At 37.4% G+C, this 60,948-nt stretch overlaps 2 protein-coding genes across 3 annotated transcripts; one reads left to right on the top strand and one right to left on the bottom strand.

The window, feature by feature from the left end:
* Positions 1–2,633: 2,633 nt before the first annotated feature.
* Positions 2,634–44,744, bottom strand: LOC109050732 (E3 ubiquitin-protein ligase SMURF1). Its single transcript, XM_019068316.2, is given in 19 exon segments — positions 2,634–4,471; positions 5,329–5,404; positions 5,819–6,020; positions 6,460–6,580; positions 6,943–7,080; positions 10,742–10,920; positions 11,130–11,244; positions 11,507–11,610; positions 12,710–12,911; positions 13,232–13,378; positions 15,513–15,597; positions 16,335–16,573; positions 16,779–16,854; positions 17,227–17,292; positions 17,447–17,580; positions 17,751–17,772; positions 17,775–17,858; positions 23,396–23,434; positions 44,413–44,744. Coding segments are annotated over 19 exon segments (2,184 nt in total). The 5' UTR covers positions 44,468–44,744; the 3' UTR covers positions 2,634–4,371.
* A 9,737-nt stretch (positions 44,745–54,481) lies between these two features.
* On the top strand, positions 54,482–60,724 carry LOC109050656 (actin-related protein 2/3 complex subunit 1A). 2 transcript variants are annotated; one of them, XM_042720134.1, is made up of 10 exons: positions 54,482–54,659; positions 57,961–58,050; positions 58,133–58,237; positions 58,352–58,574; positions 58,664–58,771; positions 58,866–59,078; positions 59,185–59,260; positions 59,369–59,562; positions 60,107–60,197; positions 60,312–60,724. In XM_042720134.1, the coding sequence occupies exons 2-10, from the start codon at positions 57,987–57,989 to the stop codon at positions 60,348–60,350; spliced, it is 1,113 nt and encodes a 370-aa protein (XP_042576068.1). In that variant the 5' UTR covers positions 54,482–54,659; positions 57,961–57,986; the 3' UTR covers positions 60,351–60,724. The 2 variants fall into 2 exon arrangements, with proteins under 2 accessions (XP_042576068.1, XP_042576069.1); XM_042720135.1 differs by lacking the exon at positions 54,482–54,659 and adding an exon at positions 57,042–57,107.
* The last annotated feature ends 224 nt before the right edge of the window (positions 60,725–60,948 follow it).

Raw genomic sequence — 60,948 nt, 5'->3', positions numbered from 1 at the left:
AAAAGTTCCTCCCAAAATCCCTCAAGATGTCTGCTACTAGCATTCAGAAGGCTCTTTTGTAACCCACAAGGAATGATTTATAGGAAAGTATGACGCACAGCACTGTATTTGTCCTTATCTTACCTATCAAAACTCATTTGAGTTCTTAAAAAATGAAAAGGTGAGACTGTATTGACGATTTCTCGTTTTCTAATGTTGTCTGAACCTCTGAGGACAGAATTTACAGTTTCTTCGCCAAACCAAAGATCTGGTCTTCATCATCCTGACAGCTCCAGCACCGATCTTCATTGATCTCATTACAGATAGAGAAGCAAATCATTTTCCTAAAACTGCAGGAAATAATCTGGATGAACACCTACTTCTAGGAGTATCACAGTTTTCTGGCTTGAGTTTTAACTCCCAGGTTAAGGTCACGGGACTTTATAATGTCTCTTCATAAAGTCTTATTACTGTTGCAGGATTGTGGCACCAGTCGGCTTGGCACCGCTCTCCTGTCTGGTAACTTTTCTCCATGGATATCATTTTCAAAATGCTTTCAGGAAACCAGGCAGGGAAGACCTCCAAGGACACTGCAGGTTTTTTCGGTTTTTTTTTTTTTTGCTTGGATTCACAGCTTAAGTCATCAACTCACTTCAATTTTCCAGACATTTTAACGGCGGAAAAAACACCACAAATGTTAGCGGAGACAGTGTTGAATTTCTAATTAACTTTTACTACAGGGTCTTTGGACAATTAAGAAAACATATCTGAAAGTAATTATAAACAGTTATTATTACGATTATTACAAGGCAATTATATTTTCCTTGACGTATTGACAGTTTGCCAATATAATTTTTTTTTCCTTCCTGAAAAAATATTGCTCCATTTTTTTTTATGTAATGTCTACCTAGTATTTTAACACTGCTGGACACAATAAATCTATATAAAAAGCCATAAATGGAAAATGCCCACATGGGGCCAATTGCTTCAATTCTGTTTATAAAGACGACAATCTGAACGCAATTATAAGCCAGTCATGCAGACGGCTTGGACACAAGGCACTGCTTGTACTTGTGCTCACAGCTGCCAAAGCACATCATGTCCTGAGTCACCTGGTCCTTCATTATTTTTGTAGGCAAATAAAACAAAAGCCTGCATAATTATGAAGGGCAGCTGGCTTATTTTACTTAAAGCAGTAGTCCATCCGAAAATAAACATTTGTTGAAAATTCACTCACCCTCAGTCCTTCAAAAATGTAAAACAGATTTGGAGAAATGTAGCATTCCATCGCTTAGTCAGCAGTGAATGGGTGCCGTCAGAATGAGAGTCTAAACAGCTGATAAAAACATCACAATAATCCACAAGACTCCAGTCAATCAATGTCTTGTGAAGAAATATGAGTCTTCTATCCTTAGTATTGCTTTCTCCAGTGAAAAGTTTTGATGTGAGAGGATAGAGTGGTTAAAACGTCTTAATGGATGTATTTCTTAACGCACAACTTTTGAAGTAGTTTTCTATATTATTATATCTCTACATATCATGAGAAAAGATGCATCTGCAAAGCGGTGGAAGTCATATGACAAGGGTTACTTGCAGGACATATACTCTTAACACATGCTGAATGGGCAACCAGACGATGGTCATAAGTTAAAGAGGTATAAAAAGAAGAATCACGAAGAGTCATATGATAAGGGAGTCTTATCAAAATAGAATGAGTGGCTTGTTCACCACAGGTAGATAACAACAGTGTGATGTATGAAAAACAACGTGATATGTAAAATATAATTGTAAAACAGTATATAACCAGAGCGGTAAGACCTGAGAAGTTCAGCTGTGCATCTCAATTCTATTGTGTGTCAAAGTTTGATCTTGATACCTGGAACCCTGGCTTCGAGAGACTTCTTTAACAAGGAAGAAACAGCACAGATGTTAATTGATTTAGTGTGGATTACTGTGATGTTTTTAATCAACTGTTTGGACTCTCGTTCTGACGGCACCCATTCACTGCAGAGGATCCACTGATGAGCAAGGGATGTAATGATGAATTTCTCTAAATCAGTTCCCATGAAGAAACAAACTCAACTGCATCTTGGATGGCCTAATGGGGAATAAATGTTAATATTAATATATGCCTAATGGGTGATCTGTTCCTTTAACATTCATTAATAAATAAAAATGTACAATATATATGCAAACAAAGACAAAAAAAAAAAAAAAGAGAGAGAGCAAGGAGAAATAGATTGCAATTTAGTTTCTTTAATATAATCTTATTTACACTGAATTTTTTTTCAGAAATGTTTAGTACATAGTAAGTTACATTACTCTTGCATCGAATAAACAATGACACTCAGGACCTAATAATTGTACAATGTGATGATACCTGTCACATTACTTGGAAAAAGGTTTTTCTTTAGAGAAATATGAAAACAACTGTAACTTCAGGCAAAGTCCATACTCATCTTCAAGCTCACTAGCCATCCCCACAATTACACAACATTAAACGTCACCTCTTTTGTCTTTCACACAAGTTTAAAAATGGTTCACCACTCTAGGCATTCACGGGCTTTTGGAAAAACAGAAAACATTCTGACATTCTGACCGATCCGATACATATTAAGTGAGGAAAGAGACATTGTAAGACAGAACCAAGAATATAAAGGTGATGGTTTTTATTGCATATATCACAAATATGAACATGACCACCGGGGCCCAGCCTACATCACTTGCTAACTCCATCCAGGTCAAGGGTCGGGGGAACCCGTCCTCTTAACGTCCTGAAGAATCAGCAGCAGGTTTAAATACTTTGATTCATACATAAAATAAGAGATTAGTGTACAGCTTTCACAAGAACTCGGCCTTCTCTGAAAGCTATGGAATAATGGTAATAGCAGCAATACTTAAAAGGACATTACATGATAATAAATAATTGTTAAAAAAAAAGAAAAAGAAAGAGAAAAAGACAAAAGTGGTTGAAGAAACACTGAGGTTGGCTCATCCTTTACATTTACAAAGAATAATCTGGTGCCATGCACATCAAGCACTACATAATGAAATCCTAGACACTCCCCTGCTGCTTCACCACACCAAAACCAGGACCAAACCCCACTCCATCCGAGTCTGCAGATGTACCGCCACACTGCCAAACGTTCGTCTCCATGACGGGTGATTGTACACGTGCCAGCGAAAGTGCTGAATGTTACTTGAAGCAGTGGTTTGAATGAAGGAGACACGTGAATAACAGTCTAGAGCTGAATTTCATGGTACGTTACATTAAAACGGTTAATGCTAAGTTACCATATGATAATGGCTGGATTCATTAAAGAGAATAATGGGGTCCATCAAAATTAAGGACAAAAAGAGCTTCTTCAAAACACTCAACATCCGTTTTCTTTGCAAAACTATGTTTAGGAGTCCAGTTTAGGCGTGTTAGCGGACACAGTGGATCAGAATGTTTTTCAAGAAGGTGATTTGCTTCAAAATCTGCATATTAAAACACCATTCGTTAAACATTACCTTTAAAATAGGTCTGTTGTTGACAACGGAGGAATGCTCACTGGATAAAAATGTCATTAAAAAAAAAAAAAAAAAAAAAGATTTTATGTGATGAAAATACTGGCTCGCTCAGGCTTTGGGTCCTTCTCTAGACTGCACATGATCGTTGTGCTTCAGTTGAGGAACATTAACACACGACGGCTGTGAGATTCACAGTTCCCACAAGAGGACTAAGACTCGCTGTTAAGCAAAAAAACAAAAACAAAAACATTTCAATAATACATTTCAAGCAATCAAGTTAATTTCTACAGTGAGAACGCTGATGAGTACAGGAAATGGATACCATTGAAATGCCATCCTATAGTACTGAACAGGACACAAAGGAAATAAAGTCAAATAAGAGACGATACCGAGCATGACAACGCAGACCACCCTTGTCCTTCAAGATGCATTTGCTGTAGGTAAACTGGTTTAATGGTCACAGGATCTGTGTATGTTAAAATACTCCACCTAGACTAAAACGTCAGCTCTATTCATGTAGACCACAGGCTCAGCGAGGCTCTACTCGCGTTACAGTCAGATGCTATCAGCCCAACGCTTCAGTGACAAAGACAATACGAACTGGATTTTTGAGGAACAACAGAAACGTTGATCAGATTTCTCTGTAACTTATTGTGGTAATGTGAAACAATTCCCGAATCACGTTGTGAGGAATCATTAGTCTTTGAGAGTTTTGCCCTTGGGTGGTCGCTCCCCTCCGTTGCAGTTTCCAGCTGATGCTAAAGTCTGTCAGGAGACACCAGTCCGTCTGTCCTGGAGAAGGGGAGGGGGATGAAAAGGATGGCTGGGGCTGTTTGGTGGGTTTGCTGCCATTGCTGGTTGGCTGGACAGGGCACTCGCTCACTCCACTGCAAAGCCACATGTCTCTTCCACAGCCGTCAGGAGCTTCTCATAGAGCTTCTCGTATGACTCGTAAGGCGGGATGTCGATCCGGTTGAAGCTGAAGGAATATGAGAGAAGTCAGATCAGCATTTCAGACTTCATTCCATCTTAAATGAGTCCTGTCACACATTCATATAGTTTAATATTTATCATATGACTTTAATTTCAGTAAAGCACCAAATAGTGTCACATGACATTTTTTCCACCTCTCCAATTCTGTCTGAACAGTACGTTCGTGTTTTTTTTTTTTTTTATTACAACTGTGCCTTTAAGAAACACTTGTTTCCATGTGAAAATATAATAATGGTTGTGAGTTTTCTGTATAGTGAGTGCAATACAATTTTCACTTTCTTGATCCTTCAATAACAGTGTCCTTGCATATATTCATCTGTGTGAAGTTCAGAATTTTTTTGCAGCTTAGTTTCAATGAATGATTGTTCGAGACTATAAAGGGAAAGTTTTGAGTGCTGAAGGCTACATTTTGGAAGTACATACATTAGAAGGTCACAGTTAGGGCTCTGTTTTTTTTATTTTTTTTTAAAAACAAAAAAAAAAATCTCTTAAACTCACCAAGGCTGCATATATTTGATCAAATATGATACTGTAAAATAGTAATATTGTGAAATATTATTACAACTTATATTAACTTAATTTTCATTTTTAGTATATTTAAAAATTATTTATTCCTGTGATGCAAAGCTGAATTTTCAGCATCATTACTCCAGTCTTCAGTGTCACACGATCCTTCTGAAATCATTCTGATATACTGATTTGCTGCTCAAGAAACAGCTGAAAACAGTCTTTTGTTTCAAAAGATCAGGGAAAGTTTGATTCCTCATAAGACAACAGTAGAGTGTATTAAATTACTTTAAAAAACGTAGACTTTCAGTATCTTCGATTAAGACTAAATCTTACCATGTATGGGCTTTGGGCAGGTTGTCCGTGTTGGCATCAATTAAATGAATAGTGAAGAGTCTTGGTCCTGCAGAACCTGTAGAACCTCAAAGATACATTCTAGTTATCACTGTTCTCCAAATCATCACACTCAACAGAAGTGAGCATGAAACAACATGAAATCACATTCACAAATCATTTTGCTTTCATACTGTTAACAGTAAATCAGAATATTCAGCAAGATGTAATGCAGGGTTGAACTTGATATTTTTGTTAAATTAAAATGGATAAAGAAAAATCATTCAGATAACTATTTTTTTGCTTCAGAATAACATGCACTTATGACTTGTGCATAACTTTAGGGACAACTGAAACATTCTGGGTTCATGCTGCATTTAGGGAATTTCTCACTAGGAATAAAAAGTGTCAGACTAGGAAGCTGAACATTAAAAGACACAATCTGTCATCTATCAGGTGTATTGAAAGTGCACATGGCTTATCCATTAGCCACCTTGCAGTGCTTTGAAGCCTTGTAGAGGGACGCGTGTGGAGCCTGTGACGAACTGTAGCAATCTGCCTCTCCTCTCCTCGTCAAACGATTCAACCGCCTGCCAGAACCACTTCACTATGTTACTGTCAGCCACACAGTGCTTCAGCCGTGTGTTGGCCTTCCAGTCGTTCAGATCGATCTTGCCCAAACCTCCGATGATCAGCTACAATGCAGAGAGAAACAAAAATTATTTTTGACATCTTCACCTCATTTACTGATAGTAAGGTGAACAGAAAATGATGAAGAGGGGGCAGGGAACGGCCTTTGATTGAGTAAGTTTGACACTCCTCCTCCAGGTTGGGGGTCAGTAAAAAAAATACTGCTTTAATTTAATGCATTCTTGCTAAAATATATAAAAAAGTACAGTAAAAAGACATTTATAATGTTCATTAAATGATTTCACCATTCCTAATAGCTTCTATAAGAGCAATAAGAGTATGTTTTAATAATGTCTCTGATTTCAGCTGAAAAATTATTAAATATTTGGTTGAAATGTCAAATTTAGTGTTATGACTCTCCTATTCATTATATAACACAAATGTTCCATCTCCCCCCTTTGACACTAGTCTATCCATTCAGCGTGTCTGAAATATCTGAATTACCTCAAGTTCCTTGTTGTCAAAAGGCTTGAGCAGATGCTGTGGTATGAGTTCGTTGAAGCCCTTCTGCAGGGCGAGGAATTGGGCCTCAATGCCACGCATGAATCTCCAGTTGACATACAGCCTAACGGAGACACAATCAATCATTAGAGAGCTGCAGTGAAACATGGAGAAAACTAAGAGGCATCTGCACCCCACAGTCCTCCTTTAACAACCTCTGATTCATTTCTATTTGGCAATGACTTCGACACAATAAAAACTCCCATAAAAATTGTCATTCCACTTATATTCTTGAACGGTAGCTTATTTGTCCACTATCCAGGGTTCACTCAATCAAACTGACAGAGGAAAAAGCAGTGAGGCTCCTAAAACCTCTGCCAAGCCCAACTAGCCATGTGACTGCTGCCCTCTGCTGGATGACTTTCCCTGAGAGCGTGATCATGGATTTGCTGTGTCTGGTCAGCCCACATGTGCACCTCTTCATACCTCACATATTCTTTCTTGTTCTCCTCTGTGACCGGGATGTTCTTGCCGTTTGGTTTCAGCTCGTGTTGGAGGAATTTGCCAAAAGCATTATGTTCTACGCAGAAGGTGTGGTCCAAGACAGATGTGATGTCATTCTCTCTAAAAAGACAAAAGACAAATATAGCAAAGTTATTTATATCGTTGCTTACATTCAACAGTCTACCCATTAACAACAAATACATATGAAGCTGTTTGTTTGCCACCACTGAACTCAAAATACATCTGGACTTTTCACTTTGTTTTTTTGTCAGTTTTTGGTTTTTACTTACAATGGTGATTTTCATTATATTCTTATAAAAAAATATATTTTTTACATTTAAATTAGCATACATTAAAGCATTAAATAAAATTAAAGAAACAAAAAAATAATAATTCCTATTAGTGTTGGGCAACATTTTTTTTCTAAAAAAAAAAAAAAAAAAAATTAGTTTGAGCTGCATTCAGTGCTCGAGCTGGAGGCCGTGGAGAAGCAGATTCCAGCAGGCAGGTCCAGCTGAGAGAGCGGAGAGCTGCACTGGAGACCTACCGGGCAGATGCTCACAAGTCCGGGGTAAGTATATAGTGCCCTGCTAACAGTCCCACCACCTCTACTCCGTGTGTTTCTCTCCACAGGCCCAGTGCACCCAGGACGCGATCTTCCCAGATGTCCTTCACTCTTACGACACCACGGACCCTGGGTGCATCCGCAGCGGAGGACGCAAGTCAGGCCCGGGTGACGACCTCTTTCCCTCTGGTCTTCGAGATCTCCACATGGAACCGCTTCGCTCCCCTCCGCGAGACGGAACGCGACGCTGTGATCGTCGGAGACTCCATCGTCCGGCACGTACTTGCTACGTTAGCCGAAGGTAAAGTGCACACTCACTGTTTCCCTGGTGCTCGTGTTCTCGATGTTTCTGCGCAGATACCTGCGATCCTGAAGGCCGACGAGAGCCCTGGAGCGGTCATGCTTCACGCCAGGGTTAACAACACCACACAGCGGCAGACGGAGACACTGGAGAGGGTCTTCAGGAGCCTGATAGAGATTGTGCGCAGCACAACGCCCGCGGCGACGATCATCGTGACGGGACCACTCCCCACGTATTGACGAGGACACGAAAGGTTCAGTAGACTTTTTGCTTTAAATGAATGGTTATTGTCATGGTGTAAAGAACAGTAACTGCTATTTGTTAATAACTGGAATCTTTTCTGGGAGCGTCCTAGGCTTTTTCGTGCTGATGGCCTGCACCCCAGCAGAGTCGGAGCAGGACTGCTGTCGGACAACCAGGACTCTACGCTCCATATGACTAGTAAGCCAATTCTCAAATAACTGCTATGATGGCTTTTGTTCTACCCACTTAAACAATAAAAGATCTTGTGTTGTCCAATCTATAAAGACTGTGTCTGTTCCCCGAATAGTGAGGTCAAAATATAAATTTAATGCAGGATCTAGAAAAAAATGATTGTGATTAAACTGGAAAAATACAAAATAAATGAACAAAAACCATTTTTAAAGCTTGGCCTGCTAAACATTAGATCACTCACACCCAAAGCAGCTATTGTAAATGAAATGATCACAGATAATAGGTTTTCATGTACTCTGCTTGACTGAAACCTTGCTCAAACCAAATGATTATATTGGTCTAAATGAGTCTACTCCACCAAACTACCGTTTATAAGCTTGAGCCCCATCAGACTGGTCGTGAGGGAGGTGTTGCAACAATATATAGTGATATTCTCAATGTTACACAGAAAACAGTATGTAGGTTTAAATCATTTGAAATACTTCTACTTAATGTTACACTGTCAAATATGCAAAAGCAATCTATTGTATCTCTTGCTCTGGCTACTGTGTATAGACTGCCAGGGCCATATAAAGATTTCCTAAAAGAATTCGCAGATTTCCTCTCAGACCTACTGGTTACCGTTGATAAAGAACTAACTGTCGGAGACTTTAACAGTCATGTTAATAATATAAATAATGCGTTAGGACTTTTGGAGTCAAGCAAAACAAAACCAGACCCACTCATCGTTTTAATCATACACTAGATTTAATTACATCGCATGGAATTGATCTTACTGATATATATATATAGTACCTCAAAGTGATGATGTTACGGACAGTTACCTTGTATTGTGCATGCTTACTATTACTGATATTAACTATATGGCTCCGCGTTATCGTCTGGGCAGAACTATTGTTCCAGCCACCAAAGACAGATTCACAAATATTTATCGCAACTGCTCTGTGTACCCATAATAACAATAAATATTCCCTCACAGTTTAGTAGTGATGGCTTTATAAATTTCTACACTGATAAAATAGATAGCATCAGAAATAACAAAACTAATGTAGAATCAACAGCGTTTTGTTATTCAGCTTCATTCATTGCACCCCCCCCCAAAAAAAAAAAAAAAAAAAAAAACTGCAGTGCTTTACAACTATAGGACAGGAAGAGCTAAATAAACTATATTACTGAAAGAATTGTTACCTGTAGCAGTAAAAAACACTTCTCAATACTATTAACTCATCGTTATCTTTAGGTCATGTCCCAAAACCATTCAAGCTGCTGTTTATTAAGCCTCTTATTAAGAAGAGGTTGGTGTCTTCACGTGCTATCGGAAACTTCCAATTTCCCACTTATGAAGTTGTGATTACAAGCATGTTGCATTCTTTGCTGTTAAAAATAACAGTGAACAGTGGTTTGTAAATGTTGATGCTTAGCCTAAATAATTTTATCAGGAGCGTTCATGTGGGCGCTGCTGCTGTCTTAGGCCCACCCCAAATGCTCTCATTGGCTGAGACGTGTGATGACACCCATCCCAAGCCAGTACTGATCAACATCCCACCCCTCCTGTGACACATGGTTCATCTGTATGTGTATTCAGAGCCAGTCAGCAACGGGCTTTCAAATAATAATAATAATAATAATAATAATAATAATAATTAAAGAAAACACTACACAAAAGGACAAAAAAAGTGAAAGTGACATGACATACAGCCAAGTATGGTGACCCTTACTCAGAATTCATGCTCTGCATTTAACACATCCAAAGTGCACACACACAGCAGTGAACACACACACTGTGAACACACACCCGGAGCAGCGGTCAGCCATTTATGCTGTGGCACCCGGGGAGCAGTTGGGGGTTCGGTGCCTTGCTCAAGGGCACCTCAGTCGTGGTATTGAGGGTGGAGAGAGCGCTGTACATTCACTCCCCTCACCTACGATTCCTGCTGGCACGAGACTTGAACTCACAACCCTTGGATTGCAAGTCCGACTCTCTAACCATTAGGCCACAACTTCCCCACAACTTCCCCATTCCCTTAATGCGCAATAAAATAATTGTTGGTGTTAATTAATACATAAACTTGCCCAGCCCTAATTCCTATATATTGTATACTTGTGTCATTACATAATTCGGATGGTTTTATTATTCTATTTTATTATTATTATTATTATAAAATTTGAAAAATCCTAACAACAACAAACTGGTATAACCTTTAACTGATGCTGTAGATACTTTAATTGTTATTTTATTATTAAAAAATTGGCAAGGGGTTGCTTATTTTTGAAATCCAATTTTAGCCATATGATAGATGCGTTACATTCAGGTTTCTGTAATTCCAAAGTCTTTACTTTAAATGTGGGACAAACACAACAGTGGTATAGAAATGTCTGTGAGAAATATAAGCGCTCTCTCTTGATCCTGATTTTCTTTAAGCAAAATAAATTTAATTCAATAGAAACTGATCAGTACATTTCTTATAAAATTCACTCACAGTATCCAGACGAGGCTCTTGTGCAGCTCTGGGTCCACAGTCTCAAGGTCACAAAGCTGGATGGGCTTCGCCAGGAGCTGCTTGTAGAAGGGTAAGGTGAAGCCTCCGTTGATGTAGTGCCCGTGGAAAACAGCCAGACCCATAATCCGCCCAACAAAGTGGAAGTAAGACAAGTGGTCCTGAAAAAAACAGCAGAGGGCGTGAGAGGAAGTTTAATGAGACACTGCAGCAGCAGAGAACCGCTTGGTGAACCTTTTAAAGCACAAATGACGACCATATGTTGTGAGGTCCAAGAAGCACAGCCTATGCTAAACTTCTTCATAACATACTGATTGACTGGGTCTTGTTTAGAAGAGAAATCCAAAGCACAGGTCGCCACATGACTTACAGGGTTGATGGATGAGTCTGGGTTGATCTGTAGTGTGTAGATGTTATCAGTGGAGTACTGAAACAGGCCGTAGTATGGATTCAGCATCTCATGGCAGAGGAGATACAACCATTCCCTGGAACAGGACAGGAATTCAGATAGAGCTCATATCTGAGTCTTGCTGGCTGCAGTTCAGTCTAAACTCTGTGCTCAACAGGGGAACACCTGCAATATCATGAACACGATACCCTGCATGCTGATAAGCCTGGCTGAGATTCAGCCTAAACTGTTGAAATTATAAAGTCAAGTCTGGCGTATGAAAAGAGATGGGGGAATAATGAGGCACGGGGGAAATTAATTAATGAGAACCTTTCGCATGGAACAGATTCATATGCTACCTAGCAACTCCACCGTAATCAAGCCCCTCCTCTCCTCTGAACTTCACCATCAGCCGCTTCTTCAGGTCTTTAGGTCTCATCTTCATGATCTGTCTATAAGACTCCTATTGCACAGAAAGAACAGAAATTAGTCATATTTCTGATTGAAACAATACATTTACATAAATTATACATGAAACAAGTTATAAATAAAACTAATTTTATTTATTTTTTAACATGGAGCAATATGAGCAATAATGGCTATACTCATGACATTAACTGTATCATTTTAATACATCCTTCACAATAATTTAACATTTTCTTAAGCACAACAGTACTGGTAAAATACACAGAATCTTCTAATTGAATCTATGGTAAAAATTCTACAATTATTTTTAAAAATGCCTTTTAATGTATTTTCTGAGTAAAAATATTGTCTTAAACTAGCTTAAAATGTGTAAAAAAATTTGCCATCACAGGAAAAAAACATTTTGCATTTTGAAAAACACTCAAATAAAAAAAAAAGGGTAACACTAGTATTTAGAGACCAATTCTCACTATTAACTAGCTGCATATTAGCATGCCTATTATTAACATATTGGCAGTTTAATAGTAATTATAAAGCACATATTCTGCATTAACATATTTTACATCCCTAATCTTACCCAATACCTAAACTTAACTACCTTACTAACTATTAATAAGCAGCACATTAGGAGTTTATTGATGCAAACATCATAGTTAATGGTTTGTAAAAATTGTGAGAATTGGACCTTGAAGTGGGACCGAAAAGAGTTTTAATGCTAATAATATTTACATTTTATATACATGTTTCACTGTATTTTTGATCAAATATATGTAGCCTTGGTGAAAATAAGAGACTAGAATCTGGGATTCTCTTCTTTAGAATCATGTGCACTGATGAGTCATGCACAGGAAAACCAGTGACGTGTACTAAAAGTACAAAATAAAAAAAAATAATAGACCTGCTCTCCTAAAATGATCTCAGTCTCATATTGCTGTGACCAAAAACTGCAGCATTACTTAAGATACTGATAATGGCATCCTAGTGTTGGAAACCAAAAAGCAAGCATCAGTGTGCAAACCTAATCGTGATGCATCCCTAGTCACTTCCAATGACAAAAACAGTTTCACAGAGCTGTTTGAACTAAATTATGCATGCACTACATGACTGGCATTATTCAGCTGTGTGACTGCGAGTACCTCAAAGATCTCCTCACGGGACACTTCTATGCGGCAGTGGCCGGCTTGAGGCTGCTGCAGGGAGAGCTCATGGCGGAGAACTTTGAGTTTCTGGACCAGATCTCTCTCATAGCGCACCGGTAATTCGCCATCACCTTCCTCCATGCCAACTTCCATCTGTACGGGCAGAGCCTGGCTCGACTCCTTCACCTGAGAGTGTTGGCTGCTCATCACATGCAAAACACACACAAATGTCACATGTGTACAATACATCCAAAACACTGATAGCAGTTTATCAAGCCACTGGACCATGAAATTTTCATGCATCATTTGGGTTACACTCCCACTAGGGACGAGTAGGAATTAAATAAATGTTAAGAATTAATTTAATAAACCCTTATACGAGCAAGCAATTATCATTACTAGCGACTTTAATTACACAAGGATGATTTATTCATTGTGGTGAATAATTTACAGGATAATTTAAGAGCTGGGATGAGCAATCAGATGTTATGAGCAGAGCTGATGTGAAAGATGTTTTACCTCATGATGTGGTGTAACCTGGGGTCGGTGAATTGCGTGGTTCTATTATTGTGGTCGACAAAATAAATTCGTCCTGACACAGTGCTCCTGATCTCCCAGCCGGGCGGCAGAGGGCCCAGCTCCTCACAACTCACGCTGTTCAAATCCCTGAAGGAGCAAGCGCACCCATCACACCTGGTGCTCAACGCATATAATGGTGCCCCAAAACTCTCTCTTTTTATCCTCTTGCAGGGTGGGAAATTAACTTTTTTTCTCCGTCCACCAGCCACAATGCCACCAGCCACTTATTTTAATAGACATTCAGATTTTACTAACTATTTATATTTTTGTTAATTTCAAAAGAGTGGGTAAGATTTTTTTAACGTTTGAAATTAAATCTCTTATGCTTAATATTATGACATATTACAACATTTTAAAATGAATGCTTTTATATTATTATATTTTCAAATGTTATTTATTCATGTGGTGGCAAAGCTGAATTTTCAGCAGCCATTACTTCAGTCTGCAGACTGCAGAGTCACATGATCCTTCAGAAATCATTAAGAAACATCTCGTACTATTATCAATGTTTAAGAGTTGAGCAGATTTTTTCAATAGAAATCTTTTGTAGCATTAATGACTTCACTGTCACTTTTGATCCATTTAATGCTGAATAAAAGTATTATTTAAAAAAAAAAAAGCCACCAAGTGGACCGACTTGCCTTAAAGAGATGTTGGCGAAACTGAAGATGAAAACAAATAGTGAACTTCAAAACATGCTCACATGTGTGTGTTGAATATACAAGCATGTTATTTGACCAATTTAAAGGGATAGTTCACCCAAAAATGAAAATTATGTCATTAATGACTCATTAATTTACTCAAACAGTACACTGACTGAACTGCTGTGAAGAGAGAACTGAAGATGAACACCGAGCCAAGCCAGATAACGAACGAAACATTGACTCGTTCTCAAGTCAAGAACCGTTTCTGTCGGACGCGTCCGGTTCGAGAACGAGGAGCTGATGATACTGCGCATGCGTGATTCAGCGTGAAGCAGACTGACACACAGCGCGTCTGAACTGAACTGGTTCTTTTGGTGATTTATTCTGAACTGATTCTGTGCTAATGTTATGAGCACGGGTAAACCGAAGGCTTGAATCAAGGGCAATCATCGCCAATGAAGTCATTACATCGAGCGCAAAAGAACTGGTGAACCGTTTTCGGCAACCGGTTTATTGAATCAAACTGTCCGAAAGAACCGGTTCGCGGAAAAGAACAGAACTTCCCATCACTACTGGTGATCCGAAAACCGATGCAAGCGGTTCTTGATTCGAGAACGAGTCAATGTTTCGTTCGTTATCTGGCTCGGTCAGCAGTTCAGTCAGTGTACTGTTTGAGTAAATGAATTACTCCGGGATATTGGTTTATTTGAACTCAGAGGAAGTGTCAGCCATGTTTAAAAAGTTAACAGCTTAAGTCATTTCTGGATTAATGCTTATTGTTGACGCGAACCGTTTCAAACGATTCAGTTCGATTTGGTGAACTGGTTCAAGAAGATCCGGTTACATCGAGTGATTCGTTCGCGAACCGGATATCACTAAACTGCAGTGTTCTGAACGCGCTCATAAACAGACCCGGGAGAGAAGTCAATGCTGAATAAAGTCGTAGTTTTTGATATTTTTGGACCAAAATGTATTTTCGATGCTTCAAAAAATTCTAACGGACCCTCTGATGTCACATGGACTACTTTGAAGATGTTTTTATTACCTTTCTGGACGTGGACAGTATACCGTACATACATTCTCAATGGAGGGACTGAAAGCTCTAGGACTAAATCTAAAATATCTTAAACTGTGTTCCGAAGATGAACGGAGGTCTCACGGGTTTGGAACGACATGAGGGTGAGTCATTAATGACATAATTTTCATTTTTGGGTGAACTATCCCTTTAAGAGGTCACATGCAATAGTGACTGTTAAGGCAAAACAACCTGCCACTGCACAAAAAGGTTCTACATTTAGCTGGTGGCATGTGTTGATTTCCCACCCTGCTCTTCTCACAAACAGGCTACTTTTCGTGTCCCTTTCCTCATGCTTCTGAGGTCATTATTATGATGATGAGCAAATTATTAAGCTTCACAATGTCAACAGTAGCAGCTATTAAGTATGATTGCTGGATATCAAGTTAGCTGATTGTGGACATTAAAGAGCTACGATTAGAGTGATATCACAAAAGCAGCGAGGAGCAATCAAACTAGGGCAATCGTTATTTCAGCAAAGGCGGGTGGTGATTAAACCTACCGGGGTATTCTGGGATCATGCCAGGTGCTCACGCCAGTCTGTGTGTGCAGAAAATAGACTTGGCCCTGCACGGTGGTCCTTTGCTCTGCATTAGAAAAGAGAACAGACACGTCAAGAGTGACTGAGCCACAGCTTACCCAGACGCCAGTTTACAAGTAACCTGAACGAGCACCAGGGCTACTGCAACAGGATGCTGAACTTCCTGTTCTCAGACAGCACACAGCTAGTGTGGCATGTCTAGTCTGAGATTTAATTACACTGGCGCCGTCCACTGGTCATGGCAGAGGACTCGACCACAACACCAACAGGGTCAGGCACGGTTACACTCCAATGAGGGGTTTTACCACAGCCAATCCACCTGTCTAATGCGGGCCGCAGTGCCAGAGTGAATAGACTCCTTTCAGAGCTCAGTCTCTCCAGTTAAATGCACTTCAGTAGCCTCTACCCTGATCGCTAAGCTGTATAAGTCTCAATGGACTCCAGCTTTACTGTGGGTAAGAGATCAGGTATACGCACTGGGGATGTGCAAAAACGACATAGATTTATTGTTAAATATTTATATAAACCTGTTATTGCAAAAACTGACAAGCCCTCAGAAAATAACAGTGACCTGCAGATTATACATAATGACAGGAAAATTGTTCACACCAGGCAATTTGAAGTGTGCAGAAAAAAAGTGAATTTTTTATAAAAGCAGTGCTCTGACGGCAGTACCAGTTTAGTGTTTTAAATCACAGACACAAAATAATAAGCTAAAGCAATTAGATCGGGTACATTTTTACTAATCGACCATCCTGACCTATTTCTAACATTCTATCTTACCATAGCCCTCAGGGAGGTCAGGGGATTGGTGTCCGTGTGGTCTGTTTTGGGGGGTGTGTGCATGCCCTCGGGAATCTTGGTTTCTGATGCGTTGTGCATGGAGCCGTTGCTCCTGATTGGGCGACTCAAGTGCACGGCAGTTGCCCCCGCCAGCGGCTCCTGTAGGATCTGTGTATGGCATGGGCTCCTCCATGAAGCAGCTGAGAGGCCGCCCGGGCCCCGAGTCTTCAAAGACAGGCCTGAAACATACACATACAGAGCAGGTGTTAAAACACATACAGTCACACAAATATTTCAATGGGTCTTGGTATTGATGATCAAAACCGTGATGAACTGTGAAACTAACAGGTCTTAAGGAGGCGCAAATAAAGTGCTTTATCTGGGCAGGTAGCCAGTCCGTGCTTAAAAAAAAAGTGCATCCTCTAAGAGAAAAAGTTGACTCACCCTTCATTCTCTACCAGTCCTCTACAGTCGACCACAGGCCCTCCACTGCCAATTCTGTCTCTGGTCTGCAAACTCACTACAAAAATAAAGAAAACGGTTACAGAAAAGTCATTTAGTTAGAAGACTCTTCATTTAGTCAAATACTGATTCAGCAATTTTAATTTTCATTAGTTTGATAGTAGACATTTTAATTTAGACACATCAATGACGCAAACACAAGAAAATTACAAAATAAAACAAGCATATAATGTAAAATAATCTTAAATGTTTTGAATGGGAAAAAAAACTCCACTTTTTCTCCACTTTCTTTAAAATAAACACTACATTTTTTCATCTAGTGCAAATACATACTTATTTTAAAAGTGTCACCAAAGTGGCTAAATACATATTGGGCCCACTGTATCTGAAAAATTCTGTACAAGTTCTACCTGCAGTGTATAATACGTACCAACGATTTGTCCACGGACAGCATCACTGTCAGATGGGTTCAGCTTGCATAAGTCTAAACGCTGGTCTGATAGATAAATGACAAGATGTAATTAAACTAGACCATCAAACTTTTATAGACTAAAGATACAGAGCTTAACACAAATTTATTGAGAACATGTAACGATTGTGATATGGCACAATGAAGAGATTACGGCAGGCTATAAAAGTATCACACTCACAGCCTGTGTCTTTTAGTCTGCTGATGGCATTGGACAGGAGACGCACACAGCCTAAGAAACCCGCACCCTGCTTCTTATGGATCTTCTTGTGGTTCCATACGCTAATGGTGATGGAATCTGTCTTCCCAATATACCTGCGGAAAGACTCTCTTTAGCAATTTCCTCCTTTTAAAATCACTACCTAATAATGTTTCCATTTTTTTAAAAGATTAACTAAATGAAAAAAACTACACAACATCATGAATACTACTGAAAACAGAACATAAATTTAGCCGTCAGTAACTTTATAGAGGAATTTGCTCACAGGTCGTAATGCTGATTCCACTTGGGTCCAATGTGCTTTTGACCGTGTCTGTAGAGTGGCATTGACCCGAGCCATCCACCACCACTTTGGCGAAAGGATCAGGCAACCCTGCAGCACAACGACAGTGCGTCAGGAAGACAAATAAACAACAGAGGACAGTTACAATCTGGAGAGCTAAGCAGCTTGCACAATGACAGCTGCAAAAATTTAGATAGACTGCAAATATTTGGATGGCTTTACAGATCCCCAGACCAAAAAGAATGACCATGGAGCAACTGACTTTCAGTTGCCAAATTACAGAATCGCTTACACAAAGTCTCTGAAAGACATTTTACATGCACTTTCTTTTTTAGTTATATACACTAGGATGTGTTACTAGTAATCTATTGATCCTGACTGTATTTGTGCCACATAAATATCACTGTTCTGTAAAGGCTGGAATACACTACATGACTTCTGAACAGATTTTAAAACACTAGACATTAGGAGTGTGCGATAAGATTGTGGATGATAAAAATGTCTCCACAGTCTGCTTTTGAAGAAATATCGTAGTATCGCGCTGCTTCTGTCTCAATATAACGTTACTGTACAACGCCACATACATTCACTTCAGTGTTAACTCAGCGGTACAGTTACTCTTTATGGGACTCTGCACTTATTCGTAATCACGAAAGTACATTATTTGCATGTGCTTTAAAGCCTTGCCAGTTAAATATTTTATTCACGCGTTGTTCTGATGTACGCTTTTTCTGAGCGCATACACCCGAAGTTCTTTTGTTATCTAATACTGTCAAAACACACAAGGTTTACACATAGACTCATTTAGTTATGTCTAAAATAAAAGTAAACAGTTGAGAGAAAAACGGATGTGTGTCTGTATATTAGATGCGTGCAGCTCTTAAAGGGACAATATTAAACATGCAGCCGACTGTTATTAAAAGGTCATGAAACCCCAGATTACTTTTTCTGACATTTTGCAGAGGTGTTTGTGTTGCACATCTTAGAACACAATGTTAGCATCCGATAATTTTAACTGCTGGAGAAAACTGGTTAATTTTAAGCTTTTTGTGCCATTTTCACCTTCTGGGTTTAAAATCTACATCGTGTTGACGTCACAATCCTATCCTATGAGGAGAGCCTTCGCTTGATTATTCACAACAGCATGTGTTGATTTGCTATGACAGACGCTTCAGACTGTGAGCAGTGTTGCCAGATTGGGCGGATTCCCACACAATTGGGCTTCTTTTGGTAACATCAGACTGGAAAAAAATGCATTGGGCGGGCTGATAAAATTTGGGCTGCTTTTTGATACAACTGACAGGTGTTTCAGTTTCCGCACTTGTAACACGGGAAATTCCTGTAACTATTTCAGCATAAAAAGACGCTCGGGATAGATGACGAAATGTATCATTTGCACATGCTTTTGAGTCTAACAATTTTAAACTGTGAAATCACTTTCTGTGAGCTCACACCCAAAGCGCACGCACATAGAGCCATATCTGAGAGAGCGCAACTACAGAATTAAGTTGTGTATAATTAATGCATTATTGTGTTTTAACAGCCAAATACATACAAAATTGTCAAAATGCTCATCTTGATGAGTATTCACATAAACAGTCGATTTATACTAAACATTGTCGGTATATAGGCTATTAAGTGAATGTAAACAGTTGATAAACAAAACCTATGTGTAACAGTTAGATCCGTGCATGATGTCTTAAAGAGACTGCAACCTAATTAATCCTGCTGCTGTCTGTCACTAATGTGACTAACTTTAGACTGTTTCTAAAGAACTGAAAAATGAGTGTTTACTATTGTCATTTTGCATTATTGACGCATTATTTTGCGAATTAATCCTGTACAGACTCCAAGAAACAATGTGTCATAATAAAAAAGCAATATAATTAAAATTCAATATACTGTTTCTGAGTGCTTCAGGTTGCTTCAGTAAGCTTGAGTTTTTTTGATGAGCTGAGACATAACAGGAAATCTATTTGTGTATGTGTGCAAGACAAGTGTGTGATACAGAAATGTTGTTTTAGTTTCTTAGGCGTCCTGGCTACTTAGAAAATGATTTGCATTAAATTCTTAGAAACTCATCAAACGCGATGACATAGTTAGACACCTTAAATGGACACATATTTTGAAAATGCATTATGATTGGATGAGATCAAAGCATCCGCATCTGATGAAGGTATAAATGTTGAGTTTGGGTGTTTCCTCTGTGTCACACTTTGTAGTCAACTTGGATGACTATGACTGGTGAACTTTTCTTGCAGAAAAATATATATTCAAAATCAAAATTGCCACGACAGTGACAAAACATTTAGGTTGGATGATTGTAGTTTTAAAATATGTTTAAAAAATACCCTAACTCCCCCTCAAATTAAAAAAATCCCCCCATAAGAGCCACCTAAAGGGGGAATTAAAAAATAAAATTCTACACATTTTGGGCTGTTTTTTTTTTTTTTTTAAATGGGTGGGTTTTACACTGTAGTTGGGCTGGAGATCTTCAATCCAATCTGACAACACTGACTGAGACCCCATACATTAACCGAGAGAAATGGTCATGGATGGAAGGAGAGTGTTTGTTTTTGCTTTGTAACAAGAGTTCGGCACAAAAGTGATTCATTCACTTAGTAAGTATAACCGTTTTTACAGCTCCATGACACAGCCCATCAAAAGGCTTATATATAAACGCTGCATAATAAGCCTTAAAAGTTATCAGAGGTGTAACAGTGAATTCATATACATGTTTACAATGCAGAGTGCAAATGGCTGTGCATTTGTTTGTGTTTTTAACTTGAAGGGAGCTAAATGAAACTGTCTGAACCGGAAGTTGTCTGTGTTGTCTTTCTCCCCTCATCCCCCTCTGCTCCTCAGCACACCACACCCACTTTTTTAAAACTGTGGTGAGAACTAACCAGTGCTGAAACAGGGAGTTTCATGACCATTTAAAGGGATAGTTCACCCTAAAATTTCCTTTCTGTCAATTATTCACTCACTCACATGTTGTCCCAAACCTGTATTTATTTATTTTTTGTGCTGAACACAAAAGAAGATATTTTGAAGAATGTGGGAAACCAAACAGTTGCTGGTCCACATTGAATTTGATAGTAGGAAAAATACTTATGGGACCAGCAACTGTTTGGTTTTCCACGTTCTTCAAAATAGCATTTATGTTCATCAGAAGAAAAAAACTTCAGGTTTAAAACAACTTTTGAGTGTGTAAATGATGGTATAAAATAAAACACTATGACAGAATTGACAGACGGATGACATAATTTTTATTATTGAGCGAACTATTCCTTTAACGTTAATGATACAACAAAACACAGAAAAATCACTCACTACTCTTGACTGAAAAACTTTAATACAGTTACTTTAATAGGAGTCAGTCTATATTATATTGTTTTATTTTTATATTTGTTCATTCAATTTCTTGAATGCTCCTGCTAAGTACACCTACTGTACCTGAAAATAAAGCACTGTTTTATTTGTATATTATGTGTAGCTGTAATGTGTATCTTTGTTCTTATTTTTTAATAACAAAGATTTTAATATCTGCCTTTTTTGTTACCTTGAAAGGCTTTGTCTTTGTAATAGGGAAATTAGTTTGGCTGTACTGCTCAGACAACTTAGTAACAAAATAGTAAAACCAACATGACAAAGAATCATGATATTTAAAAAAAAAAATTGTGATATATTTTTTCCATATTGCCCACCCCTACTAGACATAATACAAAACATACTTGCATAGAAAAGTGCCTCATGACAAACAAAAATAATGCGTTCTAAAATTGACAAGTTTGACAACATCTGACTGGATGAAAATAAAAGTGGCCTTTATAAATAACGTGATTTATCTGTAAAATCTGTAACCTCCGAATGGCCAATATCTGTAGACTGGCTCTGACTTTCTGCAACTAGCATCGAATCCTCCAGACTGCAAATCAGGGCAAAAGGTGTGTAGCATAGTCCAATCTTTACAGTCAAATTTTGCTTTATGGTTCCAACATGTCACTGACCTTACACTTTCACACCCAAGCAAAGTTCACTCATAAAAAGGATTCCACCTTACAATTGATTGGCATAGTGTACTGTTAATGTATGTGCTTAACAATAGCCAACAGTATTTCTGTAACAAATTACAAAAAACAGTCATTTGCTTGAGAATCAGACATCATGGGTTAGAAGAAATCAGATAAAAGCACATATCAAAGTTCTCCAGTCTGTCACCAACAGTAATCAGATTTTAAATTACTGTCATAAATGTTTATTTTTGTGATATTTGCAATCATTTTATGTGCAGTCTGTAGTCCTGTATAATGTTGTTTAGTCATAGACTTGGCAATGCTTTTTGCTCAGTGTTATTGAAAGGACAGTCTTATGCTCTGTGGACCGCTCATTCAGCGGAACGAAACTATGAAGAACAAATTCCACTGAAAGCATTTCAGTGAGTGGGAAAAAATGACGACTGAAAAATACATGCTGCATCTGTTGTAAGGCATTAATGCTAATAATTTAATGTATAATTATCAGGGACAACTGGTCTTGTTTTGCCTGTCCTTGTCATACATTCTCATGTGGCCTTTTGTTATACGAGAAGCATAATGGACATGGCACAGAAACAAGATCTATGAATGACGCACAACAGGCATTTGAATAATATGTGGGACACACACTGACGAGGCCAGTGGGGCAAACAAGCCTGTCAGTCAGAGCAGCTGGGATGGAGAGCCTAGACTGCAGAACAGTGAAGTGTGTTCAATGCTGTAGTGGGTGGAATCTGATGAGGAGCCACTGAATGAGGATGTGAATTCCCCCAGTGATAAAAGTAGCCAGTGGGCGGCTCTGAACAACTCAGAGGAGAGAGGCACTACTGCTCCAGAATCACAAATGGTTCATACAGCCATTTCTGAGGGGGATTTAAAGTCGATTAATAGTTTACCCAAAAGTGATATTTCAAACTCTTAACTTTTTATGAAACACAAAAGGTGAAATTGAAGAATATCCTTGCAACTCTTTTCAACATAAATGGAAATTTACATTTAAACTGAAAGTGAATGAGGAATGTTGTCAAATTCCAAAATAAAAAAAACCCCTGAAAGTATCACTGAAATGTTTCATACAACGCTTAATTTCATGGCTTCCAAAATCATTTGATAGCTTTGTGTCATCCTTCCACCCAAACTCACCTTGGCGCATTTATGAAAGTTCAAGAGAGGAGTAGTGATGAACAATTCAGTTCACAAATTGGACTTTTCAATATAATGGTTGATCCAATTCGCAAAACTAGTCTAAATGATTTTAAAGCAGTTAGTGAACTGCTGTACCAGAAAATAACGACTTCAACTTTAGTCTTTTACTTTGACAAAGTTATCAGACTGACTTCAGAAGACTTTGAAAATAGTGCACAATTAACATGGACTACTGCTATCATACGTTTATGGTGTTTTTAAAGCTGGAATATCCAATTTATTGTAATTACACGGAGAAGAGCAACAAGCACATTATTCAAAAATTTTACTTTTTTTTTGTTTGGAGTGACATGAAGACCAGTAAATAGAAAAATTTACATGTTTGGGTGAAGTTTAAGGTACACAAAGGATTGTGGAAAAGGAGGTGAAATGAGGTATACTTACGAAAGAAGTCTTTCTTTGCCAGATTCTTGGCACATAATACTGAAAGAGAAAGAAAAAAAAACATTCAATAAATCAACAGATGCGCCACTTACGAACATGGAAAATAACAAAATTGAAAGTCTGATGCATTTAAAAGCTTTGCTGCTGATGTGAGCGTGACTGAAAACAGCATTATCTGCAGAGACAGCTTTAAATACAGAGCTGGGCCTCATTCCACTAACTAACTGACATGATCAGGATCCCTTTCCTCTAGGCCCCTAAAAGGGGCCACTGGGGCCGTCCAAGCACAGCCTGCACAGAATAAATCAGACGGACTTCCTCTCAACACTGTTAGTCAGCACCCCAAATCCACAGCTTTTCCCTGGATATGTAAAGCTTAAGCCATCTGCCTGAGAGGGTTTTTTTCTTGGCTAGCCTTCACCTAATGTGAAAATATCAAAGGTCATTCTGTGTTAGGCTGCAATGTGATTTCACGCTTTTCAATGGGATTTGGCGCACTTAAGAGAAGCAGCATTTGTGAATAAGTTTGGTGTCAGCTCATGTTTGGCATGCTGTGGTGTGAAACCGAGCAGGTGTGGTCAGCAATATTCATCTTCTCAAAAATGCACTGTGTACACGGAGGACAAGGCAATAGCAAACGAATGACCTGCATCATTTTGGATGAGAAAAATGTACACAACAGTGCAAAGTGCAAAAGCCTATACTGCACTGCAGTCACAGCACTACAGGAAACAGTGGGGCATCATATGCAGTGCAGCTTGACAATGGTTGATTCTGAATTGTCTGGTTTGAGTGTGCATTGCTGGACAAACAGAAGGCGGCTGTGTTCTACCTCTAAAGAGTTTTTCATTTCTCTCATGAGGACACAGGACTAATTCATGCGTGCTTCTGTCAGAACAGGCACAGTGCAATTGAATGCTGCACAACACATGACACGGTAAACACAACTTTGCCTGGCAACCATCCAATTTATGAACATACTAATAAACTTTAAAATGGTTGCAATCTGTCCCTTTCACCACTTTACATGGTTACCCAAAAACATTCATCTGATAGCAAAGTAATGGTGCAGAAAAACCTTCTACGTCCAATCGCTCATATGACCTTGTTCAGTAGGGTTGTGGTAATTATTACACTGGGGAACTGTTAAAGGGTCAGTTTGGCCAAAAATTCAAATTCTGTTATTCTTTCATGATTCCAAATATGCAGAACATTTTTATGCGCAATACAAAAAACATATTTTGAAAAATTCCCATGGCAACACAATGAAAGTCAGTGGAGTTCAATATTGTTTTGGACCCCAATGACTTTTATTATATGGACGATGCAACTGAAATATTCTTAATAACATCTCCTTTTGAGTTCTGGAGGAGGAACGTTATACTAGGGCTGGAAAATCAAAATCTTGATTAATTGAACATTTTACTTCAATAACAATTAATGAACAATTATAACATCAATTCATTGTGATAAAAATAATTATAAATAACAAATAATGAAAAGTAAATATGCTCAACTATTAAAGGTGGGTATTGTTTTCTAATGATGGAGTGCATTTCTTATTTTTGTGATTTTAAAATAATTGAAGGATTTCTAAATAACTATTTATGGTTATTTATTGAATATTTTAAACAACTGAAATCAGAGCACATGTCTTGAAATGAAAACGTCTTATGATAAAAGTGACAACTCAGTTTTAAAGTAAAATGGAAATTTTCACATTAAAAATCTAAAAAGCACATCCAGCTGCTCAGATGACTGAGTTAGAGTTCTATGTTGCCTCCATGCCACTGACTGGACAGAGTCACGTGGCTACACATGTGGTAGTATGTTTTTTTTTTTTTTTACAGATATTTTTATGGGCTTTTATGCATTTTAATAGCTAGGACAATAGAGATAGATGACAGGAAAGCTGGGAAGAGAGAGGGAGTGGGATCGGCAAAAAGGACCTCGAGATGGGAATCGAACTCGGGTCGCCGTGAGAGCAGTTGCGCTGTATGTCGACACACTAACCACTAGTTGCCAATTTGGGCTGCTGCCGTGGGTTGTTTTTAGTCCATTAAAGCAATCACCCATACCTCGATTTTGATGAAGGGGAAAACTCCGGGAACAAAACGCTATTGGGCTAGTTTTGTTCTAGTTTTGAACAGCAATCGGGCTTTTGTTTCGTTTTGTGGACCTGGCAACCCTGGGGAATGTATTAACATGATTTTAAAAAACGAAATAACTAAAGTGGGAAAATTATATCAGTTAAAGGTTCTGATTTTCGGTTTTGATTACTTTTTCAATTAATCGCCCGGTCCTATGTTATACAGTTTTGAAACAACAGAGGGTGAGCAAATAATGACCGAATTTTCAGTTTTGGTTGAACGATCCCATTAAGTACTACTGAAAAGAACATTAAAAGATCTTTTTGACTTGTTTTTGTTGACGACAACAGAAGCATCTTCCCTCGATCCTAGCGTGCACATCAAAGAAAAACATGCTAGTGTTTCTTTAAAAATCAGGATCCTAGACAAAAGTGGCAAAGACAGCAAAAAGCACTTGTACACTTTTTTTCTTTTATGTATTCTCAGTGTCCCTGCAGAAGGCAATTTATTTATTAAAATCCACCTGACAATACAATGAAGAATAAACCGGATGAAGTTGAGAAAAGGCAGCCAGTTTCTATAAAACAGGAATTATGCAAGCTCAGCCACTAATTGGTCTATGCTGAGGTTTTATACTGCCCTAATGTACGGTATAGTTTATGCCTTAATAATGAGCCAAGAGGACAGGATCTTCAAAAGGTCAGAGAGCTGGAAATTCATGGCTGTGGACAGAAGAGCCAAATGGCATACCTCTGTTAGCACCCACACACAGCTCCATGACTTGGGGAGGGCACTGCCTCATTAGCTGTGAAATTCATCTCAGCATCCACACGGAGAGAGACGAGAGCGGGGGTGGGTGGATCCGTAGTCTATCATGTCTTTTAGCCTCCAGGCTGTCCATCATCTCCCAATAACTGGTTACTGTGGCAACCAATAACCCAAGTGGAGGTGCCGCGATGCATAAGAGGCTCAGATCAAAGTCCGCAGGTATGACGGAACAGAGGTAGATCCCTCAGGAGCAACAGAGGCATAGCTGCAGCAGTCACAGAGTAATCAAATATACATACGGCAGATATTTCAAAGCTTTACCACCCTAGCTTCCCTTTAGGAGCCTTCCACATCTGTATCCATGGAAACAAAGGAGGATTGGAAGCAGAAACTTTGCTGTCAGACACAACTTTCATCACAGGCAGTCAGGGCTGTAACATCCCCTCCATTTAAACCAATTAGTTCACATGAGAGGATTTTATTGGCTCAGAACAGCAGATGGATATTTTGTTCTGTTAATTACTGAGTGCAAAAATGTCAAAATGTAACCAATGGAGTTTTGCCAGCTTTTCTAGCAAAAAAATTAGACAGTCAAAATCAACGAGTTTCCTATTTACACGACTGTTCAAAATTTGGGCTCGGTGAGATTTTTTATAAAACATCATCAATATCTCCAGAAGTGCTCTGAGAGTCACTTCACATCTGACTGTTTGATTTGAGTAAAACTAGTGTCATATCACATATACAGAACTGTAAAGGTATTCACGGCAACCCGTCAAAATAAAAGTCCGGTTTGATTTGAAGACATTGTGCCTATTACTATTTTTCAATAGAATGTGCAAAGCCTACTTTCTTTTTAATAAAGTGTTGTATGAATGTGTGTCCTGTCATTATTAAACTCTCCTTTCAGTCAGTAACTGAAGTGGAGCAGGACAAAGTCCCACCAGTCCTTGTTTGGATTCTCATCCACAGGCAACCTGTTTTGGGTGTGGGGAGAAGCATTTTTACTGTGTGATAAACATAAGCAGCACGACATAGCAGTTTATATGTATATTTAAACTGAAATGGATAAATATTAATTCTGTTGTTAAAAACAAATAAAGAAACAGTGTAGGAGAGTGGTTATTAGGTGCAAACAGTGAGAAACTCTATATTTGTGCAGTGCGCGCATGTAAAAAAAAAAATCTATTCCGATTTGAAGCTTGTGACATATAAACGTACACATCAACCCGATCACTTTATTTAGCATTCATGTAAAAACTACATTCAGATTCATCAATTGGAATGAATTTAGTACGTCTAAACCAAAATTTGGGCATGCATGTAAACATAGCAAATGTAATGCATCCATGCTGAACAAAAATGTTCATTTTTCATATACTTTTTAACCGGTGAAACCAGCTGGTTCAGTAGTGCTCACTGCAGAACACAAGATCCAGGGGGCATGGTTGGATCCACATCTAGGGGGTGGAGCTTGGTAGATTTAGGGGTGGAGATGGGTAGGTATCCAACCACGCCCCCTGGATCTTGTGTTCTGCAGTTAGGACCATCTCTGCTGCTTGCTTTAAAAATACATCGTTTTCAAAATTTCTCGCTGATTCAGTTTGATAGATATTCCTGTACATGATGGATCTATAAGTTTAGTCAACACATCATTGATTTTAAATCAGAAGAAAGCCAGATAAAATTTGGAGCCAAAAACCTTGAAATGGAGCTGTATAACAGATCACACAACAATTACTAAAAGGAAAACACATGAGTGTCATTCTCAAATGCTGGCTGAGCTCCTCTAAATGAAGTTCAAGAGCAGTACACACTGGTGTAGGGCTTTTAAAGAGGGTTTTTCCAGGTGCTTTAACTGTTGTCTAATCATAGTGGGTGATGTGCAGAACAAACACGCACAACACTTCAGAGTTCCTGCCGCCCAGCTGCACAAACTGACAAACAACCCCGCCGCACACGTAAAAAAGCAGCGAGTTCGGCGGGTGTTATTTGCCCAGTGCTGTCTGTGGAGATCTGCCCGGGGCTGTACAAACAGCATTGCCCGTGCACTTTCATTAAGCCCTTTGATAGGAGGCCAAACAGTCTGGTACGGTGTTATCAGATGTGGGAGATCATCCATCATCTTAACCATTTCATTACAGAGGATTAGCAGCTCGAAAACATTAACTCTACAAGCTGGGAATCAGAACTATTTGTTGGTGGCTGTAAACTCCTATAAGCCAATACGATATTCATAAGTGCAACTGATTTTCCTCTAGTTTTATTTGGTTTTGCATCTGCAGAAGGTATTATCTGATACATTGTGATAAATCACAACTCATCATAATATCGTAATTGGATAGTGACTGACACTGTGCCATAGAACCAGCATGCCTGTAAAAAAGAGAGTGAATCAGCAGGTTGATTAGTCTCACTCGTGCATGTGGTTTGCTTGATTTTCACACAATTCAACGCCTCACAGAAGCCAATCTGACTGCAAGCTTATTTAAATGACCTATCTCATCAGATATTGGAAAAATTTATGAAATCCTATAAATGCACAGAAAAAAAAGTATTAATAGGCCCTGAATTTCAGTGCAGGATTGTGCATAATTTTATTGATTTCTGCAAGTTGTGCAATTATAAAGTGGGAGATTCCTTACTTACTCACTATAGCATCCTAACCTTTTTTTTACTGAGACTGTGCCCAATCAAACTCCAAAATTTTGACAAAAAATATGTAAGATGGTAGAAATAAACTAGGCATACAAATTAGGCTGTGTGTCATGCGTCTTCGAAAACCATAAACAAAACCACACAAGGAAAAAGAAAATCTGAGCCAGACTACAATAAAAACAGTTACTTGCAACAAGAATGTGGTTTTAGCCGACCGGCAAGTTTATGAAATGAATTATTGCCTAGCAAGAGCATGAAACCATCGAAATTCAATTGTGCATGATAAACAAATCTGGTACTCAGTTGCCAATTTAAAACCCTCAAGCAAAACCAGTTGAGAATCACGACTCAAAACCAGACAGTATCATCTCTGCTAGTCAGCGGAGAGTGTCTTCAATATCTTGCATTAGGACAGCTGGTGTAGTGACTGATGAGGGTTTGGTGCAAGAGAGACAGAAGAGGCTCTATTCTTAGTATCCCACCCACTTATTCCCTGACTTTTATAAAAAGCACGGCTTTACCTGACGTAACGGCGGAGAGCTGGTTCTCAAGCCACAAAACCGTTCACATAGTTAATTAGCAAAAGAACACGTGTGTAACCAAAGGAACATTACTCAGTAGATGGGAATGAGTCTCTGGCGGGTTTTGCAGCTGTTTGCAAGGCAAGTAGTTTGCTGATATATGAGGTTAAAGCATGGGGTGGGGGGGGGTACTGTAAAGCTGACATGCAATGGTGTAACTCACCAGTATATGAGCAAATGGTTATTTAGCTCTACACTTCTTCAATATGAGCAGAGCATCCAATGGGCAGGGGTGGAGGATGCAAAGTAGGGGCACAGTGAGAAGAGCGGGAGTGTTATCTCTGTCTATTTAACATGGGTTTCTGTGCAGAAGCTCACTCCCTACTGACGCATTCGAGTCTGATGACGAATTTTCAGCATTCTCTGAAAAAGGTTTGGATAAATGAAGGTTCAGGTCAGTCTCCAAACAAAAAAAATCATTTATTTTTTATTTAGCCTGTAAATAAAACAAATGACAGATTACTGAAGCACAATACTATGGACTTCGAAGTAATGAGACAAAAATACGCTATTGTTTCATTTCTTATTGTGGATGTTGTTTGTGCGTTTAAGAGCTGAACATTGAAAAAAAACGTGATTGCAATGTAAAATGTGTTTTTAAAGGCTTCAGGTTTGCTGTGCTAGTTTGTAGGCCTGCACAAATTAGTAGATTTATAATCAATAGGGTTCGAAATCATTAGAAATTTTCCTGTTCTGGTTCTGCCTAACGGTTCCGATTCCGGTTACATTAAAATCATTAAACAACTATAAAAAAAAATAGTGGTAAGGAAAAATGCACAATACTCAACTACTCAATGCTCAATACTGTTTATTACTTACTGTCAACTTAATTTAAAGGTTGGCAATGTCAAAATTCAATATATATTACAGTATGCAGATCTTCATATGTAGGGTTGGGTATAGTTAGAAATTTTCCTGTTCTGATTCCGGTTCCATTTAAATTAATTATGTTTTTTACCTTCATTGAATGTAGTGTTGCTGAAAGGTAGTAAGTAATGTTGAGGAATGCTAATCCATCAATCAGCATATGCTTCAAAGCTGATTTTTTTACACTATCAATAACATTTTGCTTTTCAAGCAGGAATAAGATGGTTGGCCAAATAGTCCCTTGAGGGCAAAGACACCTGCTCATTTCCCTAAATGAATGAAATATAAACTGTTATACTTATAACCATGTATACACACACTCCATAAAACCCCTATTTTACAAATAATAATGCAGTCAGGAGATGGTATGACGCAATGAGTGGTTTCCACATTTTTCCACCTGTACTGTACACTAAATCTAACCCTCATACTTACATAACAATAGCAGTCTATTTATTTAGTGATCCAAGTTGAAGTCTGTATGTATATTAATAACAATATGGGACAAATATAATGTAATTTAGTTGCGGCAGGTTCTGCGCGCTGCCGGTACATGTACAGTCAGACAAAACAACGTGCACAGTTTTCAAAGGCGCGAGTTCATGTACAGTCGTGGAAAACGATGTGTTCAGCAGTTAAAGACGCAACGCATCTGTGAAGTGCGCGTCATTAGAAACAATGTGCGCCATAAAGAGGCAGGGCGGCTTTTCTGTTATTTGGTTTGTGACGTCCTTTACGGGAAATGCCAGCGCAAGGCTGCTCACATCGCTTGGTCACGCTTTTTGATCCGAAACTTAGGTTCTGAATAAGAACCGGTTTTTGGTTCGCAACCCTAATAACCAATATTACTAAATTAATAATAATCATCATTAATTTTATAAATAAAATGATGGAATTACTACCAATATACTAATATTACTATTACTAATTTCACAGAAAAAAAAATAAAAATAGAATGCTTATTGAAACACCAATCATAACTGTATTTTACAGTAGTAACTGTAGTAGGGCTGGGCGATATGGGCCAAAAAAAAAAAATCACAATTCTTTCATATCAGTCAATATTGATAATTATCACAAATTTCTTTCAAGTTTAAAGAAGATTTTTGCTCCGAAGTAAAAGTTGTTGAAACCAGACCAGTAATTTTTCTCAACAAAATAAATATCTTAATTTCTGCATGTTCTAACGAGTGATATTGTTTCAAATCAAGAAACGAAACAGATTTGTGTTGCCTGATAATATTAATAATAATATTTTTTTTTTTGTCTCTTAGAAATGCACATTTGATAGTAGTAGCAGCTTGAGTTTGGGTGCAGATACATATGTTAATAATCAAAATCAGAGCGGATAAATGGTCCCTGTGTTGTGGTTCAAATGAGTAGTGCTCTTTCATTCCACTGCTGGCACATAAACATTATATCTAACATTTATCAAACTCTTGTTATCGTTTTATCAAGGAAAATTATACCATGATAATTATCATTACCGATTTATCGCCCAGCCCTAAACTGTTGTAATAACACTAATATTCATGCCTTAATTTCTTATTATCAGCTGATACGAGCCTGTGAATATGCTGCCGATATGATTTTTATTTTTTTCCAGAACATATAATGCAAATAAAATGCTTGAATTGTGTAATTATTTATATCTTTCGGAAGATCCCTTCAGTTTGAGGATCCCTCTCGAACGTCTTTCGGAAGATCCCTTCAGTTTGAGGATCCCTCTCGAACGCAATCAAGTGTACGTCTAGAGGCTCCTTTTTTGAATGAGACCACCCCCGCATCGGTCCGTCGACCAACTGATCTAGCGAGCCCAGGGGGCTACCAATGCGCGGAGGGTGCCGTTCGAGAGGGCTCCTCGAGCTGAAGGGATTAATATTGTATTAATCCACGAATGAATGTTCCGAAGTGAAATAAACTTCAACGCAATAAAGTTTAATGGAATTGTATTGTATATATATAGTACCAGTCAAACGTTAGGACACACAAATGGGAAAGTGTCCAAACTTTTGACTAGTACTGTACTATAATATACATAAAAAATACTGCCCGATATATCGATATCGTAGGGCCCTATGAAATCTGTTTTATTTTTTCCTAAATTCCATTTTATTTCTTTCCAAATTCCGTTTTTTCTGTTTTAATTTTTCTGGATTCGTTTTTTTTACGTTTTAATTTTTCTCGACTCCTTTTTAATAATTAAATTAAAGTTTATTAATCAAAACGCATGTCTAATTAATTAAAATCATGAAACTAACATTTACATTTTCACATCAATTTAATAAAAGTTTAACAAAAATGACATGTTTAGGGCCCTATGAAATGTTTTATTCTTTTCTCACCATATTTTTTATTGTAACCAAATTCTGTGTTTTAGCATGTCTAATTATTTGAATGTATAAAACAACTTAATTTATAAAATTTAAAGTAGCCTTATGATTTTTTTTTCCCTCAGAAATTCTATGTTGTGTATTTACATTTTTCTGGTTATCAAATGAAGGCATAAAACATTCATTTCATTTATATTTTAATTATTGAAAATTAACCAAACTTAATTTTTTGTCAAACAAAGGGGATTTACTACTAAAATTAAAACATGGAAGAAATGTTGTGTGATTATTCCTTAAAAATAATGTTTGTTTTATTTTAGTAGTAGTAGTAGGCTATGGACATTCTACTTAAAAATATGAATAGGCACGTCTTCAAATCAAACAGACTTTTATTTTGACGGGTTACTGTGAATACCTTTACAGTTCTGTGTATGAGATATGATGCTATCGGACAAATGCTCATGAAGTAACTCTCACAGCAGTTCTGGATTTGTTCTTCATGTGTTTATGTCCTCATTTAGTGAGACGGCAGCCGCTGAAAACTCTGCGAGCGTCACGCATGCTTCAGTGTGTGTGTGTAGTAAAATATGAAACCGCGTTTCTGCACCATACATTAACAGAAACATGCAGAACATGCATTATTCATATTTAAATCGACTTTTGCGTCTTAATATTTACATATACTAGTCCATATCATGATTTGATTTAAGTGTAATGACCTACTTTTGATTAATTCATTCACAATTTGACAAATTCTGTGACATTCCGCGTTAAACTGCGAATTCCGTTTTTATGACTGGATTGCACGATTCTGTCCGAATTTTTTGCATCACGGAAATCATAGGGCCCTAATATCTGCCTTTTTTTATTCCCTTATATCGGTATCTACCCCAAAAAACCCATATCGTTCGGGCTCTAATTAAAACATCTAACTTTCATTTTGGTGGAAAACCAAATTTCACCTTAATTTGGGGTGGCAAATTGGGGATTTGGTTGGAAACAGGTTACAACTTTGTTGGGTTTCTAAACTTTTTTGGTAGTATAAATGCTTCTCATTAAAAATTACATTTAATCCCCAAATGCATATTTAATAATAAAAAAAATAAAATAAAAAAAAACAGCATTCAAAGTGAACTGAGCCACTTCATGGCTATTGTTATGATGAGCTGCATGTCTGTAAACAAAGACAGTGCCAGGCTTCACTTTGCAATGCACAGTGGATGTATTTAAATAAATAATATGCACACCTTGCGATTTGTTTATCGATCTAAGCCATGTTGCAATTATGATTTTATTATGTTTAATTTCTCAGCCCTCGTACAGTCAATTCAGACTTTGCATACACAAGCCATCACTCTAATTGAGTGATGAACTAGACTGATTAGGGGTTGAAGAATGTGGTCTACTAGACTCATTTCCTGCCAGATTCAGAGATGACACACAGCACTCCTCCCATTCACAGCCTAGGTTTGAGTTACAGCGGCGTGAGTGCTGGAGGGATAGGAGTAAGGCCATATTGCACACACTCATGTAAAGCACCACAATACGCAAAGCTGAAACACAAGACGTCGGGCCCCCAGTGTGAATGAAATATCCATGAGCTTTTCAAGAGTTATCCTCCACCCTCCTTCCTGGCTCTTTGTTTCTTTTTCTCCCACTTTCCACGGCAAAATCCTCGCTCTGCGCTGAAGATTAAACTGTGGGAAGCCATTCTGTAAGCTCGATCGGAACGCCAGGGGCCTTTAAAAATATATCCCCATCCAAGCTCGAACAAACGAGTTGTCAGCCAAAAGGGTAAACTGGAATGCTAAACCTCGTCATGTGCATGAACAGACAAGACATTTCCTCAGGCAAATATACAGTAGGTCAGCCACTCCGACTTCCACGGTAGATCCGCCAAGCTCCCCTAGGAGGAAGCACGATGATGGGGACAGGTGGGCAGACATCCCCGTCACTGAGTCACCAGGCATGAAAAGAAAGGGAAACCTGAGCCATACCTTGGGGGAATGAGTGGTTAAAAGCACAATACATAGGAATGAGAGGAATGCATTCAGTCGGCAGTGACTGGAGGAGGAGGACATCCTGAATCTGATGTGTGGCGCATTAATCACAGCTCTGAGCCGACACCAGAGAGACTGCAACCTTATGGCGGCAATGCCGACAGATGTCTGCCTGTCTGCGCTCTTGACAGCTTGTCTGACACCATCAGAAGTACTCAGATACAACATGCAATGACGATTATTGTGCTATCAAACAAACTTAAAAATGGGTCTGGTCTGCACTTTGAGAAAGCTAAATGGTTCCAGGGGGCACTCAATTCACACAGAGAGGACAGGCAGGAAAACAAGCTTGCAAGAAACAGGCTATTTATGTCGGTCAGTTTAGAGAATGGCCTACAGTCAATTGTCATCCCTGTAGAGATATGAGCGATGCTTATAGCGACACCGATGAGCATCTGCCCTGCACAGAGACAAGAGCTGAGAGGATTGCAGAGAAACGTGAAACATTATCCTGAAAAGTACCGTCTTAAAGTCTGACGGGATGAAAAAAAATCCCTGCGTTTAGCGGTTCTTATTTACAACAGCTGAAAGAATGCGTCCTGGAGCAGTATGTGTGTCCGGTAGTGACCTGGGGGAGGTGGCTGTGTGACCCCTGGGTGCTGTGCAGTAACCTAAATCCAGACGAGGCACGTGGGAGGCGGCCAGGCTGCTGAGGGAGGCTAAAATCACCATATGAGCTCTTCATCCTGTCTGGAGGCCCCACAGACTTACGGCAATGTCTGCAGCTGACCACAATGCAGTCTCACACACATGAACACAAAGGACATATTCATATTGATGAATAAACAAATTCAAGAGAACAGCTTTATTAGAATTAGAGTTCTTTTGTACTTCTTTACTGTAAACATATAAACTTAATGTCCTACGTTCTGAAATACTGTCACTGCTTCAGTTAACAATAAACCCAGCAATAACAAATTAAATAAAAATAAAAAAACTATTTGGTTGCCATTGACACTGAGTGACCACAGTACAAAGTCTTGTGTTCTCACCTATGACTCTCCAGATCAAGGCGTAGTGTCTTATATAAGGGATGAGTCTATCATAACACACAAGGTTAAATGGTGTGACTTCAAGTGCATGAACATCATAATTACATCAGATGAAATTAATTAAATTACAAAGAAAAACCTTGAGTTCAAAAGTGATTCAAAATAAGGCTAAAGTTTAACACAAAACAAAACAAATGCTATAGTAGGGCCCAATGTTTTCTGCAATGCGGAAAACATGGACGGAATCATGGAATCCAGTCATAAAAATGAAATTTACTGAATAACATGGAATGTCAAGGAATGACAAATTTTGAATTAATTAATCAAAAGTAGGTCATTACACTTAATTCAAAATTATAAATAAAAAATAATCTGCAAAAATAAAACCTAAAAAACCATCATGTTCTGCGCTACCCAACACTATCTTTTGTGTGTGTGTGTGTTTTTTTTTTTGTGTGTGTGTGAGTGTGAACAAATGGCACAGAGACGGTTTCGCTTACTACACCAGGATTGCCAGGTTTTCACAACAAAACCTGCCCAATTGCTACCCAACACTAGCCCAGTTGCATTTCGAGGGGGCTCCCCGTTAAAAATCGCATTCCGGGTGGGGTTCCCCTGGTAAAATTCACACTCCAGGGGCTAAATATCACGTTATCAGGGTCGCTTTAACCCGTGGACATAGAAAACAACCCGTGCCAACAGTGACAATGTAGCCCAATTCCATGGGAAAACCGCGGACTTGGCAACACTGTACTACACACATTCTGAAACACGTGTGACGCTCGTGGTGATTTCAGCGTCTGTCGTCTCACTAAATGAGGACATATATACAGGAACAACATCTCCAAAACTGTTCTGAGTCACTTCATGAGCATTTTACAGTTTAACCCTCTGGAGTCTAAGGGTATTTTTGGGGGCCTGGAGAAGTTTTGTCATGCCCTGACATTTGTGCTTTTTTCAGTTTCTTATAAATATCTAAATGGCTAAAGTCTAATCTCACTGTAATCAGCACAAACTAGGCTATAATAATATGTGAGCAGCATGTATGTACATGATTGTGTTTTTGTGAAAAAAAAAATGTTATGCGTGGTTAGTGAAAAAACTAAAAATGTTAAATCACTTGAAAAAGGCAATAAAACACATACAGAAAATTGGTTCCCAGGAATTTTGAGTACTGGAGCTTGTAGCCTAGAATTTTTTTTTTCTAAATGATGTGAAAATCATCTTGTTTACTCACTTACAGAAAACAATATATTGATTTAAATTTTCTAAGACACTTTTTGTTGGTAAAAGTCATATGCGAGTAGGCGTCAACTATCATGAATTCACACCTGAGAAGACAAAGGCCTGCATAATGAGCTGCATAATGAGCCATTCAGTCAGCTGTGTCACTGAGAGGGATGAGTTACAAGAAAGAATGTGAGGACAAAATAAATCTATATAATTTTATGTTTGTAGTTTATTTAGAATATATTTAATTATCCCACAACATAATTTAATATTCATTTGTGAGTGCAGTTAAACAGTCAACAGTCAACAATCAAAGCTGACTTTCAAACTGAATTTTTTGATCATTAGTCACATTCAGAAAGCCTTTTAACAATCTTATTTTCTACAAAAAAAAAAAAAAAATATTGTTATTAATAACAATAATAATAATAATAATTAATAATAATAATATTAATGTTGAAAAGAGCTGAGAATATTTATGGATAAATTGAAAGAACAGCAATGATTGTTACATTTGTTTACAGTTACCAGTATTGTTACATTTATAATTTACATCAAGGTTGAATGGTATAGTAGTGTATATTGTTAAAACTTCATAATATTTCACTGATTATACATTTAGTCAGGGAATTATAGTTTGGAAAAAGTCTTGGAAAAAGTCTAACATATTGTTTACACGTTATGTGAAAACTAGTACAAGTATTATAAAAAATAAAAAGAGACTACTCATGTTTATGAACTCTGCTGAATAAAGTGCTTCATTCTTTTTTCTGAGGAAATCCAAATCTCAAATCCTCAGCCACATCACATCTTTTGGGGTTGAAAAGCATCCCTGCTCATCGCGAAAGCAAACAGTAAAATAATAAAAACTTGAAGAACAGTCTCGCTGCGTTTCTGAAACCGCGCGCTTCAGTGAAACATTGTGAATCTCAAAAGCGCGCTCGGCGCGCCGGGCGTGCGTTAGAAGATAATCTGTCGCGTAAAGAATATTTGTTTTCAGCAGCACTTGTGTTCATGTCAGGCTGATGGCTCTCATTTCTCTTCGAGTATTCAGAGTGCAGTTTTAATGACGCATTGTGTATGGAAGATCAGCGAGACAAAGGCTGCAGACAGCACTCCTTGTTTGTTAATTTTATAAGTTTTTGATACAAAAAAAAGTAGACCCTTTACAGATTCGATGATGTAACATTATCTGTAATCAAAACTGAAAGTGTAATTTAAGTAGTCTTTTCGGGGTTCAGGAGAAAATTGTGATAAAGCTATTCAATTTTGAAAAAACACATTATAGCATCATATCATATACACACAGAACTATAAAGGTATTCAATTTAGTGTATTTGGTGTAATGAAATGTGTTTATGCGGTTTAAGGTTGAAAAAAACACATTATTTTCCACATATTGTACATTATTGTTTCTCCTCTATGCCCTGCCTTTCTGAAACGCATCATTTTTTTTTTTACAAAGCTCATCGTTCTGTAAAGCGAGGTGTGCTCTGATTGGCCAGATATCCAGTGCGTTGTGATTGGCCGAATGCCTCAAGCGTGTGACGGAAATGTTAAATGTAAAAAAAGGACTAAATATTACAGTGGTAAAATACATATAAAATCCACTAAATAGACATATATTGTAGAAGTTACACTACCAGTGAAAATTAGGGGGTCAGTAAGATTATTCTAAAGGAAATTAGAAAGGAAAATAATAATTTTATTCAGCACAAATACATTAAATTGATTAAAATTCACAGTAAAGACATTTAAAATGTCAAAACATTTCTATGTAATGCTGTTAATCTATTCTACTTAATATGGCTGCTACATGGTTTTTTAAAAACTGTAATAATGCTAAAAAATAAAAAAATATAAAATATGCAATTATACAAGAACTAGAAATATTGTCAAAAAAACATAAAAATCAATCACATAAACACAATAAATCACACAAAAAACATCTTTAGCACCAGGTATCTCTCACAGGTGAGGAATATTAGCATCAAAGCTTTAAAAGCAAGCAAAAACACAAACTCAATCACATTTCCTCTGTATAACAACTATCTGTTGCTTTCATTCCCAGAGCTTTCCATCGAGGCATTTATTTACACAGGATGGGTGACGGCCTGGCTCTGATCAATAGTGTCAGTTTACAGTGCTGCAGACGGTCCGAACAAACAGTATCCCCTACAAACCCACAGCTGGACTTCACATCAATATCAGGCACAGGAATGTCTGAGGCCACATGCTTCACATACCTACACAACCATGAACATGAAATGATCACATGCAAGAGGACAAGAAGGAAAAAAAGATAAGGAACAGGGGAGAGGAAAGAGAGGAAACAGACAAGCTGGCAGCACGTGACACAGAAATGATAACAGCAGAGCGCTGCTTGTGCTCCTTAATGAATAAGCAGGATTCCCTAGTGTCCAGCCCTCTGCTTCTAGCACAGGCTCACATAACGCAGGCAGGCAGTAAGCCTCTTTTCATGCAGCTTCTTGCACCTGATGCCTGCCACAATAGCTGGCCATGCCATGCAACAGCCTAGTACACAGAGCATAATCCAGGCTTCAACTAGGCTGCTGCACATTACAAAAAAATACGCTACTGGGCAAACGATTATGGAGAGGTTGAGTTTGCAATGGGACATGTTATGTTCAATAAATCATTTATAGCGTCTACTCTGAAGTCTGCACATCATGCCAATATAACAGGCAAACATGGTTGCATTTGCTAATCTCATGAATTTATATGTTCAGATAGCTATCAGATTTAGAACCACATAAAAGCAGCCCAATACACACACACAAAAAAAAATCAGATCTGCCGCAAACATTGGGTTTCAGTAATGCGCACTCTTTGGCACCCACTGTTAAATGTACATTTGTACTGCAGTGCATAACAGCATTTCTGAAAATACGCATTCTTCTCACAAATGTTTAATTATTAACAGATTAGCATTATGTATGCAGCCTAAACAAAATGGTGAAGAGTGTAAACAAGTATTTGAGGACGCCTTCAATTTCCTTATTGCCGCAATGCTACTTGTGAAGTGCCAAGTCAGAATACAAAAACAATGAGCATCAAACTAGTATGCAAAACAAGTCACTGGAATTCTGAACTGTTAGACCACTAATATTTTGAGAACAAAGCAAATATGCTACCAAAACATAACAATGCAAACAGACATCCTGGGATAGTGCTATACAACTAATAATATCAGAAAATGCAACATCATGCAAACATCAAGCACAACGACAATTCCTGAGCAAGATATAAACCTTCGTCCTGATCAAATTAAATGCACTGTATAATCTGTTTAAAACAGGACTTACAAAGACCTAGCATTTGATAATGAGTAATTATTCGACACTATGTATTTTGATTGGACTGAATAGGACACCTGGAATCTAGTTAAAGAAACGCTAATTGTGAAAGCATCAACACATCATTTAGTCTATAGAGGCTTTAAGAAACAGCTTTGCCAAATCACCTAGTAGCTTTACAGTTTTTGGAGGTATACAACAGAGTCTCAATAACACCACAAGTTAAACACAGCTGTTTCACAGTAACAAGCAAACGTTTTGAAGCCTGAATGCTCATGGCCTTAAAGTTTATTATCCCCATGTGTGTGAGCATGTTTAAACGTAACGGCAACAGTGAGAAAAAGAACTTATAATAGAAGTAGAATACAAATGAAGGACTTGGTAATGTTTTGCATTCTTATACAGTTGCATCCAGACTGCCTTATTCATTAACACAACAATAAAAACCAAACAGCCCAACTAATCCACTAAAAAATACCTTCAGGGTGAAACACAGTGTAAAACATGCGAGTCAAGTGCTTTCTCAGGGCATTATCAGCACAGACCTTTCCAAGTAATGAGGAAACAACAATGAGAAAATAAAAAAAACTTGCATTTCTCCCTGATTACTCTGTAACCATGATGAGGGCAATAACTTCTGAGCAAGCTTTAAAAAAAACCCCAGGAGGTGCATGCTCCAATGATGACAAATATTTACAGAATTCTTCCCCTCTAATGAAATTACCGAAGGGTATAATCAGGTCACAAGTGTCATTCTTCTCAATAATCTAACTGCAGGTTCTAAAATTAAGTTGGAGGTGAGCGATTTAGAAATATTCAGAAAGTTCAAAATCTTGTAGGTGAAAACACATTTTAATAGGCATGTTTTTATTGTTGCAGTCTAATAATTTTCATGTCAAAAGCAGAAATAGTTAATTAAATTTGGTTCTACATATCAACAACTGAACACGAAACACCACAACATAAACTGTATAACTCTGTGCACAAAACCCCCACAATATCGCTCAATCATGAAAAGAAATGATCGCTGAAGCCACATCCTACTTCCTGTTGTGTGAAACACAAACCCAAAGTAAAACGGACATACTAAAGGACTGAAAGAGGCAGCAACAAAGCAGGGAAAAGCACTGCAAGGGACACTATTAACAGATACAGATACAAACACACAATTAAAAAACACAATTAAACATCAAAACTTCAACATCATGTCAAATGAATTTGGGAAAATATTCCAGGCCATCAAACATAACACTGTTCTCCAAAATTACTGAAGTAATGTACTTAATGTACTTGTTTCAGTGAGGAGGAATTCAGAAAAAACATATCAACAAACATTCAATCTTGCCTTGGTCTGCTCTATCTATTGTCATCCTCAAGCAAAATAACTTATTGTCTACGGCCCCTTGCTGATAAGGTCACAAAAAGCATACTGCCATCAAAGCCTCCTAGACACTATAGTGTGAAGGTGTTGATTATCAACACTTGTCTGATGGCATAAAGCCATAACACAGCAAAATCTACCAGGAATCTGTGTGCAAAAAAAGTTGATGCAAGTTGACTACAAACAATTTGATCATTATTGTCAAAAGATCACGTTTTTAGGCTACACGTGGGGTTGGGTACAAGAACCGGTTCTTTTGCCGATACTGAAATGACTGACTCGTGCACCGTGTTGAACAGAATGTACTGAACCTCATGAACCAATAACAGTCACTGTTATTATGTTACACTAAACGCTTGTGAGACTTGACTTGACTAGTTATTGACTGGTGGTGCATATGCTGTTATGAAGTTAAACATACATGAATATTTGTTAATATGTTACCACATTATTGTTTTTTTTAGCATTCCAAAATAGTATAAAGCCTATTTTGAATGACTGTTCCTATGCCAGTAAAGAGGCTGTGAAAAGTCATTAAAAATGTGTGCAAATATCCTTTTAAATACAGCATTAAATGTATTCATCAATGTATATCTGTTCTGGTGAAATCTGAAATTAATGTTGTTTCACACCTGTATGACTACAGTAATGCACAAATGATGATATTTTAAAAACTTTGGGAACCAAAACAACATTGGAGGCCATTGAGTTTCCTCAAAATATCTTCTTTTTTGTTCCACAAAAGAAATAAAGGGTTTAAACAACATGAGGGAGAGTAAATGAAATATCCAAAGGAATTGTTGAAGTGCCTGAATCATATACAAACTTACAATACAACACAAACTTTATTTCTATAGCACATTTAAAATAACTACCAGTGACCAAAGGGCTTTACAGGAAACAAATAAAACAACAAGAGATAAAAAGAGGAATACAGAGGAATCAGAAGCAAAATGCTTAAACTCCTTACGATTCCCAAACCCGCTAATATGTTTAGGTAGCTGTCCATAAGACTCGATGCAGTGGTTGCCAAACACTGCCGTTCTCTCGAATTTACACCAAGTAAATAATATCAATTGGAAAGCCATTATGTGAAACAACTCAAAACATACCGGCAAACAAGAGCTTGAGAATAACACTGAAAAATAATATCCTCTCTCCAAACCCCTAAAAGCAGCACTGCTCCATCTACTGATGACTATCACACAGATAAAAATCTTGCAAGCTTTGGTAACCCAAATCCTCTGGACTTAAATGCCCCGCAAGACTAAACAGTGAAGCAGCCATTGAAGATATTCAACACTCATTGTTTCATGAGACAGACATTCCTTGTCCAATTAGAATTCCTTTCATGGGCCCAGGGGGGGAAAGCAGCACAGCTGGAGGCGCTGGGTTTGTCTGCGGCCAGACAGCTCTCCACCTCTGCCATGGACATCTCTTCCACAAACAAACTCAAGTGGCCACAGAGGAGATGTTGTGAGAGACAAACACATCTGTGTAAAATAAAGACCGGCTCATTCAGAGCTTCCTTGTTTGTGTGGGAACAAAATGTCTTTATATGGTGCCTTCACTGCATTCATCAAAGCAATGCATAGTACAGTGTTGAATTTGACATCAAAATAATTCTGCCAGACGAAAATGGAGCCACGGGAGACCCATTACATCCAACTAAACGTCAAACTTTCTCACATTAAAATGACAAAATGCCCACGTAGTCCACTTGTTCTAGTAGCATACATCAGCTGTTAACGAAAAGGGAGGAAAAGCAGTAACACTACAATACGTTACCATTAACCAACCAAGTAAAATACTTTAAATGCATTTATTATTCTCAGTTAAAAACTATTTCAGCATTTACTGATTCGTTATTAAAATCACAACTTCTATCTGTTAATATTATTTAATGGAATGGGACCTTGTTTTAAAGTGTTACCAAAAAAAAGGCTATGAAACAGAAAAATGCTTTGTACCTTGTAATTTTGCATTTATTAATCTGTCCACAAACACTGATATGTCAACAGCAGATTTGGTTTAAAGAGAGCAATCCTGCAGGGCACTGTCACTATCTTTGTGATGATATCAATGAGATCAGAACGCATCAATCATATCCTGTTCATTTCCAAGAAGCGATTTCAAAAGAGAAGGGAAACATTTCCTCCTCATGAAAACCCCAACAGTGGATTGTGAAAGAGTAGCCTATATTAGCATATAAAGACCAAGCACTGTAACCCTTTCTTAAGTGAGCAAATATAACAAGTAGACACAACACAAAACATTAATGAAAAGCCTGCCACACATGGCAGTCTTAATATCTTAATATATAACGGAGACACGGCCATCCAGATGAGGAGAACCGAGAAAACAGCTGCCTCTTCTTCATCCGGTTAATACTCAGCTGATTTATGACTACCTAACAACCTAACAACCTAACAAACCGTGCAGGGGGAGCTGCTTTCGGCTGATAACGTTCACATAAGTGAAAATATAGCAAGTCCGCGGACTATTGTGCTGTTTATAGAGATGGTGATGAAATGAAAGACCGCTTGTCGCGTTAGCATTCGTTTAGCATTAGAAGCCAGGCTGCTGCAGCTCACCCCAGCAGAAGCTAGCAGGAGTCGCTTAGCCTTCCACACACACATACGCGACAAAACACAGCGACGACAGCGGAACTTGAAGTATAAAATGATAATTAACCCCGCAACGATACAATTAAAACGACAGAGAAGCTCATATGTTTTACCTGTCAGTCGGATTTTGATGCTTGACCCGTTCCTTCGAGTCCCAGGATTCGACATCACTCCCACAAAATAACCAACCAACTTTCTCTCAGCATAAACCCAAGACGCTCGCTGCAAGCGGATAGAAAACCGTATAAAGACGCGCTACGCAAATATGTGGGCTGTACATGTGTTTCTAGGCGGTAAAACGGTATTATTTCCGTCGGGCAAATCCCCTGTATCTTTCAGACTTAACACAGGCTAACATTTTTTGAGCTCAACGGCGTTCTGACATCACGTTAGTACAGCTGTACGTGCACGTCCTCGCGGCTGGGCGTGTGCGCGCTCGCTCTTCCGCCTGCTGCTGCCAGCCTTTGTGACCCTGGAGCACGAAACCAGTCATAAGGGTCAGTTTTTGGACGTTGAGATTTATACATCTTCTAAAAGCTCAACAAATAAGCTTTCTATTGATGTATGGTTTGTTAGGATATGACAATATTGGGCCGGGATACAACTATTTGTAATCAAGAATCTGAGGGTGCAAAAAAAAAAAAATGTTTTTTCCTTTTGTTGTCCAAATGATGTCCAAATGATTTTCTTAGCAGTGCATATTACTAATCAAAAATTAAGTTTTGTAATATTTATATATAGGAATTTACTAAATATCTTCATGGAACATGATCTTTACTTAATATCCTAATGATTTTTGGCATAGAAGATATATTGATAATTTTGACCCATACAATGTATAGTTGTGCTACAAATATAGCCTACCTGTTTTGTGCTCCAGGGTCACATTTGTGGTATGTTATGTAGACGGAGTTGAGATGTTGTCCAAAGCTAAATTAATTTATGAAATATTGTACTATGTTGGCTGATCTGGCATCTAGAGTAATTAACAGTTTAATTGTAAATCATTTTAATTAATATTTTCTAAAAGACAGACAGATTGAAATTGAATAGAAATTTCAAAGTGAATAGAATATAAAATTAAGGACATTATGCATAAATTTAAACTGATGTAATGTGAATTATAGTGATGTCTAAAAATATAAGTCATGTTGTGTTGTCATTTTGCAGCTTCTTGTAACATTTTACGTTTGGTCGAGGTTGTTGTTTTGGGTTGTAATAAATTACCAGATGATTAATGTAGATGATTTACATTAAATTTGCATTATTCCGATTGCATTAATTGTGGCTCGATAATTGTTGTGTGGTAGAAAGCAAACAAGGTTAGTCTGAGCAATAGGGGAAGGGATTGGATTTGAGGAGTTTAGCAACTGGAAACAATAGAGCCATTTAATAGTGTTGTGCAGAAGAAAAGCCAATCCACATAAACAGCAGGCTAATGAGGGAGGCAGGCCACACACTGGCCTTTTTCAGTCCCTCGCCACTTTAATGAGCAGAGAGGCATTGTGCTTTTGGCATTATAATGAAATGTATTTGATCTGAAGACTCATTAAAAATGAAACAAATACATATTAATGCATTTAATTAAATCAGTTCATTGTGTGGGGTGCAATGTGGTTTAATGATGTACAACCCAAAAATGAAAATGTTGAATAAATGGTGATGATTGTTATCGAGGACATCATGTAATTATGGCTATGGTCTTAAGACCACAGATGACATGCACATATATTAATCATGACATATTGCTAATTTTAATGCTGGCAAATTAAAACTAATATATTGAAAAAAAGGGTTAATAATATATTGCATCAATTGGGTTTTCGATAATAATGCTATGAAGTAAAAAAAAAAATATATATTTTAGTTAAATTACGAGCTTTAGTATTTTTGTGGTCTGGATTTTAGAAAGTGATTTTTTAACACAGAGCTTAACTAAATGCCAGACATGAGCTGAGTTCAGAAAGTCATTGAGGATGTCTAACTACATTCACAACAAATGATATATGTGAGAATGTTTTAGAATGTGATTCATATGATGTAAACTACTCCAAATATGAAAGAATGCAAACAGATTATGTATGGACACCTTATTCACATAATTTACTCAATCAATTGAGATGATGTAGCTCCCTTCTGCCACCTCTTGGTCATAATATGTTGATGATAAGTGCAGGATTTGATTGTTTGCCAACTGAAACGAGTCTCTGAAAAATCTGTTAACTGAATTGATAAAGTAGGAAAGTAATTGAAAGAAACTGTGTGTGTGTGTGTGTGTGTGTGTGTGTGTGTGTGTGTGTGTGTGTGTGTGTGTGTGTGAATGTATGAATTTAATTTATGAATTGAATTAGATTTCAATAATTTAAAAAAAATACATTAGTAGTGAGTCATTTTCTGAAATTAAAACAAAATATCAAGTATTAAAGTTCAATTTTAAACATTCTATAAAAGAGACAAAGAATGCCTTTAGGTGCTATTAAAATATGCGGATAAAAATCCATGTCTTGAGGTATGAATATGCATAAACATGAGTCAAGGGAAAATGTGATGGGGTGGAACATTATAAAAGCAAACTGGCTGGTTTTTTTCCTGTTCTCTTGCTTGCGATCTATAAATTGATAGTAAATAGCAGAAAACATTAAATAAACAGTATTTTCTGTCTGTTGAGTGATATACTTTTATACTTCTATAATCAAATAGTTTTGGTGTTAATATTTTTATTTATTTTTAAATAATGTAAATGGAATATGTATGACTGGCTAAAAGCTATATAGCCTTGTTAAAATGCACCATTGTTAGATGAAGATTTGTAGATTGTTACTCCTTTTTGCCTTTACAGCTACATTTTATCATTATTGGTGATTTTTTTATTTATCTCAATATTAAGAAGGTAAATTTAGCCATCTGAGAATATACCGCCTATAGTTTTGATAGCTAATTAATGTATGCAGTTGTCAGGAATATCCTCTGAGTATCCAGGGAGCAGCATATGTGTGTTCACAGCTTTGAGTTAGCAGTCTTAATGATCCCCTAATGTGTCCACACATGCTTGAAGTGGAATACTGCACCACCGCTCACACTGTGTGTGAGATAATAACACAACATAGCCACATTACAATCAGTAGACAAATGTTTTTCACTTGTTTATTAGCTGCTGTTTCTGTGAATTGTGGGGACTTTCCATAGACTTCTATTACTTTTATACTGACCAAACAATATTTTCTATCCCCTAACCCTAAACCACAGAAAACCTGTCTGCATTGTTACACTTTCAGATAAACATCATTTACTATTTTTTATATTTTTTTTCCATCGTGGGGTCCCCACAATGTCAAAAATGTCAGGTTTTAATATCCTCATGGGGACATATATATTAATTAACTAATTTTTGGGCAACTCATCTGTTTTTTGTTTTTAATCAAGGGAAAATTAGATTTCTGGATATAGCAGGATTTAATTACTGATAACAATGTCACGAATGCAGATCTAACAAATGTTTCTAATTTATTTAAAAACCACACAATATTTTAGCAGTATTTAATCATTGACCTAATATAAGTTTTTGTTGTTGTTGTTGTTGTTGTTTTGTTTTTTAATTAACATCACTTAATTTTGTTCTATTTATACTGAAAACAAGCAATCACAGTTTGCAAATGAGGTAAGAAAAATAAATAAAATATTATGCATAAAGTATAAGTAAGTCAATTTAGCACATTTTAAGGATGATATAATATTTTTGTAATCACCCACATAAGATTTCTAGATGTAGGTCATGCTCTATTTCTTTCATCCAACTGTGATTGCAGAAAGTGATTTTCACAAATTAATTCAAGTTAGATTCATGTTAATTAATAATATACACCAATTATGAAACCAGTTCTAAAACATTTATCCGTTGTGTGTTATAAATAATACCTCTGCTCTGTGTTGAGAACAGCGATGAGCTTTAAAATATCACATATTCCTATGGAGGAACTGGTGCCAGCAAGACTGAGCAACACCAAAAGGGTCATCCAGTATTTTGTCAATGTGGGAGCCACTGGAAAAAAAGCCAGCTTCAGATTTCAAGGCAAGCAAATGGAACATCTCTGTGGAACATCATGCCCTGTTCTATACGCCAAGGGTTTACACTGAATCATTTACTCTATTTTCCCCTGTCCTAAAGGCCATGGCAATGCTAAAACCACCAGGAACAACAACCTTTTTCATCTTCTCCTACCACAAAGGAAACAATGTACAAAACTTGCATTAGAGCAGCATACTCAACTCTTCTGAATCACCTTGTCCTTTTATTCACTACTAAGCTGGTTGATGAAGACATCTGAAAGTCGACTGACTATTAATGCACTATTTTATCACCTTCAAAGCAGCTCTGTATGACACTCATCTTAACTTTGATGATGTACTCTGATGATGTAGCAACTTCCTAAACCCAAAAGCATGGTAGAAAGATCCAGAGGCCCATTTTGAGCTGATGCATTATGCTGGAACTATAAGTCTGCATTTGAGAAAGAAAGATTTCCATGTTGTTGCTATAGATTCTCAGCCAAAGAATGTCCCATTTTGATTATATCAGCACATCCCAGGTGGTATACAACAAGCAGGATGGCTATGCAAAAACAAAGATCCACTGAACGAAACAGTGGTGGGCCTGTTGCAGCCCTCCATGGCTTTCTTGGCTCAGCTCTTCAAAGCAGAGGAAGCTCCACTAGGCGCAAAAAAAAGAATGAAAGAAAGAAAGGAACTCTTCCAGACCATCTCAGCTTTCTATAGGGTACTAGACACCTATAAATATAACAAAATGCCTGAACTTCCTCACAAAACATACTCTTTTGTTGATAAGTTGATATTTCCTTTGGACCCAACAGGAACAGCTATATATGACCACTCTGTGCACTGCACTGTGCCAAATGAGTTTAAACAATCAGGTCATTTATATCTGTTTTCTATTTCATTCCTTTTATTAAAAGAGAAGTTCACCCAAAAATTAAAATGTGCTTAAAAGTTACTCAACTTCAGGTCAAGATGTAGATTATTGGAACAGATCTGGATAAATTTAGCATTACATCACTTGCTCACCAATGAATCCTCTGCAGTGAATGGGTGCCGTCATAATAAGAGTCCAATTAGGATAGGATAGAGGACTTAATGGCTCCTAATGATGAATGTCTTAATGATGGATTAATAAATGGACTGGAGTGGTGTGGAATCATGGATTACTTTTGAATTATTGAGATGTTTTTATCAACTGATTGGACTCTCTTTACGACGGCACCCATTCACTGCAGATGATCCTTTGGTGAGCAAATTATGTCATGCTAAATTTCTCCAAATCTGTTCCCGTGAATAAACTAATGTGCATCTTGGATGGCCTGAAGGTGAGTACATTTTTTACACTGTCCTATGTAATCCTTTTTGTAAACAAAAATTTTAAAGTGCTATATAAATCAGGTTTTAATTATTTACATATAAGTTATAGTCCTTAAATTCTCTGAATATAACACATATATACTGATAAGTTTACCAATGCACTTCCATCAAGCAGCATAGTTTGTTGTTATTTCAATATACAAAGAGTTCCAATGCAAAAGCCACTAAAGGCCATCTTGGTCAAAAATTAGATAATTATACTGAGTGAATGCTCTCCACACATAGTATATGTTCATCAAGTCCTTTTACTTCAAAGGTACAAAATCCCAGCCTCAACCCATTCAGATGTACTAGTACTTACATAGAAACCTATACATAGTAGCCAGAAACATCAGATGTACTTAGAGACTTCTGCATCTGAAATCTTCATATGCTCGTATGTTTACCAGGTGTTTGTGACGCATTCCTAATCCTGCACCTGGCAACTGGTATGTATGGGCATCCTAGAGGGAATCTGCATTTGCCAAAAGGCTTTTCTAGTTTAAGTATAAGCTGTTCCTGTAAAACAGTAGCTCTTTTTCATAAGACATACAAAAACGATGACGACAGCATCAGCACATAAAATCCATACAGTATACGTACACTAAGTTTTAAACTAAACCCTTGTCTCTCACTATTTCAGAAATGGCTTCACTGCCATTCAGCAAAATGTGAGATGATTCCTGAAGCTCAAATAATGTGGAAAAACATACTTCTGAAGTCATTCATTTTGTATCCTTTTTTTATTAATTTATATCTTTTCTAGTCCTTTCTATCCTGCAGTGTTTTATTTTAAGGGTAAAATTTTGCTCCACATGGCTCACCAACAGAGCAAGATGAAGGCCAAAAAAGAGGTAAGCTGTTCTGAAGAAATCAAGAAAAATGGTAGAGAAGATCAAAGAACTTGAAAAATTTATTTCTGTTTCAGAAGAAAAGGGTGATTCAGCCCTGGCCACAGCAACTGTGTCTGAATGTGGTTTTCATTTTTAATGAAAATGAACTGCATTTTTACATTCTCAGGAGCTAAATATGGTTGCAGATTCTGAGAAGAAGTACTGTAACCAGCTGATCAAGCAGAAAACAGCATGAAAGAACGGATATCCATGATATGAAAGAGATGTTAAAGAAGGAAAAGAATGTTGCCAATGCTTGAAGTGCTCGAAACTAATGGACCTGAGAAGAAACTTGGAAGGATGGGAGTCGATTCTGGCAAAGTCAGAAAAGGAAAAACAGGTGAAAGCAATCAAATATTTTACTAAAATATGGTTGTAAATTCCCCACACATCTGCTATCATGTGTGAAATCATGCAAGCATGTGTTATTAATTGACAAATTAAAATAAAGTAACATAATGATCTGAAATGATTCAGTTTATTGGCTCTAAAATACCTGCGGTGGCTTTTTAGGGCCTGGATGACAAAGTACAGAGCACACCTTTGCCAACGGGATGAAAGTATTGCTAAAACCCAGAAGGAAAAGAAAGATCTAGAGAAGCTTCAGCAGGTTGAGAAGTCATCACTGGTTTAGAATTAAATCTGTAAAAGAAAAGACAATACAAAGGTACACGCAGCCACTCAGGAGAAGGTCATGCAGCACAGACATGGAAGATCTCACCATTAAATTGAAGAAGATAATAGCTGCTTATTTTGGGGGGTACCAGTAGAATATATTCTTTATGAATGTGATCAAAATACTTAGATTTCAGTTCCATGCAGAGCGTCTATTAAAAAATGGAGTCTGAAATGTGAGGAGCTGCAGACAGACCTTGAAAGCTGTCAGAAGGAATGCCATTTCTAGATATACAAGCTCAGGATTGCTTATGAGGAGATCCTTGATCATCAGGAATCTGTTAGAAAAGATAAAAAATCATTTCTGGTATTGCAGGCTCTCAGAGAATCTTTAAAACTCCTTATACAAACATCAATTAGTATCAGCGACAGCTGAACTAAATGTTTAAACAAGTGCTGTCAAACGATTAATCGCATCCAAAATAAAAGTTTTTGTTTATATAACATATGTGCGTGTACTGTGTATATTTATTATGCATATATATAAATACACACACATACAGTATATATTTTGAAAATACTTACATGTATTTACATGTATATATTTATATTCATATAATAAAGCAATAAGCCCATTACACATCATAAAGTGTAATGATATTAATAAAAACATTATTCTTCCGCCAAACAATGTAGTTCCTCAGGAATGGCTGTGGTTCCATCAAAGTGGTTGCCGAGCAACACACAGACGTAAACAAAGGTGTATGTTTGTAGAGCAATTTACAACATCTTAGAATGCGGCTCAACCAATCAGAATCAAGGACTGGAACTATCTGTTTTATAATTTATATTATAAATATATTTAATATATAAACATAGCATATTTTATTGAAATATATACATGCATGTGTGTGTATTTATATATACATAATAAATATACACTGTACACACATATATTATGTAAACAAAAACTTTTTTGGATGCGATTAATCGTTCGACAGCACTAGTTCAAACACATGGATATGAGTTTCTGTATGAGTTTCTTATCACATTTTTATCTTTAAAAAATATATTTTTTAACATCAGTGTAACCCTTTTTTCCCCAAAACTGCAGAAGGAAGAAACATCAGAGTACAATAGATTTCCTCTAAGCTAGCTTGGAGGAAGAGGTCAGAGGTCATGCTGAAGCTCTGAGGACTGAGAAGAAAATGGAGTCAGATTTGAATAAAATGGAGATGCAGCAGGACAATGGCACCGAAAACAATGGTGACCTTGACTGTAAGCGCAGATCTAAGCTCATCAGAAGTACTATTTTTTTAATCAACTTTGGCCCCACTTGAGTATGAAATTGAGTTTTGTATGAACAGGGAGCTATTTAACCTCGAACCAGACGGTGACTGAAATCAAGGATGTGTGCAGTGGGTTGGAAGCCTCTAAACCTGCCAGGAAACTTGTTGAGCAAGAGCTGGTGGACAACACTGAGTGTCATAATAAGATCAATGTGTAGGTATATGCCAGCCTCAGTTGTGGATAAATGTTTAATAAAGTGGAAAGTACATCCTCTTTTTTTCATGTTTTTGACCTGTGGGGAAGAGGAAATGGACAGCTCATTGAGGTAGCAAACAGGATGCAGAATCTTAATTTGAAATTTGAATTTAAAGGGTTAGTTCATCCAAAAATGAAAATTAGCTAACAAATTACTAACCCTCAAGTAATCCTAGGTGTATATGACTTTCTTCTTTTCAGTTATATTAAAAATAGTCTTTGATCTTTCAAGCTGTTTCATGGCACTCAGCGGGTGTTGCATGCATCAGTCCAAAAGAAGTGAAATAAAAAGTGCCCATCCATAAAAAAACAAACAAAAAGTGTGTCACACGGCTCGGGGGGATGAACAAAGTAGCAAATCAATGCGTTTTTGTAAGAAAAATATCCATATTCAAAACATAATAATCACTTTAATGTACAAACCCGATTCCAAAAAAGTTGGGACACTGTACAAATTGTGAGTAAAAAAGGAATGGAATAATTTACAAATCTCATAAACTTATATTTTATTCAAAATAGAATATAGATAACATATCAAATGTTGAAAGTGAGACATTTTGAAATGGCATGCCAAATATTGGCTCATTTTGGATTTCATGAGAGCTACACATTCCAAAAAAGTTGGGACAGGTAGCAATAAGAGGCCAGAAAAGTTAAATGTACATATAATGCACAGCTGGAGGACCAATTTGCAACTTATTAGGTCAACTGGCAACATGATTGGGTATAAAAAGAGCCTCTCAGAGTGGCAGTGTCTCTCAGAAGTCAAGATGGGCAGAGGATCACCAATTCCCCCAATGCTGCGGCGAAAAATAGTGGAGCAATATCAGAAAGGAGTTTCTCAGAGAAAAACTGAAAAACTAAAAAAAAGCATGGTAGAAAGATTTTGAAGATATCATCATCTACAGTGCATCTAGGATGACTTGAGGGTCAGTAATTCATGAGCTAATTTTCATTTTTGTGTGAACTAATCCTTTAAGAAAGTAGCATTTAAATGGAAATAGAATGCAATTCAAATTTATGTTTGAAATGCCAGCTGTAGAAATCTTTATTTAATTAACAGACGTTTTGAAGTTTGGGGTCGGTAAGGTTTTTTCAAAATGCATTTGAAGTCTCTTATGCTCATCAAAGCTGCATTTATTTGATCAAAAATGTGATGTCAAAGCTGAATTTTCAACATCATTACTCTAGTCTTCATTGTCACATGATCCTTCAGAAACCATTCTAACACTGTGATGTGCTGCTCAATAAATGTTTCTTCTTATTAGTTGTGCAGCTTACTATTTTTTGCAGAAATGTCAAGTTCAAAAGAACAGCATTTATTTGAAATATAAATCGTTTGTAACAATGTAAATGTCTTAACTTGACCTTTTTATCAATCTGATGCGGAATAAAAGTATTCATTTATTAAAAAATTTACTGACCACGAGCTTTTGAATGGTAGTGTAGCCTGTATGCATATATGTAACACTTAAAGGGATAGTTCACCCCCAAAAAAAGATGAACGAGGGTCTTACGGGTTTGAATCAACATGAGAGTGAGTAATCGATGACATAATTTTCATTTGATCAATCTTATCCCGCCTAATATCAAAAGCTGAACAGTCCTTTGAACGGTGGCCTGCTCGTACAGTGCCAGCCCTCACTATTTGTCTTGAATGACTTGCGCTGAGTGCACACGGACACGCCCACCGTTTGCAGTGCGTACGCATGCGCGCTGAGCTGCGTGCCATTTCCTGGATTCCTTGACAGGCCCAGATCAGGGAGCGAGAAGAGAGCAGCCGGAGTGAATTCGTGTCGACTGTCCAGAGTCCGCGAATTCAAGTCCGTCCACCAAGTGAACACCCGAGAGACAACATCCTCGCGAGCATTTCCTCAAGAAGCGGAGCATCGGTTCAGGTAACTTAAATGAGGCCCGTGTCATGCCTTTTTCCGACAGCAGGGAGCGGACTGAGCCGGTGTTCTGAAATATTCGGTGGTCTGAGATTTTCGGTGACGCTGGGCGGAGCTTACATGAATATTCATGAGTTTCCTGTTTCGCGTTAAAGCGTCTCTGATAATATTAGTACGTTTTTCACCGGATCACAAAAACTGTTCAACAAGGTAGGTTAATTACGTTTCAGCTTCTAACGAAGATAAGCAAATGTTGAATATAATTGTTCGTTTGTGCACAAAATGTTATTGTTTGCAGTTTTTAAATGTTTACTCAACGATTACAGCCACTGATTTCCCAGAAGCAGCCTATCGTTAGAATACGCTACAAGTAAATGGGCCAGTAGCTGTTAAATATTTTCTCATATTCCTCTGTTTTGCTATGAAAAGTATGTCATTTGAAGTTGTGTAGCATATGGTGGCACAAACTTGCTCACTGTATTGTAAGACTGTAAGGTGAGAAATGAAGAACGATATAAAGACTCTTATGTAGTAACAACTATTTAACTTTTTTTTCTCCCTTAAAAAAGGTGTCAACATGGAAGTGCATGACATCCTACAGTTCATGTGGAGAAGCTGTTTGTTTGTAATTAATATATCTGTTACAAAATCAGCAGAGTTTGATACTTGCACTTCTGCCTGTTATTTTTTTCCTATAGCTTACAAGCTCTTCTAATGGGGGAGACTTATATTTTTGTCAAGTTATATATGAGGCCACTATTGCACACATAGATGAAGACATGCGTAAACGTTCTCAGAATTAACTTTTGCTTTTTTATCTGATGCAGGGGATGGTGGATGTGTACTTTATCAGTGTAATAGTTAAACAAATCATATGCAAAATAAAAAAAACTTGTATAGCCTACTATTTGATACAAATGTTGTATTATTTAACCAGTTTTAAAGTTTTACTACATTTTGTTCCTAAAATCCACACTTTTGAAATCAAGATAATCAAAGGTAATCAAACCAAGCACAACCTAATAAAAACATGTTTCATGGATAAAGGGTTTTGTAAAAAAAGTTCATGTTGGTGGATATTCCACTAATATTAAAAACATGTGGGTCATTCTTGAATGGCTTATTCTGCAGTGGTATAAAACAATATGATCCCATTGATTTGGAAGCATGTTTCTTCTCCCAACATTTAGACTGATTTCATTGAGTTTGTTCATGGTGCATAAATTTCTGTTTGCCATTTCTTGTTCATACTAGGAATTTACTTTAATAATGTATTTAATAATTTACTTAAAAACAGAAGTCATATAACATGTGCTTGCTTATGTTGATCAGTAGGCCTATCCCTGAACACATATACAAGTTGTTACATCCTTGTGTAGCTTTCACCTGTTTTTTTTTTTTTTTTTTAAAAACATGACCATGTATTTTATATTTATACAGGTGTGTAGTAAATGTCATTTATGTAATGTCTTCACCACATCGGTTAATAAAACTTTTAACACCGAATCAGTTGAAGTCTTTATTCAGCAAAAGCAATCTACTTTTATCTTTGAAATGAAAATATACAAATTACTGTATGTTTTGATATAGCCACTTTCTATTAAACTACAAAACATTTTAATTGTTATAAGTTTGTAGAAAATAAGCAAAAAAAATTTAAAGTACTGCAAGGTTGTGGATTTCAAAACTTGACCAATACACATTTGAGTCCAAAATGATTGTCAAGTGCACCACAATGTGTATATGATTAAATACAATAATAAAGTGTATAAAGACATTTGTACACTTTTGTTTAACTATATAGTGCATTTTATCTACTAAATGTATATTTTTTAGACAAATAAAGAAATAAATACAGAGATTAAGAATGTTTATATTCCAGTTCATGTGTGCATTAAAAAAAAATTCATCTTTTGCTTTGTTATTAAAAACATTTTTTTGAATGATTGAGCAAACGATTAGGAATGACAGAATAATCATCATACATTTTATTATGGCACAACAGATACATTTTGGAACAGTTATTAAACGACACATTTTAAGGGACTCTTAATATTATAAAAATGCTTAATTGTTGTAGGCTCATTTGGAGCGTAGCCTACATCAGGTAAATCATTACGACAATCACAATCTTTAAATTATTTTGCATATTAACAATAGTAATAAAAACAACAATACACTAAGCATAATGTCATTCTAGGCTAAAACATACCTTTTTGAAAATCGTTTATGTTTCAGTGACAACGTACTAATATTATCAGAGACGCTTTAACGCGAAACAGGAAACTCATGAATATTCATGTAAGCTCCGCCCAGCTTAAAACAAAATCCAAGACACCAAAAATTACAACAGACCGCAAACTTGAGCAAGGCCTTCCTTATCCTCAAATCTAACAGACCACGAACATTTCTGTGAATTCACTCGCGTTAAAACAGTGTCCACGGCTGTATAAGGTACTACAGACCATTAGCTTTAAACCCGGAGTCTCTTTTCCGGCTTTCTGCGTATTTTTTTCAGGCATGTAATCTGTTATTTTCGCGTTAGCTGTCGGCTAATGTAGCAGGCGGGCAGCTCGCGAACAGAAGCCTGTGGCATCAGATATTGATGATCTGCCTCACCCACGCCCTAAAACAGGGGACTGACAGCAGTCATCAGGTTTTGCTGGTTGAACAAACAAATTTTGCTTTAGTATATGATCACGGACGAAAAACAGAGCACATTTACCGATGGATGTGATTTAGACCCAGCTTGCCAGTTTGTCAGTGATGGGTTTTTTCATAGTTTCTGACACTAATTAAGCTATTTATCAACTGAATCCAGAGTGCATTATTATCCACGATTGCGAATTTGATACTTTTTTTTTTTTTAAATTAAACTCAAAATAAGCATGTAACTACTGTAAATTGACATGCGTTTCAAACTAAAGTTGATCAGTTAGTTCCTATATGTGTTCTCTACAAGTAAAATAGTAAAAAAAAAAAAAAAGAAGCCAAACCATCGAGCTTTGCGTGTCACCAATCAGAACCGGACTGGATCCGCCTGTATGAGTGGGTCGGTCCTCCTAGTGTTCGTAATCGCTCCTGCACAAACACTAGTGAGAGAAACCCTGCATGTGTTTGTCTTGGCAACTGGGAAAATTATAGTGTTTTTATACTAAATTCCTCATTTTTAAGTTGCTTTGTATAAACCATCCGGTAATGAATAAATGCACTTATCGAAACCGTTGAACACAACTCGACCAATCAGTATAATCAAAGTTCTTACATTACTGGCACATCAGTCAAACGTAATTGCGTCTCTTTTCAGGCAGAGGTGCACGTTATTTGAAGACGATGTCGCTGCACCAGTTTTTGTTGGAACCCATCACGTGCCATGCGTGGAACCGGGACAGGACCCGTAAGAAAGATTTTCATTGTCATTTATTCATCGATGTTGTCTGTGTCCATGCCTCATCTCATGCATTGTTTTTCAATTACAGAAATTGCTATCAGTCCAAACAACCATGAAGTCCACATATACAAGAAAAGTGGAAATCAGTGGGTGAAGGCTCACGAATTAAAAGAACACAATGGGCACATCACAGGTGAAAAAAAAGTCCCTGTAAACTGAATTTCTAAGATGACTGTGACATTTTTAAATTCCTCACAAACATTGTTGAAATGGCCAGTTGACCGTTGTTTTTGTTGTGGTTTTCCAGGCATTGATTGGGCTCCTAAAAGTGATCGTATTGTGACCTGTGGAGCTGACCGTAATGCTTATGTATGGAGTCAAAAGGACGGCATGTGGAAACCCACCCTTGTTATTCTCAGGATCAACCGTGCTGCCACGTTTGTGAAATGGTCCCCGCTTGAGAACAAGTTTGCTGTTGGTAGTGGAGCGCGACTCATATCCGTTTGCTACTTTGAGTCTGAAAATGATTGGTAGGTCACAGCTGATATATTGGTCCTGTGACTGTATGTATATATATATATATATGTCTATGTATATTATGTATTTTTTATTATTTTAGGTGGGTTAGTAAACACATCAAGAAGCCCATCCGTTCAACTGTCCTCAGTTTAGACTGGCATCCAAATAATGTGCTTCTGGCAGCTGGGTCATGTGACTTCAAATGCAGGTGAGTGTGCATATTGAAGCTTGTTAGCCCTCAATGTGAATGTCAGAAATAAACGTTTTGTGCTCTGAATCATACTTGCATGTTTGTTTCTTAGGGTATTCTCTGCGTACATCAAGGAGGTGGATGAGAAACCAGCCCCAACCCCGTGGGGGTCCAAGATGCCCTTTGGGCAGGTGATGTCAGAGTTTGGCGGGGCAGGAAGTGGAGGATGGGTTCACAGCGTCTGTTTCTCAGCCAGTGGGAACAGACTGGCTTGGGTCAGCCATGACAGCACTGTCACTGTAGTGGACCCCACAGTAAGCTCAACGTGAGTATTGGAATTGGTTGGTGTGTTTAGAAGAAAAAAAATCAGTTATGACTTTTTGTAATAAATCATGCTTGTTAATGACTGATAGCACACTTCTGTTTTGCAGGCCAAGCCAGTTAAAGACAGAATTCCTTGCTCTCCTGAGTGTGACTTTTGTTTCTGAGAACAACATTGTGGCAGCAGTAAGAGCCTTTTGTTTTTTTATTGGTTGAAACTTGTTTGTTGTGCTGTACTTTAGAGGCGATTGCCTTTTTTCGGGACCTTATGTAGAGTTGTTTTTTTTCCGCCAGGGTCATGATTGCTGCCCTATGCTGTTCAGTTTTGATGATGGTGGAAACTTGACCTTCATATCCAAGCTGGACATTCCAAAGCAGAGCATCCAGCGCAACATTTCTGCCATGGAGCGCTTCCGCAACATGGACAAGAGGGCCACCACTGAGGACCGCAATAGCACCCTAGAAACCCTGCATCAGAACAGCATCACGTAGGGCAAACATTATTTGAAAATTATATATACACTACCAAATTGTACATTTTGTGGTCAGTAAGACATTTTTCTCCCAAAAGAAATGAATTCAATTAATCAAAAATGACAGTAAAGACGATTACAATGTTTCAAAAGATTTCCATTTCAAATTAATGCTGTTCTTTTGAAATTTCTATTCATCAAAAAATCCTGGTGTCCACAAAAACATAAAGCAGCACAAAATAAGACATGTTACTGAACCTGTAAATCAGCATATTAGAATTATTTCTGAAGGATCATGTGACACTGAAGACTGGAGTAATGATGCTGAAAATTCAGGTTTAACATCAGAAGAATCAAATCATTTTAAAACAATAGTTTCACTGTATTACTGTATAATTTTTTTTTTACTGTATTGGTCAAATAAACGCAGCCTTTGTGAGCATAAGAGACTTTCAAAAATATTTAAAGTCTTACTGTGCCCTAACTTTGCATATAAATTATCATCATTATTATAAAAATTGTGCGTAACCATTTACAATTTTTCTTTATAACTTTGTAGCCAAGTGTCTATATACGAAGGAGACAAAAGAGATTGTCGCAAATTCTGCACTACAGGAATTGACGGAGCAATGACCATATGGGATTTCAAGGTTTGTATTTAATATTTTCAAAATTGCGCCAAACTTTTCATGCCATTAACTTGCTTCTGTTTTATCCATTGGTTAACTAGAATTATGACCATGTTTACTTAATTCTTTCCACAGACCTTAGAGTCTTCAATCCAAGGCCTGCGGATCATGTAAGACTCTCACGAACTAGCATGACACAGCACAAGCAATGCAGCTTGAAGACTAACAAGGAGATTTCCAATAACACTTCTGAAAGTTTTTAAGTAAAAAAAAGAAAAGCACTGAGCAGTGGTGGGTACTGGTGTATGACACTCTTAAAAACGAAAAAAAAAAAAAACACTAATGGAAAAAGGGGTTAGGATCTTTGTTTTCTTTGTTTGTTTTTTAAGAAAAAAAAAAAAAAAACTATGCCAAAGCTGGCACTCCAGCAGTGTGTGATGGTTGATTAAAATGTTCTGGGTCTCAAGGGGATCCGGAAAGGAGTTAAATTAAAAGGAGAATTTTATGTAAATGGTCTGCTAGAAATAAATGACGTATACTACACAACATGCTCAAATGTCGTCTCTTTCTGTTTGATTCAATGCCTTTGTCACTGACTGGTTTTCGTATGCTACTAGATATAAACAGCTCTCAGACTGCAACCCAAGTTTGGTTTAAACAGTTTTTTTTTAATGTAACGGTTCCTGTAAATTATTACAGTTCATGTAAAGATTCCAATAAGTAAGTTACCATAAATCAGCTTTGCAGACGGAGGGTTTAAAAACATGCAAGT

Source organism: Cyprinus carpio, chromosome B3 (assembly GCF_018340385.1).
Source record: "Cyprinus carpio isolate SPL01 chromosome B3, ASM1834038v1, whole genome shotgun sequence".
Lineage (NCBI taxonomy): Eukaryota > Metazoa > Chordata > Actinopteri > Cypriniformes > Cyprinidae > Cyprinus > Cyprinus carpio.
Note: the sequence above shows the minus strand (reverse complement) of the source record. Positions and strands in the feature narration are given on the sequence as shown.

Excerpts from the sequence above, each read along its gene's own strand:
- LOC109050656 (XM_042720134.1), top strand. The coding sequence starts at position 57,987 with ATGTCGCTGCACCAGTTTTTGTTGGAACCCATCACGTGCCATGCGTGG. Across the intron at positions 58,238-58,351 it reads ACACAATGGGCACATCACAG|GCATTGATTGGGCTCCTAAA; the intron begins GTGAAAAAAAAG and ends GTGGTTTTCCAG. Across the intron at positions 59,079-59,184 it reads GACCCCACAGTAAGCTCAAC|GCCAAGCCAGTTAAAGACAG; the intron begins GTGAGTATTGGA and ends TCTGTTTTGCAG.